General features: G+C 42.7%; 1 protein-coding gene across 13 annotated transcripts; it reads right to left on the reverse strand.

Moving 5' to 3' along the window:
* Nucleotides 1–738: 738 nt before the first annotated feature.
* Nucleotides 739–55,235, reverse strand: LOC105487475 (zinc finger protein 131). 13 transcript variants are annotated; one of them, XM_011750931.3, is made up of 8 exons: nt 55,025–55,235; nt 53,964–54,102; nt 52,834–52,935; nt 36,989–37,133; nt 15,395–15,752; nt 15,070–15,292; nt 3,580–3,710; nt 739–2,604 (listed from the first exon to the last, which is right to left on the reverse strand). In XM_011750931.3, the coding sequence occupies exons 2-8, from the start codon at nt 54,091–54,093 to the stop codon at nt 1,918–1,920; spliced, it is 1,776 nt and encodes a 591-aa protein (XP_011749233.1). In that variant the 5' UTR covers nt 54,094–54,102; nt 55,025–55,235; the 3' UTR covers nt 739–1,917. The 13 variants fall into 13 exon arrangements, with proteins under 13 accessions (XP_011749233.1, XP_024650420.1, XP_011749234.1 ...); XM_024794652.2 differs by having other exon boundaries at nt 15,388–15,752; XM_011750932.3 differs by having other exon boundaries at nt 54,573–55,235.
* Between the last annotated feature and the right edge of the window lie 16,854 nt (nt 55,236–72,089).

Consider the following 72,089-nt stretch of genomic DNA (forward strand, 5'->3'; position numbering starts at 1 on the left):
GATCTTTACCTTGTGGTCAGAACTCGTTTTAAAATCCTCATTTCATACCTTGGCTTAAGGGCACAGTATGCACTATTTTCAGCATTCAAAATTCACTAGATACTAACTAGCAATTTACATACTTGAGATCACTATCTGTCAGGGTTTTTTTTCCCTTAAACTCAGGAACATTGGCATCCTAAGGCAAACTGAAAATTCACTGGGATATAATTTAATTGTAGTATTGGTATTTTACAATTTCATTTAAAAAATATACTGTTAAATAAGCTTTGCAGTAGGTACCCAACTACCAAACAGTACACACTTGGAAGTGTTCATATCCTTATTTTGATCTTAAAAATGTGGCCTCCTTAATACAGTGGTTGGCTTTATCTCCAGATTTATATCTAAATCTGACTTCTCCAACGGTGGGAAGCCATTCTCTTCAGTTTATTTTTGTAAATGTGATACCATTTAACATCAGGATTACCAAAGGGGGCTAATCGAATTGGTGTTTTACATTTGACACAGTTAACTGAATTCCTGCTGTTGTGCCTACCATGTAAGAACTATTAATACAAAGAATATGAAATTCTTCCATGCTTTTGAGCTGATTTTTGGGGGTTGAAGGTATGATTGAAAATTTATCACAATTCATGAATCAGTCATGTTAACACGGGTAAAGACACATGAGGAACTATCTCTGCCCAGATACAAACTTTCACACTGGTACTTTTTTAAAGAAGAGTCATGAACACATAATTTTAAACTTTACTTAAAAAATGTAAAGAACTCCTAATATTTAACAGGTAAAGAAAATAGCATATTGGTTTACGTGTTTGTTATATTTTATTTTCCAAGTAATACTGATTAAAAATATTTACACACCTACTTTTAAGTCCACAGTTTAGCACTCTTATTTGTATGGCTTTAAAAGTTATAGCACAAGATCTTTACATTAAGGATCGGGGGAAAAGATTCCATTCAAAACAAAGCCTGATAATTATATACATGTCTTTCTCTGTACTTTATTTTAAATACATTAATTTTTAAATGCTGCTCATCTTTTTTTCATCTGGTGGTAAAATACTAGTGCAACTTTTCATCAAAATAAAGTTTACCACAGATGTAAATACATTTTCCCAATTGAAAATGGCCCTTCAGTGGCCATTAAATAAAATTTCTCAACCTAAGTGAAAAAGAACTGGTGGCTGTCATTATAAGCAAAAATATAAAGTATTATAGCATCATCTACATTGCTCCTTACAACACAAACTTTGAAAGAACCAGAGATGCTTTATAGAAGTTTAGTTGGTTTTCAGAAGGCACATGGGTGTTTTTTTTTTTTTTTTTTTTAAACATTCTAGAACTTTTGCCACCACCACTCTTTCTGTTGCAGAGATGGCATCTGTGACTACTGGGGTAGACAAGAACGTTTGTTCAAACTAAAGAAAGCCAGAAGCCAAAATTTACTGCACAGTAACAATGCACTTTTCATCATGCAGCCTTGTGTTTCCTATATTATTCAATTTTCTAACATGCATTAGAATACATACACTTGTATTCTAATGATTTAAGTTTGATTTTACAATATGGAAAAAATTTGAGGAAGAACATGACCTGGGAAAGAGAAAAGGAAGAACTTTTACCACAATGAAAATAGATACATTCGTACCCAACTATATAATAAGAATATAATCCATTTAAGTTTCCAGAAATATACTTCTCAAAACTCCCCTTCAGTTATGGAAAAGATCCCTCCTCTGTGGCATTAAGTAGGGGGAGGGGAAATCAATGTGTTTCAACAGAAACAGTTCAGCACAACAGGAAACAGCTTAACTTTGGTCCACTTGTCTGTTAGGCTTAAGGACAGTCATACTGCCCATAATCAGTTCAAAAACCCAACAAGTAAATTTAAAAATATATTCATGTGTAATTTCATTCTAAAACTGGCATAGCTGTTCTGTCCTCATTCTTGGCCTTTTCAGTTTCAGAATCCACTGTTGGCTTGGTCTCTAAATCCTCAGCATCTTGGTGATCTTCTCTGGCAGCCTTAGCAGCATCTGCTTGGCTAGACTCTCTCTCCTCTTGGTTCATGATTTCTGGGGTCACATGGTCCAAATCTGCTTCTAGAAGTTCAGTTTGTACTTCCACTGGCATCTGATTTACCCGTTCAACATGCAGCTCCTCTACATGTACTTCAGTACCTTCTTCAGTCTGAATTCGGCCCACTTCTAGATAACTCACTTGGACCTGCTCTGGAAGCTCACTCATGTGTGAATCGTGCACCTGGCTGTCCTGAAGCAGATCTGGATGGACTTGTTCCACAGTCACTTGTGCTGAATCCACCTGAACCTGAAGCAATGGTAGCACATGCACCTTCCCAACTTGTTCTATAATAGTCATTGATGTTACAGGTTCAGTTTGCACACGTGTTTCTACTGAAAGAACTTCTTCTGTTACTAGACGCTCTGAAATATTGTGAGCATCACTGAGATGCCTCCTTAATTCATTTCCTTGCATAAACCACAAATCACATAAGGTACAATGGTTGGGTTTATCTCCAGTGTGTATCACCAAGTGATCCTTGAACTGGTCCCAGCTGTTAAACACACTGTTGCAGACCTGAAATAATCAAAAATATGATGTAGACAATACTTATATCCGAACTGAAGGAAATATGAATGCATTTATTCTCTGTAAAGAAAAAGTTGAAGGCTTATTCTGTAAATGTTATAAACGTGGTACCTGCAAGAGAATCTAGTCCAAGCTATTTCATAATTCTTTGGTTCATTTGGACTTTTAGCTCACACAGCTAGTAATACATTTTTTTATTTTTTTTGAGATGAAGTCTCGCTCTTATCGCCCAAGCTGGAGTGCAATGGTGCGATCTTGGCTCACTGCAACCTCCCCCTCCTGAGCTCAAGTGATTCTCCTGCCTCAGCCTCCCAAGTAGCTGGGATTACAGGCATCTGCCACCACGCCCGGCTAACTTTTGTATTTTTAGTAGAGACAGGGTTTCACCACGTTAGCCAGCCTGGTCTCAAACTCCTGACCTTAGGCGATCCACCTGCCTCGGCCTCCCAAAGTGCTGGGATTACAGGCATGAGCCACCGTGCCTGGCCACCAAAATACATTTTGAGAAACATTTCAATACTGCCTTCATTGTTTAAACATAAAGTAACAATATTTTAATTTCTCCCATAACATATAACACTTATATCAAATATTTTTATATTTTTATATCAAATAATGTAATAATTATTTGATATTTGATATAAAAATACACTAATCATGGGGAAAAAATCTAATTATAGCTGAAATGTTTCCTCCAATCCCCATCCCAAATTCTAATAATTGCTCCATGGTTAACTACAGTTCCAGATTGTTATTTAGGACATAATTTTTATTGACATTGGTGTCATCTATGGTTGGGTTAAAAAAACCAATTTAGTCCCCAAGACAATAATGTTCTTTATTCTCATTTCTTTCCAGACCATCAGCCCCTATACCTTTGCTTGAGACTGTTTCCCTTTGCTTTTGATGACTGCAAACACAACACTCCTTTGTTAAGAACTGAATGCATGTAACTGCACATACCTGGCATTCGTAGAGTTTCTTCCTTCCTTTTTTTGCTCCTACTCCAGTTTGGCATGCAGTGAGGTGACATTTAAGAGTGCTATTTCTAGCAAATCGTTCATGACAATTTGGACATTCAAAAGGTTTTTCACCTATTAGAGGGGAAAAAACATATGTTGCCAAATTAAGAAAAATCATAAGAGCAAATAATTTTAAATATTTACTTTGTTTTTTTGACGGGGCAATTTTAATAGTAAATTCCTAAAAGGAGAAATCACAATTCATAATTCAAATATTTTCACCATATTCCAAAGACTTTTCTAGAGGTAGCAAAAATAATAAAATTTAATATTTAATTGTATCTATGCTTTGACAAAGATAAATATAATTTACATCTAAACTCTGTTCCATGTTTTTGCACTTCTTAAAAAAATTATTTATTTTCCCGTAGATAAAAATCATGATCAACCTCTTATTTTGCGGAAATGCATCATTATCCTTTCTGCATTTTTTGCACTTACCATGTGCTAGACCATGTGCTAGGTGATGAAGGTAAGAAGATAAACTGTCCTTTGCAAAAAACTTCCTATCAAAGGCCAAGGTATAAAGATGAAATACATGAAAATAAACAAATGTAATGCACTGTAAAAGATCTGTCACAGAAAAGCGATGGAATATGTACTGCAGCAGCACAGAGGAGGGGGTCAATTCGGCCTGGAATGAAATAGGAGAAAAAAAAGAAAGAGGCACGGAGGTATAAAACAGCATGGTGGGTGAGAAGTAAGGATGGAGGAATCAGTGATGGAGATTCCCAGATCCTTGGCTTAGAATACCAATGAGAATAAAGAAATAGGACACAGGAGTACATGTAGGTTTGGAACATGGTATGCTGGGAAAGACTATAAATTCAGTTTTGTGTCTGCTGAGTTTACGGTACTCAGAACAGAGTGGAGATGTCCGGTAGATAGTTGTAAAGATAATTCTGGAGCCAAATAGAGGGTGATTTATATATAAAATAGGGTCGTTTTTTGTTTTTGTTTTTGTTTTTTTTGAGACAGTCTTACTGTCACCTAGGCTGGAGTGCAGGGGCACAATCTTGGCTCACTGCAACCTCCACCTCCCGGGTTCAAGTGATTCTCGTGTCTCAGCCTCCGGAGTAGCTGGGATTACAGGTGGGGGCCACCACACCCGGCTATTTTTTTGTATTTTTAGTATAGATGGGGTTTCACCACGTTGGCCAGGCTGGTCTCGAACTCCTGACCTCAGGTGATCTGCCCGCCCTGGCCTCCCAAAGTGCTGGGATTACAAGCATGAGCTACCACACCTGGCCAAATTAGGGGTTAAGTGATAGTAAAAACCTTTAGGCAGGAAAACATTTCTGAGTATGTTGTATGATAACAAGAATCAAGGGCAGAACCCAGAGAAACACCAAGTTAAAACAGCAGGTAGATGAGCTAGCAAAAGAAATGAAACAGCCAGAAGTAGAAGGAAAGAAAAGGAAATGACTTTAACCAGTGATGTAACTGGCCCACTGCCACGGGGCAAAAGTGAGTGAGAATCATGTCAATGAAAACAGTCAGTACCAAAATTCTTTTAAGAAGGCCCAGAAAGCCAAATGTGGTGGCTTAAGCCTGTAATCCCAGCAGCACTTTGGGAGGCCAAGGCAGAAGGATTGCTTGACGGGAACAGCCTGGGCAACATTGTGAGACTCCATCTCTGTTTAAAAATAAAACAGCTGGCCAGGTGTGGTGGTTCACACCTGTAATCCCAGCACTTTGGGAGGCTGAAGCGGGCAGATCACTTGAGGTCAGGAGTTCAAGACCAGCCTGGCCAACATTGCAAATCCCCATCTCTACCAAAAATACAAAAATTATCTGGGCATGGTGGTGAGAGCCTGTAGTCCCAGCTACCTACCTGTGAGGCCGAGACAGAACAGCTTGAACCCGTGAGGCAGAAGTTGCAGTGAGCTGAGATCACACCACTGCACTCTAGCCTAAGCGACACAGTGAGACTCCATCTCAAAAAAAAAAAAAAAAAAACATAAAATGACGTACAAGAAGAAAGATGACTAGCTAGAGGGAAGCATGTCAATAATAGCATTCTTTTTTTTCTTTGAGATGGAGTTTCACTCTTGTTGCCCAGGCTGGAGTGCAATGGCATGATCTCAGATCACTGCAACCTCCACCTCCCCAGGTTCAGGCAATCCTCCTGCCTCAGCCTCCCAAGTAGCTGGGATTATGGGCGTGTGCCACCATGCCCAGCTAATTTTGTATTTTTAGTAGAGACAGAGTTTCACCATGTTAGTCAGACTGGTCTTAAACTCCTGACCTTAAGTGATCCACCATGGCCAGCCAATAATAGGATTCTTTAAGCCAGGAGAGACATCCATTATTTATTTGTTGATGGGCAAAGAGGCAATGGAGAAAGGAGATGGAATGATAGATGGGACATGGTTTAGAGGGACATCAAGGCATGGGATCTAGAATTGGCTTTGAAGAAAAGGGAAACCTCTTTTTCTAGAATAAAAGAAGAGGGTATAAGCCAGGCACGGTGGCTCACACCTGTGATCCTAGCACTTTGGGAGGCCGAGGCAGGTGGATCACGTGAAGTGAGGAGTTGGAGACCAGCCTGACCAACATGGTGAAACCCCGTCTCTACTAAAAATACACACACACACACACAAAATTAGCTGGGCATGGTGGCAAGCACCTGTAGTCCCAGCTACTTGGGAGGCTGAGGCAGGAGAATTGCTTGAACCTGGGAGGCAGAGGTTGCAGTGAGCCAAGATTGTGCCACTGTACTCCAGCCTGGGTGACAGAGCGAGACTCCATCTCAAAAAAAAAAAAAAAAAAAGAGGGGCAAAGATTAATGCTGTTACAGGTAAGTTGGGGGTTGGAAGGTAAGTATGTTATCTGCTGGAGGAGGGGTGTGGGCAGAGGTCTTTGAATATACCGGGAAGCTCTGAAATAGCAATTAGGAAAAAGAGATAAATCAGACACGAAAGTGCTTAACTTAAGGTCTGAGATATCAATTTTCTCCAGCAGTCCTCAGCAACCAGCGGGTAGGAGTAAATAACTGAATGATTCCAGGATGGAAGGTGGAACCCCAGTAATGAGGAGGTCCTAGATGTGAGCCTTACACTTAAATACAATGACACAGTCCAGTAACTGAGCTATATGTATCATCTGACAAAACATTTATAGCTTATTTTGTACAATTTTTATATGATGAAAAGTTAATTTGAGAGACAAGACCTAATTAGCTGGAATTAGTGCAATAAAAAACTATTCTCAACTACCAAAATGATGGGCAATATCGCTAAATGAAATGGTTTAGTGGTTTTATCAATAATTTTTCATTATCAGTAAGACCTAGAAACAAACTGGCATAGCCTCTCCTTAAATGGCAATTTAATCATCTTTGTCAAGATATAAAATGTGCATATTATTAGGGAGGCTGAGGCAGGCAGATCACGAGGTCAGGTGTTTGAGACCAGCCTGGTCAACATAGTGAAACCCCGTCTCTACTAAAAATACAAAAAATTAGCCAGGCATGGTGGCGGGTGCCTGTAATCCCAGCTACTCGGGAGGCTGAGGCAGCAGAATCGCTTGAAACCAGGAGGCGGGGGTTGAAGTTAGCGAAGATCATGCCATTATACTCCAGTCCGAGTGATAGGGTGAGACTCTGTCTTTAAAAAAAAAAAAAAAAAAAAAGTGCATATTCTTTGACCTTGCAATTCTGCTCTTAAAAATGAAATTACTTGAACATCTGAAAAGGCATATGTACGAGTGTGCTTACTACAGCAGAGTCTGTAATACCAAAAGCCTAGCAACAACTTAAATGTTCATCAATACTAGTTGATATACCCATAGATTAAAATACTGTGCAGCCACAGGAAGAAAATTTAAATACTCATAAATGTTCCATATATTTTTCAAAACGACTCAAAGATAAACTAAATGGCATGATGCTGTACTACCGCATGCCCGTTTGTTTTTCCAAAAGCATGTGTGCCTGTGTGTGTATGGCTACCTGAAAATGCAAGGAATGTATCTGATAAATCAGAAAAGGATAGCAGTAGTTACTTCAAAAGACCTACTTGAGTAGAAACAAGACTCAATTTTCATTGTGTGCCATCTGAGCTTTTCCTATTTAAAAAATTTAGTAAGCTCAGTAAAATGTAGGAATAGCAACATATTAATTCTTTTAGATGTGTGGACAATACAGTCTTCAATGTGCTTTCACCATTTTCTTATTTGTCACAACCCTATAAAGTAGGTACACAGACAAGAAAAGCCCAAAGATGAAGTGAACGGTCAAATTCATCATGCTGGCAAATGCTGAACTGGAGCTGGAACTGAAATTCTGATTTCTGGACACACATTCCCTCTATGATTCCACACTACCTTTCTTGGAAACTAGGGAGTAGTTGTTTGAAAACATGGCTAAAGGTTACCTCTAGGTTCTCTTTTGACACTGTGTGTCCCACAGGTGTATCTGTCAACATGTCTGGTATTTCCCTCCTTCCCCATCTGCTTACTCTTCTACATATTTTTTTGTAAGTTAATTAGCCTCCAGTGGCCATTCAAATCAGAAAGCTGGGACTCACCAGCTCTCTTTTACTCCTACACCTCACTGACCACCAAATCCTACTGATTCAGGCTACGTAATGTTACTCAAATCTCTCTTTTCCACTAACACTGCCTTTACCCAACCTCCCATTCTGGTTTAGATTACTCGAAGATTCCTCACTGAGCTAGCAGGTTTCAACCCACTCCAATCTATCTTGCCAGTCACCTCTCTAGAATATGAATCTGATGAGCTATCTGCCTGGCTGAAACTCCTTTAAAATGACCTAGTCTTCCAAGATATTATTCAAACTCATTTATGGAATTTATGAAAATAACTCCATGATCTCAAACTCATCTCTCATTACTCTCCCTCTTTCTTACCCTTACACCACTCTAGATCTCCCATATGATGCCCAAGTGCATGCAACATGGTTAGCCCTTCCAACCCCTTTGGCCACATCTCCTGGCATTCCTCTACTTGGACCTAAGCCTCTGGCCATAATGCCCTACTAACAGTGATCTAAACAATTTGTTTCCTCTCATTCCTCTGTGTCTGTGTCATTTCCTTTTGCCTGGAATACCTGTTTCCAGGCTAACTCCTCTTCCTTTCTGAGTCATCAAAGGCTAACGACCCCCAGAAGCCACCTGCTATAGTTTTAATGTTTGTCTCCTTCAAAACTCAGGTTAAAACTTAAACCCCAATTTGGTAGTATTGAGAGGTAGGACCTTTAAGAGGTGATAGGATCATGAGGGCTCTGCACTCATGAAGAGATTAATCCATTCATGGATCAGTGAATTAACGGGTTATCATGGGAATGGGATGGGTGGCTTTAAAAGAAGAAGAGAAACCTGAGCTAGCATGCTCAACTTCCTCACCATGTGATGCCCTGCATGGCCTCAGGACTCTGCAGAGTCACCACTGGCAGGGCTCTCACCAGCTGTGACCTCATAACAGTGAACTTCTTAGCCTCCAGAACTGTAAGAAATAAATTCCTTTTCTTTATAAATTCCCCAGTTTCAGGTATTGTTATAAGCAACAGAACAGACTAAGATATCACCTTTGTCTCTTCCATCACAAACAAGCAACCCAGGCAGGCATTCCCACAGGATTCTGCTTACTGTGGTCAGCACTTAGCATGTTACACAGATTGTACACGCTTGTTCCCCGCTGCAGCATATCCTGAGCTCCTTGAAGGCAGGGACTCTAAAACTGTTTTATATTCATGGCCTAGTGGTATATGGCATTATCATTACTATTTTCCAAATAAAAGTAAATTCAGAGGACAAAAAATAGCTAAAATTTTACAAATCAAGCCATAGATTACAGTGCATGCTTTAACAGCATACAGGAAACCAAACCATTAAACTAATAAAGATATGCAAAATATGAAACTAGTGGGGTATACATTTTGAGAATAGGAAACAGGAAGAGGATTGTCTGTCTTAAGTTTGTTACAAGGAAAAATTGTCCATTCTTTATTAACTTAAACATAGTTTAAAACTGCTTACAAACATACCTATTTTTATTGTGCTTCACTTTCTTGGATTTTTTGAAAAACTGAAGATTTGTGACAACCCCGTGTAAAGCAAGTTTACTGGTGCCATTTTCCCCAACAGCATGTACTCACCTCATGTCTCTGTGTCACTGTAATTATTGCAATATTTCAAATTTAAATTTAAATTTTTAAATTATCATCTCTTATAATGATCTGTGATCAGTGATTTTTGATGTTACTACTGCAATTGTTTTGGGGTGCCCTGAACCACACCCATAACAAAGAACTTAACTGATAAATGTTGTATGCTTCCTATTCCACCAACCAGCTTTTCTCTCTTCCCTCCCTCCCTCTCTCAAGTCTCTCTATTCCTTGAGAAGCAACAATATTGAAATTAGACCAATTAATAACCTTAAAACAGCCTCTAAGTCTTTAAGTGGAAGAGTCACGTGTCTCGGCCGGGCACGGTGGCTCATGCCTGTAATCCCGGCACTTTGGTAGGCTGAGGCGGGTGGATTCCGAGGTCAGGAGTTCAAGACCATCCTGGCTAACATGGTGAAACCCCATCTCTACTAAAAAATACAAAAAAATTAGCCGGGCATGGTGTCGGGCGCCTGTAATCCCATATCCTCAGGAGGCTGAGGCAGAGAATTGCTTGAACCTGGGAGGCAGAGATTGCAGTGAGCCGAGATCACGCCACAAAAAAAAGTCACATGTCTCTCACTGCAAATCAAAAGGTAGAAGTGATGAAGTCTATGAGAGCAAGGCATATCAAAAGTTGAGAGAGGCCAAAAGCTAGGTCTCCTATGCCAGGTAGTTAAGTTGTGACTGAAAAGGTAAAGTTCTCTAAGGAAATTAAAAGTGCTACACTAATGAACATATGAATGGTAAGAAATCAAAACTGCCTTACTGCTGATATGGAGAAAGAGTGAATAACCTGGATAAAAGATTAAACCAAACAAACATTCCCTTTAGCCAAAGCCTAACCCAGAACTAGGCCCTTTCTTCAGTTCTATGAAGGTTGAGAGAGGTTAAGAAGTTGCAGAAGAAAAGGTAGAAGCTAGAAGAGGTTAACGAAATTTAAGAAGCCATCTCTATAACATAAAAGTGCAATGCGAAGCAGCACATGCTCATGCAGAAGCTGTAGCAAGTTATCCAGAATACCTAGTTAAGATCACTGACGAAGGTGGTTACACTAAACAACAGATATTCAATGTAGACAAAACAGCCTTCTATTGCAAGATGCTATCTAGGACTTTCATAGTTGGGGAGAAGTCAATGACTGGCTTGAAAGCTTTAAAGGACAGGATATCTTTCTTGTTGGGAGCTATTGAAGCTGTTGACTTTCAGTTAAAGCCAATCAGTCATTTATCACTCCAAATCTCCTAGGGTCCCTAAGAATCTTATTACATGTACTCTGCCTGGGCTACAGAAATGGAAGAACAAAGTTTGGTTGACAGAACATCTGTTTACAGCATGGTTTATTGACTATTTTAAGCACACTGTTGAAACCTACTGCTCAGAAGACTCCTTTCAAAATACTACTGCTCAAAAACAAACAAACAAACAATCACAAACAAAATACTACTGCTCACTGACAATGCAGCTGGTCACCCAAGAGTTCAGAGGGAGAGGTACAAGGACATTAATATTGTTTTCAGTCTGCAAACACAACAGCTATTCTGCAGCCCACAGATCAAGAAGTAATTCTGACTTTCCAGTCTTATTAAGAAATACAAGGCCACACCAGAGATGTATGCACGAAGAGGATAAAACCGTGTAAGGACACAGAGAGAAGGTAGCCATCTGCAAGCCAAAAAGAGAGGTCTCAAAAGAAACCAACAGATTGATCTTGGACTTCTAACCTCTAGAACTGTGAGAAAATGAATTCCTGTTGTTAAAGCTAAAAACAAACAAACAAACAAACAGACAACAACAACAAAAACAGGGCTGAGATGGTGGCTCATGCCTATGTTCCAAGCCTAGGGAATGTGATGAAACCACGTCTCTACAAAAAAACAGAAAAATTAGTTGGACACGGTGGCACACATCTGTAGTCTCAGCTACTCAGGAAGCTGAGGCAGAAGGATCACTTGAGTCCAGGAGGTTGAGACTGCAAGTGAGCTATGATGGCGCCACTGTACTCCGGCCTGGGAAACAGAGGAAGACCCTGTTTCAAAGGAGAGAGAGAGGAGAGAAGAGAACAACTATCTTGGAACTAATTACCGGTATAGAAATTGGTTGAAGTTAAAAAACAATGAAGTGGGGGTTCAGTTTGCTTTACGTGCTCAACTGTTCCTCCAATGGGCATATGGTTCAGTAATTTATAACTACTTAAATTACTTATCTCACATCATTTCTAAGGGAAAGACATACAATATAATGTACTTAACTCTATATTCTGCTGTCCAATCCAAAATAAAAAATCTAAGACCTGAGAGGCATATTTAAAGATGTCCAAAGTGGTCTGTGTTGTCCTATTTTCTAAGAGGTAAAAGTCAGTAGGTAATGTTTTGGGTAAAAGAGGTAACTGCGGCTACTTTCACATTCATAGGCTATAAAAGCTACTGATTATCTGCTGGGGTATGGGAAACTGCTATCAAAGTTTGCAAGTTACTTACCAGCGTTTTTGTTTTGTTTTGTTTTTTCTTTGAGATGAAGTTTCGCTCTTGTTGCCCAGGCTGGGGTGCAATGGCACGATCTTGGCTCACCACAACCTCTGCCTCCCGGGTTCAAGGAATTCTCCTCCCTCAGCCTCCCAAGTAGCTGGGATTACAGGCATGTGCCACCACACCTGGCTATTTTGTATTTTTAGTAGAGACAGGGTTTTGCATGTTGGCCAGGCTGATCTTGAATTCCTGACCTCAGCTGATCTACCTGCCTCAGCCTCCCAAAGTGCTAGGATTACAGGCATGAGCCACCATGCCTGGCCACCAACGTTTGTTTATTGTGCTGCTGGTATAACAATCGTTTTGCATAATTAACCCAATTACCACAAATATGTTCACCAACAGACTATTGTTTTCTAAAGACCAAAAATTATAACTATAGGCAGTTTCCAAATATTATATAAAACAGGTAGGTGTCCCTTGGTATATGCGGGGGATTGGTTCATATAGCAAAATCCACGCACATTCAATTCCTGCAGCCGGCCCTGTGGAACCACACATACTAAAAGCTGGTCTTCTACATATATGGGTTTTGCATCCTGGGAATACTATAATTTTGATCCATATTTAGCTGAATGAAATCTGCATATAAGTGGATGCAAGCAGTTCAAACCCATGTTGTTCAAGAGTAGACTGTATATACATATGTTTGAAAACAGAAAGCATTTTCCCAAAAGATTTCATGAACGCCTATTAGTTATCCAAACTAGTACCTTAAAGACTTTTAAATCCATACTGAGCCTTAAGTACAAGATCCCTTTGCTATTCCTGTATTTATTCAGTCCTCGAATACTGACAGTAAGAGTTTGGACAGTGGGGGGATAACATCATCTGAATCTATGTGGTTCCTCAATTTCAAGTGATGTATACCAAGTGATGGTGAGAAACCTATTTTTAAAAACTTTTACCAGAAGCTCTCCAAACTCCAGCATCAAAGAGAAAGATTCTGAATACTGTAGGATATCTATGTTGTATTTACTGTATTAACAGTCTAAACAGCCTTAACCACCACATATAACAAAGACTTGGGAACAAATGTCCAGAAGTCTGACACTTAGCATGCTGTATTAATTGTTCTCTCCATACCCTTGTAATAGTACATTTAGGGACTATCTAAGATTCAATTCGTTGGTGGTAGCTACTGTGTCTGGTGCAGGAGACCTAGTAAAGATTGGGGAGTGGGAGCAAACAAGAGACCTGAGCAAGGTCAGGGACTCTTGAAAGGAAGATGACTGGAATAGGGGATGAATAACTATGTGGGAGAGGCCCTGAGGTAGGTATCCTGGGACATTTCCATCATGCTTGCATGGCTCCCAGGAGAAGTATAAAAACCTTATTCTCCTTAGCTCCCTGGATGTCCGCAAGTCCTGACATATTTGCTGTTGAAAAGGTGGAGAGAGATGGACATATATTACCTACTGTGCCAAAGCAGGTAATTCAATGTACATTAAAAAGTATAAACAAGGGCCAGATGTGGTGGCTCATGCCTGTAATCCCAGCACTGGGAGGCCGAGACGGGTGGATCACAAGGTCTGGAGTTTGAGACCAGCCTGACCAACATGGTGAAACCTCGTCTCTACTAAAAATACAAAAATTAGCCAGGTGTGGTGGTGCAAGCCTGTAGTCCCAGCTACTCGGGAGGCTGAGACAGAAGAATGACTTAAACCCAGGAGGCGGAGGTTACAGTGAGCTGAGATTGGTGCCACTGCACTCCAGCTTGGGTGACACCGAGGGACTCCATCTCAAAAAAAAAAAAAAAAAAAAAGGAAAAGAAGTATAAACATGTCAGGGATTGCATTTTTTTTTTCTTTTTTCTTGAGTTTTGTTCTTGTTGCCCTGGCTGGAGTACAATGCTGTGATCTTGGCTCACTGCAACCTCCGCCTCCCAGGCTCCAGCAATTCTCCTGCCTCACCCTCCCAAGTAGCTGGGATTACAGGCGCCTGCCACCACACCCAGCTAATTTTTTGTATTTTTAGTAGAGACGGGGTTCCACAATGTTGTCCAGGCTGGTCTCGAACTCCTGAGCTCAGGTGATCCACCTGCCTCAGCCTCCCAAAGTGCTGGGATTACAGGCGTGAGCCACCGCACCCAGCCACTTTTTTTTTTTTTTTTTTAAGATGGAGTCTCACTGTCGACCAGGCTGGAGTGCAGCTGCACGATCTCGGCTCACTGCAAGCTCTGCCTCCCAGGTTCAAGCGATTCCCCTGCCTCAGCCTCCGGAGTAGCTGGGACTACAGGTGCCCGCCACCACGCTTGGCTAATTTTTGTATTTTTAGTGGAGATGAGGTTTCACCATGTTGGCCAGGCTGGTCTCAAACTCCTGACCTCAGGTGATCCGCCTGCCTCAGCCTCCCAAAGTGCTGGGATTACAGGCCATGAGCCATGGCGCCCGGCCGTCAGGGATTGCTTGTAAATGTACTCTAAGTAACACAACACAAGAAATGTAAAAATAGAAATGGTGAAGTCTCACTATAAGATTTAATTATTTATAATCTTTAGGAAATAAATCACAAACTATTTTCTCTATTTCTTTAAAAAATACAAAAATTGGACAAGGCATAAAAATAACAATTACTTCCAAAGTTGATACTGATTTGCATTTAAAGCATCAATATTTGAACATGTAATACTATACACAATGTGTACTTAGCCTATACATTAGAGATAATACATTAGATGGCTTCTGAGGCACTATTTTTTAAAAAAGATTTTATATATTTAAATTTGAAGTGCATGTGGGAAAAAAAAATCTTAAGAAAGTATTTGCTAATTACCTGTATGTTTTCGTAGATGTTCTTTAAAATGTCCAAAATGGTCAAACTGTTTCTCACAGTACTGACATACGTGAATTTTTTTCCCAGTTCTTTGCTTCTTACTGACTCCACCTTCTTCAAGGTGGTAACAATTTAGGTGCTGTTTCCATGCGCTCTCTCGAAGATACCGTTTATTGCATATTTCACACTTGAAACTCTCAGTGGAGTGTGATTTCATGTGTTCCTTAAAATGGTAAAACAATTTAAATGAACGGTTACATTTCTCACAATGGAACAAGTCCTTCACATGTGACAGCTGAAGTTCCACAATTTCAATACCTTCTACCTGTTTGCTCGTGGGGTCAGATGGACAGCCATCTTCTTTTATCTGCCCTTTTCTGTCACCTTGACGGTACTTGCTGGTAATATCTGCCAACAGTGCTAGAGCAGAATCATCAGAGGAACCTGTGCTCTGTATGTACTTTACGGATTGCTTGGCAGAAGCCATTTCCTCTAATGTTTCGATGCCTTCATCTTCCACTTCAATGGTGCCTTCGGCAATCTCCACCTCAATTTCAACAGGTTCTGATTCTGCAGATGGCAATGACTCAGTGATAACATTTGAAGTTTCTGCAATCTTCCTTTTTTTGGCCTCATTTTTTCCTGTGGTATTTTCCTCTAATGGAGCTGAATTTTCTTTGTTCCTGAAATACATAATGTAGGGGTTTAAAAAATATAAGAAAATCCCAGCAGGCTTTTTTAAAGAAACTGATAAAGTGGCAATAAAATTTATATCAACAGTTAGAAAACAAGACTGCAGGGCTTATCCTACCTGATTTTAAGACTTACTATAAAGCTACAGTAATTAAGACAACAGTACTGGTGAAAGCATAGACATGAAGATTAATGGAATAAAGTCCATGGAAATAGACCCACGCTTAGTCAACTGATTTTTTTGGGAGGGGAATAAAGGTGCCAGCCAGGTGCAGTGGCTCACACCTATAATCGCAACACTTTGGGAGGCCAAGGCAGGTGGATCACCTAAGGTCGGGAGTTCGAGACCAGCCTGACCAACATGGGGAAACCCCATCTCTACTAAAAATACAAAATTAGCCAGGTGTGGTGGCATGCCTGTAATTCCAGCTACTCAGCAGGTTGAGGCAGGAGAATCGCTTGAACCCGGGAGGCAGAGATTGCGGTGAGCCAATATCGCACTATTGCACTCCAGCCTGGGTGACAACAGCGAAACTCTGTCTCAAAAAAAAAAAAAAAAAAAAAGTTCCAAAGTAATCATTTAACAGTGGTGCTGGAACAAGTATGTGCATGGGAAAAACAAACCTCAACCTTTACCTCATATCATCCATGAAAAGATTCAAAATGGGTCACAGACCTAAATTTAAGAATTATTAAATTTCTAGAAGAAAACAAAGACCTTAGTGACACTGGTTAGTGAAAGATTTCTCATTCTCTCACCCAGGATGGAGTGCAGTGGTGTGATGTTGGCTCACTGTGGCTTCAACCTCTTGGTCTCAAGTGATCCTCCCACCTCAGCCTCTCAAGCAGCTGCGACTACAGATGCATGCCATCACACTCAGCTAATTTTATTTTTCATAGAATTGAGGTCTTACTATGTCACCCAGGGTAGTCTGGGCTCAAGTGATCCTCCTGCCTTGGCCTCCAGAGTGCTAGGATTACAGACATGAGCTACTGTGCCCAGCTGAAAGATTTCATAAACAGCACACAAAAGACAGAAATCAAAACAGCAAAAATTGATAAAATTGATTTCATCAAAATTAAAAACTGCCCTCTGAAATACAGTTAACAAAAAAGCAAGCCACAGACCAGAAGAAAATAGTTGCAAACATTTACCTGTCAAATATCTCTTTTTTTTTTTTTTTTTGAGACGGAGTATCGCTTGTGGCCCAGGCTGGAGTGCAGCAGCACAATCTCAGTTCACTGCAACCTCTGCCTCCCAGGTTCAAGTGGTTCTCCTGCCTCAGCCTCCTGAGTAGCTGGGATTACAGGCTCCCGCCACCATGTCAGGCTAATTTTTGTATTTTTCAGTACAGACAGGGTCACCATGTCGGCCAGGGTGGTCTTGAACTCCTGACCTCATGTGATCTGCCTACCTCGGCCTCCCAAAGTGCTGGGATTACAGGTAAGAGTCACCGTGCCCAGCCTAAAGATCTTATATCTAGAGTAAAGAAAGGATTCTCACAACTCAATAAACACAGTAAAAGACGACACCTGTTGGGAGACAATTCTCCTTGAGTCTCTTCAGTTCCTCACATCTTGTGAACTGAAAACTTTTGTTTTGGACTTTTCAAGAATGTCTGCAGTATAGTATAGTAGAAAAAAGGGCAGGTTTATTGTTCAATATAATAAAGAGAATGCCCCCCCCCACCTCTGGGAAAAAGGTTAGGATGATTGTTTGTAGCCCACTATAAAAAATTTGGGATTCCTAAGCTGGAGATTCGTCAGTTACTACAGAAATCAATCATACGCATTCACCTGGGCCACTCTATGTCACTCTTGTGGGACCTGAGAAGGTAAAACTGGTATAAAAATGAAATTTATACTGCTTGCTATATAGAGAGTAATAAAATCCTTTCTTTCTGACTCAGAAGTCTTGTATCTTCTTCCAACATCCATGACACTGTGGCAGGAAAACTTGCAGGCTTGCAAGTAGAGTAAAATCTCAGATCCCTCATAGCTCTTGCCAGTTTTTTGGCATTGAGAATAAGATATTGGGGAAAAAAAAGGCTTTCTGGAAAAGGAAGGATGAGGCATCACAGAGCAACTGATCAGATTTCAGGGAAATCCACCAGAACCAGCAGCAAACATGTTGACTACATTGTACAGTCAACAAAGCAAAAAATGGCCCTCTACTTTATTGCCTATTATTGTGGGTTGAATTGTGTTTCCACAAAAGGTATGTTGAAGTCTTGGCCCCTAATATCTGTGAATGGGCCTTATTTGGAAATAAGTGTGCACATCTGACCGGGCACTGTGGCTCACTCCTGTAATCCCAGCACTTTGGGAGGAAGAGGCGGGTGGATCAACTGAGGTCAGGAGTTCGAGACCGGCCTGACCAACATGGAGAAACCTCATCTCTACTAAAAATACAAAAATTAGCCGGGTGTGGTGGCACATGCCTGTAATCCCACCTATTTGGGAGGCGGAGGCAGGAGAATTGCTTGAACCCGGGAGGCGGAGGTTGTGGTGAACCAAGATCCCACCATTGCACTCCAGCCTGGGCAACAAGAGTGAAACTCTGTCTCCAAAAAAAAAAAAAAAGTCTGGCGCGGTGGCTCACGCCTGTAATCCCAGCACTTTGGAAGGCCGAGGCAGGCGGATCAACTGAGGTCGGGAGTTTGAGACCAGCCTGACCAACACAGAGAAACCCTGTCTCTACTAAAAATACAAAATTAGCCAGGCATGGTGGTGCATGCCTGTAATCCCAGTTCCTCGGGAGGCTGAGGCAGGAGAATCACTTGAACCTAGGACTTGGAGGCTGTGGTGAGCCGAGATGGCACCATTGCACTCCAGCCTGGGCAACAAGAGTGAAACTCAGTCTCAAAAAAAAAAAAAAGAGATTACTAAGATGAGCCTTAATTCAATACAACTAGTGTCTCTACAAGGAAGAAGAAACCTGGACACAGGAGAAAGCCATTATGAAGACAGAGAAGATGGCAATGGGAAGATGAAGGCAGAGATTGGAGTTCTGCTACCATAAGCCAAGAAACACCTTTTAGCCAGAAGCTAGAAGAGGCAAAAAGGATGCTCCCCCTAGGGTCCTGGGAGGCATCATGGCACTATGAACACCTTGATTTCAGACATTTAGCCTTCAGAACTGAGAAACAACACGTTTCTGTTGTTTAAAGCCACCCAGTTTATGGTACTTTTTTACAGTAGTAGCTTTAGGAAACAAAAGTACCTATAAATGAAGCAAAACTTGGAAGGTGGTTGCAGGAAGAGTACTAGGCAGCAAGTTCAAGAATAGCTGCTGAAATGGTGCCCTGGTTATTGCAAACTCTTCTGTGGGAGAAAGAGAGACTCTTTTATCAATCTGGTACCATGTCTGCCCCATGATTAACAACCATACTAAGATTCATTGGGAAAGGGTGGGTGGGACAGAAGGTTCTGCCTCTTTTCAGACAAGTTACAATAATATGCACCTACAATGAATGTAAAAGAAAGGAAATTTGTGATTGCTATAGGCAGAAGCCAGGTGAGTCACGGCTCTGGCCGGTTCATATGGGAGATGAGGGGAGAACATAATACTTATCAAGGAAGAATGTTAAAACCTGGGCCAGCTTTGGGCTCAGTTCTTCCTGCAGTTTATCATGCCCACCTTTGATTTATTTGGAGAGGACAGTAAAAGGTCTCCAAGATTTTTTTTGCAGTCAAGTCTTGGCTTCTGTAAGGGCCCTCTTTGAGAGATGTATTTGAGATAAACTCCTATGGGAAACCACAGATAAGATATTGAATAGATAGAGCCTTCCAGTCCAATTGGGTTTACAATGCTGATGAAGATCCCACTGGCGAATGAGAAAAGGATCCAAAGTAATATGAATTCTTACAGTCAGTGCTGCTGAAAAGCTCCCTAACCTTTATGTTAAAACCAGGCAAAAGAATAACAACAGGGCAGCGATGTCCAGAATTAAGGTGTAATTTTTTTTTGGTGGGGGTGGAGAGACGAGGTCTCACTATGTTGCTCAGGCTGGTCTCAAACTCCTGAGCTGAAGTGATCCTCCCACCTTGGCCTCTCAAAGTTCTAGGATTACGGGCGTAAGCCACTGCACCCAGCCAGTGACTGAAGAGTGTACTCTTCAGGAATCACCGAAGCTGAAATAGATGAGTGTCAGTAGGGATGACATTACACTGACTGAGGTCACTGGGTGGGCTTAAAACACTGGAGGTTTGTTTAGTCAAGCCACATGCAGCTTCTGTGCTGCTTGAAACCAAAAGTAAATGTGCCTTACTTATTGGCACAGAGTCACCTTTCTCCCTCCACATCTCATCCTCCTCTACCCTCTCCTCTGACTTAGTGCTTTTAGGAGAAAGATAATTAGGAGTGGAGCCAAATTCTCCCTATTCTCAAAGGGGATTGAAAGCAACATACTCAGCCAAGTATACTGGGGAAAACTCAGGAATGGAAGGACTCAAACTTCCATGACTATTTCAGATTAAGGTGCCAAACTCACCATAACCACTTTTCCAAGGGGAAAGGATGGACTTGCATTTTTTAACTGATGGGGTTTGGGCATGGTTCACAGCAGGAAAGGGAAGCTATCTTGACCTTGTGGTACGGCTGATTCTATGTATACTGCTGTTGCTTCAACATGTGAATGTACAGCAGGAAGTGCCTTTATACTTCTTCATCCCGTAAGCACCAGAGGGTATCACCCCAACTGGGAAGAAAAGCTAAGAGAACAGTGGCGCAAACCTCCCTGACATTTGCCACTAGTGGTGAGGTCAGGATTTAGTGCAGTGTCTCTATTCTCTGATGTCTAGTTTATGTTATATTGATATCCTATTGATTGGTAAGTCAGAAGTCTCAGTCTCAAAGGCCCTGAACTGCAATGTTATCACACCTCCATCAGCAGGGGTTGCTGATAAACCCCAGCAAATTTCAGAGGCCTACTCATCAGGTAAAGTTTATAAAGATAGATTCATAACACTCCATCCAACAAAGAAAAACTGTTTCTTCTCCTACCTTCCTCCCAACAAAAATAAAGCCCAGCATCCTATTGGACTCTCTGGGTAGCTGGGCAGTATGTGCCTTACTTAGGCATTCTACTTTCTCCTTTCTATCAGCTAACCTGCAAACAAATCAGCAACCTCTAAGTGGGGCTCCAACCAACAGGCTGCTTTGGAAGTTAACCATCGAACTGCAGTGCATTCTCTCTACCTTTAGGGCATCACAACGCTAATGAACCCTTTGAGCTACTAGTCTGAACCCGATGCTTTTGTAGATTAGAGCTTCTGGCAAAAGGAGGCAGTCTCTACCCAAAGGTTATTCCTTGGGTTTTGGACTTGCTGAACCCTGACACAGCTCCCAAGGTACACCAAATCTGAGGAAAAAAAATTAGTTTGCTTTTGGGCTCTTGTTGAAACTGATCCCTAACCACCCATGCAGGTCTTGAGGTTCTCCAGCCTGATATTCCCATCTGGGGGTGAGTCAACTCAGACTTCATGACTAACAAGGTATGAGAAATGTCCACCAAGTTTCACTTGTCAAATAGAAATGGTATACTTAAGAAAGCAGTGGACCCCTTGGCCATCATGAAAAAGTAGCAGCTGCCCAACTGTTGCCCAAAGCAAAGTCACCAGATTAATGGAGGCCTTAATTCACTGATGGCTTGGCTAAGCTGAAATTTGATGGTATTCACTGGGCTGCTGCAAGTGCTCAGCCTCTGCACCAACAATGAAAACCCAAAGCAGACATGGTCACTCTGCTCAGTGGGCAGAACTCAAGGCTGTCCTCATGACTCTGGTCAACATTCCCCCAAATTAACCTTGCTATATTTTTACTGGCACTTACGTTGTTGCCAATGGTCTAGCTGTTTAGTCTGCTACTTGGAAGACTTGGCAGATTAAAGACATCCACGCCTCTGGGGCCAAAACTGTAGAAAAAATAGCAGCTGTTGCCGGAACTATCTGGGTCACTCATTTAGATGTGCATAAGCGACTATTCTCTAATGAGACCAACTGGAATCAAGCTGCTAACCAAGCCTGCACTGCCCAGATTGCCACTAACGAAGTCTAGAGCCAACATTATTCTGGATATGGTAACACATCCACCACCATCAGAGACTGGGCACAAATTAGAGGACCCTATGTTTCTTATGCAGAAGTTTGCCACTGTTACGTCAGACTTGTGACACCTGTTACAGCGTGGCCTGCTTGTCTCATAGTGAAGGATCACATAATACAGAGCACTGTCTCTGACTGTTCCTTGCAGACTGACTATACTGGAGCTGTGACCCCAATGCAGGGCTGTCAGTGGTGCTTCACCACTGCTGACATTTCTGACACTTTTTTTTTTTTTTTGAAACGGAGTCTAGCTCTGTCGCCCAGGCTGGGGCGCCATGGCGCGATCTCAGCTCACTGCAACCTCCACCTCCCTGGTTCAAGCAATTATGCCTCAGCCTCCCAAGTAGCTGAGATCACAGGTACACGCCACTATACCTGGCTAATTTTTTTGCATTTTTAGTACAGACAGGATTTCACTATGTTGGTCAGACTGGTCTCAAACTCCTGACCTCAGGCAATCTGCCCACCTCAGCCTCCCAAAATGCTGGGATTACAGGCGTGAGCCACCCCACCCCGCCATGGTGACATGCTGACACTTCTTTAGGTTAAACTGTTGCTGTTCCAGTCTCATCAGCTGGTTCTGGCCACACCACTATGGCTCTTGAAACTAATCTATGCCTTATGTTCACCTTTCTAGACCATCTGCAGTCTGATAATGGTTCAGCTTTATCATATACACAAAAATGACCACAAAAGCTAATCAATAATTGGTTAATAGTCAAGGTAATGATGGACCTTTCATGCTACCATCCATAGATACTGAGTATCTTGTTGAGTATGGCAACAGCATTCTCAAACACTGACTCAAAATGATTTCTGACTCTACTTCCCTCACATCCTCTTTGTCCAAAAATCTGAGTAAAGCAGTTTGATCATTGAATTTAGTTGTCCCTAGAAAGGGATCATGTCTTCTTGGCTACTTCCTGGATAATGATGAAGACAGAAGGCGAGGGAAGTAATATAAACCTAATCTGAAAAAGCAGGATTCTGTGCCCTGAACATCCTTTTTTTTTTTGAGATGGAGTTTTGCTTTTGTTGCCCAGGCTAGAATGCAATGGCACGATCTTGGCTTACTGCAACCTCCGCCTCCCAGGTTCAAGGGATTCTCCTGCCTCAGCCTCCTAAGTAGCTGAGATTACAGGCATGTGCCACGACACCCAGCAAATCTTGTATTTTTTTTTTTTAGTAAAGACGGGATTTCACCGTGTTGGTCAGGCTGGTCTCGAACTCCTAACCTTAGGTGATCCACCCGCCTCAGATTCCCAAAGTGCTGGGATTACAGGCATGAACCACTGCGCCTGGCCCGTCGTGAACATTCTTGAACATTTTCTTTTCCCCAACAATAATCCTGGAACAGCCTGGTACCTTTTAAAGGTGACAGTCTGGTCAAAACCAGGCTTAGGAAATTCGAACTTCATTCTAGTTTGGCCATCTGGATTCTCTTAATGGAGTGACATCATTTTATAGGAATACTGACCACTTGGATTGAATTCACTGCTTGCCAAGTACACTCACTTATAACAGCCCATGTGAGCCAAAGTGGGAAACATAATGGGTCTCTAAGTTTTAAATGTCCTTGCCCTTCTTGTATCTGACCATACCAGATGAAAGGTCTGGATAAGAGGAGGGGATGACTGGAAAAGAGGTGAAGGAGGAATGACAATCTTGACATCTAGGGAGAGAAACATCTTACAACTCCAGAAGATATGGGGCAGGAGGGACAATAATCTTTGTCAAGCTGGGCGTGGTGGCTCACACCTATAATACCAGCACTTTGGGAGGCTGAGGCGGGAGGATCGTTTGAGTCCAGGATTTTAAGAACAGCCTGGAGAACATAGTAAGACCCCATCTCTACAAAAAACTATAAAAGATTAGCTGGGCATGGTGGCACATGTCTACAGTCGCAGCTCTGCTGGGAGGCTGAGGTGTGAGGATCATTTGAGCCTGAGAAGTTATAGCTGCAGTGAGCTGTGACTGCACCACTGCACTACAGCCTGGGTGACACAGTGAGACCCTGTCTCCAAAAACAAAACAAACCTACTTTGTCTTTCAGAACTGCTCCTAGAACCTTTCAAATTAAGAAAAATGCTCAGTTGCAAGTCTCTCCAACGGCTACAAGCATTTTTAAACTGACTGCTGTGTTTGCCATTCCCTGCCAAGTTGTTTCCCTTAACTTTACCAACATGTCTTCTAAAAACAGCTGGGGATGACTCCTGTGTGTCAGAGGCAAAACACCATGCTCCACTACCATTCTCATAGGTGAGATCAGTCCATGAGGTGGACAGCTACTACTTAACTCAGCTGGCATTCAGGAGCTTGTGATAAATAGGACAGACTCGCCTGGGCGTGGTGGCTCGTATCTGTAATCCCAGCACCTTGGGATGCCAAAGCCGGCAGATCACTTGAGGTCAGGAGTTCGAGACCAGCCTGGTCAACGTGGTGAAACCCTGTCTCTACTAAAAATACAAAAGTTGGGGAGGGGGGCGGGGGGAGGGATTGCACTGGGAGTTATACCTGATGTAAATGACGAGTTGATGGGTGCAACACACCAACATGGCACAAGTATACATATGTAACAAACCTGCACATTATGCACATGTACCCTACAACTTAAAGTATAATAATAATAAATAAATTAAAAATAAATAAATAAAATTAAAAAAAATAATAATAAAATACAAAAGTTAGCTCAGCCTGGTGGCACGTGCCTGTAGTCCCAGCTACTGGGGAGGCTGAGGCAGGAGAATCGCTTGAACCTGGAAGGCGGAGGCAGTGAACCAAGATCGCGTCATTGCACTCTAGGTTGGGCGACAGAGTGGGACTCCATCTCAAAAATAAATAAATAAATAAATAAATAAATAAATAAAAATAAATAGGACTGTCCTGTCCTCACAGTCTCTCCAAAAACCAGAACTAGACTCAATCATTCTAATTGAACTGGGAAAGGAGACTACATTAGAGGCCATGTCAATCTGTGCCTCTACACTGATGCAGGTCCTACTTTGGAAGCATGTACAATTGCAAACAGTACTTTCCTTTCAGGGTTCCTATGTGCCCCTGGGACTGTGCTTGTGTGGAAGCCAGGTACTAATTTCCTTGCCTCAAAAAAATACAATGCCTTGCAAGGCGCAGTGGCTCACGCACGTAATCCCAGCACTTTGGGACTCCAAGGCAGGTGTGTCACCTGAGGTCGGGAGTTCGAGACCCATCTGACCAACATGGGGAAACCCCAACTCTGCTAAAAATACAAAAATTAGCAGGGCGTAGTGGCAGGTGCCTGTAATCCCAGCTGCTAGGGAGGCTGAGGCAGGAGTACTGTTTGAGCCCGGGAAGCAGAGGTTGCAGCAAACTGAGATGTGTCACTGCACACCAGCCTGGGCGACAGAGCGAGACTCCATCTCAAAAAAACAAAACAAAACAATGACTTACACCTAAGAGGTGGTTATAGGAGACCATCAAGTGTTTAAGGAAGACCAAGCAGCCCTTGGGTGACTGTGGAAGTCTCATTTAAGGATACTCTTGGTTAGAAATTCTCAAAGGGATGCTTCCTAGAGTAATAACTGACTTATTTATGCACATCCTGTGGGAAGTTTTCCCTAACAGTAGGAGTAATCCAATTAAAAAAGTGGTACGACATTGTGCATGACTTAAGCTGATGTGTACACTGTTACTGCTTGGGCTCTGGAAGGCATTTATGTCAGCTTCAAGCCACTGGGGGGCCAGGTTTGTCATGAATGATAAACTTGCCCTAGTAGACATCCTCCCGATGGGACAATGCGGAGTCTGTAATTGTAACTGTAAAACATCTTGCTATACTTAATGCCCAGGGCTAAGTGGAAAATTCAATACAGAAACTGAAAAAGAAAGTCACCTGTTTTTCTAGAGATTTGTTCAGTTGATTGAGTCCAGGATGAACCTTAGTGGGGTGGGTGCATGATTAAGGTCAACAGGGCAGGGTGGCCAAATCCTGCTGCTTAAAGTTCTGTTGACTTCAATAAATCCTTAAATAAATCCACTATGAGAAAAACTGAATGGATTAGGTCTTGGTCCCTGTGTTGTTTGTTTGTTTTTGGGACAGAGTTTTGCTCTTGTTGCCCAAGCCAGAGTGCAATGGCGCAATCTCAGTTCACTGCAGCCTCAGCAATTCTCCTGCCTCAGCCTCCTGAGTAGCTGGGATTACAGGCATGCATCACCACGCCCAGATAATTTTTTTGTATTTTTAGTAGAAATGGGGTTCCAGCACGTTAGCCAGGCTGGTCTCGAACTCCTGACCTCAGATAATCCACCCGTCTCAGCCTCCCAAAGTGCTAGGATTATAGGCGTGAGCCACCGTACCCAGCCAGGTCCTGGTCCATATGATCAGATTACTCAGAGTGGCTAAAGAAAGTGATGTACTTATGGGGAAAATTCAGTACCAGCCAGGATAATACAGAAACAAGGATATGGAACAAGACAACTCTCCATGGATCCTCATGTTTCTGCATGTCTTATAAACTAAGACACTGAGAGCCTTTTATTTTGGACTATCTTTTCAAAGTTGTCTGTATAGCAAAGGACTTTGGAAAACAGAGCCCATCCTCTTCCAGAGTGGAGAGTAGGTTTATTTATTGTCCAGTATAATAATGTTTCTTCTACAGGAAAGGTTAGGCAGGTTTGCTTGCAGCTCATTATAAAAGATTTGGGTTTCCTAAAGCTCAGAATTCCTCAATTGTGATGCAAACAACTGTGAGCACAGTACACGCCTAGGCCACTGTGTCACCCCTGTGGGATGAGGGGGACAGGGAACAAGAAAAACTGATACAAACATGGAACTCATGCTGCTTTCTTTGCTCTAAGTAATCAAGTCCTTTTCTCTCTGACTCAAGAGTCTCATGTCTCTTGCCGGCAACCATGATAAACTGTTGGTTAAAAAGTTACTACCTTGCAAATAGGATAAAATCTCAGACCCCCGCAATGTTGCCCCCACCCAGTTCTTGACAATAACCCCATTTTAAAAAATAGGCAAAAGATCTGATCAGGCACCTTGCCAAGGAATACAAACAGATGGCAAAAAAGCACATTAAAAAATATCCAACACCATTAGTCATTAGAGATATGCAAATTTAAACCACCATATACCCACCAGCCCGGCTAAAATAAAAAAGCCCAACCATATCAAGTATTAACAAGGCTGTGAAAAACTGGAGCATTCATAGGCTGCAGAATGGAATGTAGAATGGCACAACCATTTTTGAAAGAGTCTGGCAGTATCTTAAAATATTAAGCATATATTTACCATACAAGCCAGCTATTCTACTAAGAGGTATCTACCAAGAAAAATGAAAGCATATATCCAAACACTTGTTACACAAACATTCATAGCCACTTTATTTGTAATAGCCAAACATTGGAAACAACCTAAATGTCTGTCAACAGGTGAGTCAACAAATTGTGATATAGCCATACAATGGAATACTTAGCAGGAAAAAGGAATGAACTACTTATACACACACTAATATACATTAATTTATTTATTTTTTGATCCACCCGCCTCGGCTGCCCAAAGTGCTGAGATTATAGGCGTGAGTCACCGTGCCCAGTCTTTTTTTTCTCCCTCTGTCTCCCAGGCTGGAGTGCAATGGCACGATCTCGGCTCACTGCAGCCTCTGCCTCCCAGGTTCAAGCAATTCTCGCTCAGCCTCCCAAGTAGCTGGGATTACAGGCATCTGCCATTATGCCCAGCTAATTTTTGTAGAGATGGGGTTGTGCTATGTTGGCCAGGCTGCTCTTGAACTCCTGACCTCAAGCGATCTGCCCGCCTCGGCCTGCCAAAGTGCTGGGATTACAGGCGTGAGCCACCACACCCAGCATGAATTTCAAAATAATTATGATAAGTGAAAGAAATCAGACAAGCACTACCATACTATTAACGTGTACATAAAATTGTAGGGATGAAGATAGGAATAGGAAGAGAGGAATAGATTACAAAATTACACAAGGCAACTAGAGAGTGATGGGCAGTTTATTACATATTATACCTTATTAAAGTTTTAAAAATATTAATACTACAATAACACACCACTATATATCCAATTAGAATGACTAAAGCAGGAATCAGTAAACTCTGGCCTAACAGTAGTAGCATGTTTTATGTCAACAAAGTTTTATTAAAACATAGCTACATCCATTCATTTACATACTGTCTATAGCTGTCTTGCTACAACAGCAGATCTGAATAACTGCAACAGAGACTATATGGCATTTAAGTCTAAATATTTATGTCCCTTTAATAAAATGTTTGCCATCTCCTGACCTAAAGTTTAAAAAAATCTTGACAATATCAAGTGCTGGTGAAGATAGGGCATAAGTAGTTGTGTTGCACACAAATATGTAAATGGATAAAACCACTTTTTTATTTTGAGACAGGGTCTCGTTCTGTTGCACAGGCTGGAGTACGGCGGCATGATCACTGCTCACTTGCAGCCTCAACCTCCTGGGCTCAAGCAATCCTCCTACCTCAGCTCCCCAAGTAGCTGAGACTACAGGCATGTGCCACCACACCTAGCTAGTTAAAAATTTTTTTTTTTTTTTTGTAGAGACAAGGGTCTCACCATGTTGCCCAGGCTAGTCTTGAACTCCTGGGATCAAGGTATGCTCCTGCCTTAGCCTTCCAAAGTACTAGGATTACAGGCATGAGCCACCATGCCCAGCACAAAAAACCTTTTTTTTTTTTTTTTTTTTTTTTTTTGAGAAAAAAAAAAGTGCTCTTGTCGCTCAGGCTGGAGTGCAATGGCACGATCTTGGCTCACTGCAACCTCCGCCTCCCAAGTTCAAGCAATTCTCCTGCCTCAGCCTCCCAAGTAGCTGGGATTACAGGTGCCCACCACCACACCCAGCTATTTTTTTGTATTTTTAGTAGAAATGGGGTTTCACCATGTTGGTCAGGCTGGTCTCAAACTGCTGACCTCAGGCAATCCACCCACCTCAGCATCCCAGAGTGCTGGGATTAAAGGCATAAACCACCACGCCCAGTCATTAAACCACTTTTTAAAAAACTGACAAACTGTCTTCCAAAGTTAAACATACACATACCAAACAACTAAGCTCTATTCCACTTCTAGATATTTACTAAGAGAAATGAAAGCATATATCCACTCAAAGAGTTGTATACAGCAGCATTATTCTAATAGACAAAAACTAAAAAAAACTACCCAAAAGTCATCAGATAAACAAATTGTAGTATACTCACCCTGTGGAATACTACTCAGCAATGAAAAGGAACAAAATAACACCTACAACCACCTGGACAAATCTCTAAAACACACTGCTAAGGTAAATAAAGTCAAATATGAACTTTGTACGGTACACTATAGAAAAACTAGTGATAAAAATCAGATCAATGATTGCCTGGGGCTAGAGATCAGGATCAACTGCAAAGAATCATGAGACAAGCTTCTAGAATGATAAAAGTGTTCCCCAATCTTGATTGTGGTGGTATCTTTATCACTGTACATATATATATATATATTTTCAGATGGAGTCTCTTTCTGTCATCCAGGCTGGAATGCAATGGCGTGATCTTGGCTCACTGCAACCTCTACCACCTGAGTTCAAGCAATTCTCCTGTCTCAGCCTCCTGAGTAGATGGGACTGCAGGCGCACACCACCACACCTAGCTATTTTGCATTTTTAGTAGAGTAGAGACAGGGCTTCACCATATTGGTCAGGCTGGTCTCGAACTCCTGACCTCAGGTGATCTGCCTGCCTCGGCCTCCCAAAGTGCTAGGATTATAGGCATGAACCACTGCGCCCAACTCATACACAGTTTTGTTTTTTGTTGTTGTTGTTGAGACACAGTCTCGCTCTATCGCCCAGGCTGGAGTGCACTGGCACAGTATCGGCTCACTACAAGCTCCGCCTCCCAGGTTCATGCCATTCAACTGCCTCAGCCTCCTGAGCAGCTGGGACTATAGGCGCCTGCCACCACGCCCAGCTAATTTTGTTTTGTATTTGTAGTAGAGACAGGGTTTCACCACGTTAGCCAGGATGGTCTCGATCTCCTGACCTCATGAACCGCCGCCTCGGCCTCCCAAAGTGCTGGAATTACAGGCGTGAGCCACCGTGCCCCGCCATACAGTTTTAAGTAAACAATAATGTAATTTCAGCAAAGCAAAATGAGGTCCTAATTTTTTTTTCGGTGTCGTTCAAAAGGTTTACCCTACATTTCAAAAATAATTCTATAATACATATGTGACAAGCGTACCTTACGCACCTTCTGTATTTGCAAAATAGTCATACAATTGCCTTAAGTAGTCCAGCTAAATTAATTTTTATTCCTGAATTGTTTAGCCTGTTAAATCATGTCTTCCTAAGGTCCCATAAAGCCCTTGGTTATTGCTTTTGTAGTCATTCCTTTGATGACATTTATTTGCTCCATTAATATGAAATTAATTAATGGAGAAACACTCCAATACCAATTCTACCATAACTTTCCACTTAAGGATCAACTCATGGTATAATCAATTGGAAGATATTTTAAATGACAAACTCAACTTGTCTGGTATCAGTAACACAAATAACTACAAGAATTTATTAACAGTTGAAACTAACTGTTAACTCTTGCTTGGCCACTCACTTTTGAAGGGAATTCCTATTTGAAATATATTAAAATAAGGAAAAAAATTGGGCATCTTATGTTGAAAAAGTACGGTTTTTGTTCTTTTCAAGTACAAGTGTTGAGGTAAATTGTAAACTACTTCTTTTTTGGTTTGTTTGTTTTGAGATGGAGTCTCACTCTATCACCCAGGCTGGAGTGAGTGGTGCGATCTTGGCTTACTGCAACCTCTGCCTCCCGGGTTCAAGCTATTCTCCTGCCTCAGCCTCCCAAAAACTGGGATTACAGGTGCATGCCACCATGTCTGGCTATTTTTTGTATTTTTAGTAAAGACAAGGTTTCACCATTTTGGTCAGGCTGGTCTCAAACTTCTGACCTCAAGTGATCCACCTGCCTCAGCCTCCCAGAGTGCTGGAATTACAGGTGTGAGCCACTGCACCTGGCTATAAACTACTTCTTAACCAGTTTTCTTATGCTTGTCTTAACTATAGGTATGACCTACTGAACTCAGATCCCTATCCCAAACAGGAATAATTAAAGAACAAGAAAAGTGCTGCTACCAGGCTTTTGTTTTGCAGAGTGCGGTAAACCAGCTTGTATTCAGAACTGAACAGCAAGGAAAGAGATTCTAAAGGCTTATGAGGGAAGAAAAGGACATAAATCTGGCAACTGAGTATTCCAAGAGGCGTAATTTCGAGGTAGTTTTTCAAACCCATCCAAACGCCTCCTAAAGATGAAAAAAACACATAATCCCTGCCTCAGAGAGGTTGGAGACTCTTAGAAAAATGTGGGAACACTAATATGATTACTGTTTTAATGAAAAATGTAAAACAACAAATACTGAGTAATAGAAGTACCTAAGTCAACCTGCTTGGCTCAGTGAGGAAAAGTTTCAGAGAACAGGTTGCTGACTCTCACCTGAGACCAGAAAGATGAGTAAAATTTTGCCAATGAACAACCAGACAGATGGCATTCCAAGAAATGAAAAGAACATGTGCATAATCATGTTATTATGTGGCAGGTATGGTTTTAAGAGCTTTACACATGCCACTTCCTTAAAAGATAAATCTAAGACAGGATAAAATATTTGGAGATTTGATCTGACTCACAGCTCACTTTTCAAATAGCTCTAACCACAAGACATTTGTCAAAAAACAATCAATGGCAACTGTTTATTATTGCAGCTACTGTGGTGGCATTACAAGTTTGGGCTATCAAGAAGCTGAACAAAAACTGAAAGGAAAAACTGGAGAATGAGATGTTCATAGGGGGCTTTAAAAAGCTCTGACAGGCTGGACTCTGATGGCTCTGATGGCTCATGCCTGTCATCCCAGTACTTTGGGAGGTCGAGGCCGGTGGATCACCTGAGGTCAGAAGTTCAAGACCAGCTTGGGCAACATGGTGAAACCCCGACTCTACTAAAAACACACAAAATAATTAGCTGGACATGGTGGCAAGTGCCTGTAATCCCAGCTACTCAGGAGGCTGAGGCAGGAGAATCACTTGAACCTGGTAGGTGGAGGTTGCGGTAAGCCGAGATCATACCAACACAAAACTCCATCTCCAAAAAAAAAAAAAACCTCTGACATATTCCAGAGAACCTAGAAGGCCATGCACATGCACGGAGCTGTATACATGTCCAGGAAAGACCTTCGCAACTCTCTACGTGACCTTGAGGTTCTGTTAACACACGAAGTAAAGGCTAAAGTAGTTGTAAACTGCTCGATGGGACGCTGATGGTGTGCCCTATAAAGAGTTCCCCAACAAAAATGTGGAGATTTACTGGTTTAAGACATTTAAGAAAATTTCTGTCCAATGATCACTTTGTTCAGTAAACTACCTATGCAGAGACTTCAATGGCCATACACACAAAATACAGACTGTATAGAATTACAGGAAAGGAATTACACAAGTCCAGGAAAGTTGCTAAACCAGTAACAACAATAAAACAATGTCTGGCTCATCTAAACTAGTTCCAGTGGGATAGGAAATTAAGAAACTTCAAATACAGTATGTAGTCAAAGATGATAAACTTGCAACAGTGGAGAAGCAGATCACTGCTTTTGAGGACTATGATGTAGTCCATGGATGTGGCTGCTTTCAACAAGATCTAAAATCCATCCTGGATCGCCGCACTTAAATAAAAGCTTGAGGTTGGGCGCGGTGGATCATGCTTGTAATCTCAGCACTTTGGGAGATAGAGGCGGGTGGATCATGAGGTCAAGAGATTGAGACCATCCCGGCCAACATGGTGAAACCCCCGTCTCTACTAAAAATACAAACATTAGCTGGGCGTGGCGGCATGTGCCTGTAGTCCCAGCTACTCAAGAGGCTGAGGCAGCAGAATTGCTTGAACTCGGGAGGCAGACGCTGCAGTGAGCCAAGATCGCGCCATTGCACTCCAGCCTGGTAACAGAGTGAGACTCCGTCTCCAGAGGGGGAAAAAAAAAAAAAAAAAAGTTTGAAAGATTAAAAAAAGAAACCATGTCTGGCCAAGTATGGTGGCTCATGCCTATAATCCCAGCACTCTGGGAGGCTGAGGTGGGCACATCTCTTGAGCCCAGGAGTTCAAGACTAGCCTGGGCAATATGATGAAACCCTGTCTCTAAAAAAAATACAAAAATTAGCCGGGCATGGTGGCAAGCGTCTGTGGTCCCAGCTACTTGGGAGGCTAAGGTGGGAGGATCTCTTGAGCCCGGGAGGTTGAAGCTGCAGTGAGCTGAGATTGTGCCACTGCACTCCAGCCTGGGTGACAGAGCAAGACCCTGCCTCAAAAAACAAACCAAACCCAAACAAATCATGTCTGAGAGAGAGAATGGGGGTGGGGAGGTAGGGGGTGGGATCTAAATACAACTTATTTTAAAATATCCAATTTTTGGCCAGGCGCCATGGCTCATGCCTATAATCCCAGCACCTTGGGAGATCGAGGCAGGTGTATCACGAGGTCAGGAGGTCAAGACTAGCCTGGCCAAGATGGTGAAACATCGTCTCTACTAAAGATACAAAAAAATTAGCTGGGTTTGGTGGCAGGCGCCTGTAACCACAGCTACTCGAGAGGCTGAGGCAGAGAACTGCTTGAACCCAGGAGGTGGAGGTTGCAGGGAGCCGAGATCACGCCACTGCACTCCAGCCTGGGTGACAGAGCGAGACACCAACTAAAAAAAAAAAAAAAAAAAAAAATAGATTTTTGTTTTTTTCTTTTCATTTTGAAAACGTTTTTTTGAGATGAAGTCTCGCTCTGTCACCCAGGCTAGAGTACAGTGGCGAGATCTCGGCTCACTGCAACCACCTCCTCCCCGGTTCAAGCAATTCTCTGCCTCAGCCTCCCAAGCAGCTGGGATTACCAGGAGCCCGCCACCATGCCTGGCTAATTTTTTTGTATTTTTAGTAGACATGGGGTTTCACTATCTTCGCCAGGCTGGTCTTCAACTCCTGACCTCACGATACACCTGCCTTGGCCTTCCAAAGTACTGGGATTACAGGTGTGAGCCACCGTGCCCAGGCCAAAAATCTAATTTTTAACAAAAAAAAGATATACGATATCTTTTTTTAAAGATATACGAATAAACAGTAAAATACAGCTCATGAACAGGGAAAAAAGTCAACAGAAACCATCCCTGTAGAAGTTTAAAAATTGCATTATTATAAACAGCCAACATATACTACTACTGCCTTCTTCTTTTCAAAGGGAACTCTTCAGAACATATTACATGCCTATCTGGCACAAGAAACAAATCAACGTTACTGTGTTTATACTGAAAAGCACTGATGATTTTAGGTACTATTGGGATCCCAGTTTTTTGCTTTTTTTGAGACAGGGTCCTACTCTCACCCAGGCTGGAGTGCAGTGGTGCAATCTCGGCTCACTGCAACCTCTGAGTCTCCCATGCTCAAGCGATCCTACCACCTCAGCCTCCTGAGTAGCTGGGACTATAGTTGCACGGAACAATGCCAGCTAATTTTTGTATTTTTCACGGAGTTCGCATTTCGCCATGGTGCCCAGGGCCTGGTCTCAAACTCCTGAGGCCCAAGCAATCCACCCATCTTGGCCTCCCGAAGTGCTGGGATTTACAGGCATGAGCCACAACCTTCTCCAAAGTGACATACCACTCACTATCATGAGCAGCAAAAGGGCCACAGAGAACATTCTTTCAGAAGGCTCTCTTTCAAGATTTAACCACAAATCTGACATCGCCCCATCCATACGTATTTCCTTTAATCTTTTTGAGAAGAGATGGCCTGATCAGGTATATATCCTCAGAATGCATCTCTAGTTTGACATCCATGCTCAGGTCTCTGCAAGAGAGTACTGACCTAGTTTTAATTAGCATGTATCCATCTATCTATTCACAAATGTTTCCTGTACACCTGCTATATGCCAGGTGCTAAGCATCAAAGAATATATATACATACCAAGCTCTTATCAGAAAAGTTTACTCTTGAACTGTCAAACTAAGAGATGATATTTATGGACGAGTACAGTTCAGTATTCTTAGAGTTATCTAAATTTTTATCTCTTAAAAAAACTTTTCTTCAGCCAGGCACGGTGGCTCACACCTGTAATCCCAGCACTTTGGGAGGCTGAGGCGGGCAGATCACTTAAGGTTGGGAGTTTGAGACCAGCCTGGGCAACATGGCGAAACCTCTACTAAAAATACAAAACTTTGCTGGGCATGGTGGCGGGCACCTGTAATCCCAGCTACTCAGGAGGCTGAGGCAGGGAGAATTGCTTGAACCCGGGAGGTGGAGGTTGTAGTGAGCTGAGATTGCGCCACTGCACTCGAGTCTGAGAGACAGAGCAAGACTTCGTCTCAAAAAAATAAGATAAGGCCGGGCGCGGTGGCTCAAGCCTGTAATCCCAGCACTTTGGGAGGCCGAGACGGGCGGATCACGAGGTCAGGAGATCGAGACCATCCTGGCTAACATGGTGAAACCCCGTCTCTACTAAAAAAATACAAAAAACTAGCCGGGCGAGGTGGCAGGCGCCTGTAGTCCCAGCTACTCGGGAGGCTGAGGCAGGAGAATGGTGTAAACCCAGGAGGCGGAGCTTGCAGTGAGCCGAGATCCGGCCACTGCACTCCAGCCTGGGCGACAGAGCAAGACTCCGTCTCAAAAAAAAAAAAAAAAAAAAAAAAAAAGATAAAATAACATTCCAGTAGAGTCCTCAGAGAAATAAATTTGATCTTTTAACTAAACCACAACAGTGAGTTAAGATTAAATCATTGTGCCGCCATGTGAAACTGATTTTACCAAACTGTTTTGGCATCATGCCAATGATCTGTATTGAGAAACATAAAAAACAGTACCAGGAGGTAATAGTTCATACTTAAGAGTACTCATTTAGTCAGATGCCATGCTAAATGCTTTGCATGCATTAATTCATTCAACCCTCACAAATAATCAAATTCCATGTAGCAAGTACCGTTTATTACTCTCATTTGACAGAGGAGGATACAGCTGACAGGATTAAGTAACTTAATTAAGGCCACAGTGGTAGAAACAGGATATTAACCGAGGGAAACTGACTCCAGAGCTCCTGTTCTTAGTAACTATGTTACACTGCCATTATCCATTAAGTAAGAATGTTAAGGTCTCTATTCATTATAGCCTTTCATGTTTTCTCTTTTTTTAAAAAAAAAAACAAGGTCTCACTCTGTTGCCCAAGCTGGTATGCAGTCAGTGGCGTCATCACGGCTCGCTGCAGCCACACCTTGCCAGGCTCAGGTGATCCTCCCATCTCAGCTCCTCAGTAGTTGGGACCACAGGCGTGCACTACCACACCCAGCTAATTTCTGTATTTTTTGTAGAGACAGGGTTTCACCATGTTGCCCAGGCTGGTTGTGAACTTCTGGGCACAAGCTATCCATCCACCTCAGCCTTCCAAAGTGCTGAGGTTACAGGCATAAGCCACTGGGCCTGGCCTAATGTTTTCTTAATACTTCTCAGGAGAAATTTTAATACTAGGAACGGCTCCTCAGCAATTGATTTGTTCTCGGCTTCTAAGAAGGAATAACTTAACTGACTACTCTTTTTATTTGAACTAGGTGCACTTAAGAGCTAGATTTACCACATCTACTATATAGACTTACAGTATACGTTTTTGGCTATCATACTTCTACTTCTAACTTGTAATGATTATCTCTTTATTCCACCAATTTATTTCCACCTAGTTCTCTATTTTTAAACAGTATTACGTTAATCTTTGTAAGCCAAACCCTTTTTGTAGGATAAGGCTTGGTACAAACAATAACTTGAATCCAACAAAACAGTTTACAGGGATCCAGATCCTTAAAAAGCTGTCTAGACTTATTAGATATCAAAGATGCTACTTTAATATTAGCAGTTTTAACACATGAACAGAAAATCAAAGTCAAGTGAAAGATCAGTATCCAGAAAAATTTTTTATAGATCCTTATTCTTAATTCTTCTGAAGAACTCTGTTCATGGCATGACACATACTATAAGTTCTTCACTAACAGAATGAACATGACTGAATGACTATCTGAACCCCATTAAAGAAATAAGTACCTGACTTCAAGGGCTTTGATAGCTTCTAGCATTTGTAGAAACTCTGCTGCTTTCCATACATCATTGGCTTCTTCTTCTCCTTGTATCATTAATTTTGCTGTATATGTGAACTCAATTAAATGGCGAAAGGCCATTTTACTAACACCTGCAAAGAAGATGTACATTAGAGCATGTAATCATATTGACCTCAAATCTTACAATGTTTAGTAAAGAAAGAAAAGCCCAGGGCTTGGAGCTTGATTAGTATTTATTTTTGAAAACTATTTTCTGGCAGAATTCTCATTAGCAATATAATAATATTGCAGCTAAATTCCAACACTACCTAGCTGGAAAATCTTAAACTAAGATTTTTCCGGAAGATTTCTTGAGGCTCTTGGAGAACAGTTAAGATTCTATCACTCAAATATATGAATTGGCTATTACATGTCAGACATGCTACATTTCTTGCCAGGGAGATTACAGCTGTGCCAACTCAGCTCCAAAATCTTCAATAGCTTTTCACAACTTAGCAAACAAAATTTAGTACCTCTCTGACTTTATTTCAAGGCCCTTCACATTATTTTCCTATTTACCTTTCCAAATTTTAAACTATATCACACACACACACTATATACTGTTTCTCAAACAAACCCTGCACTTTCTAATAGCTGACTTGCCTTTATTTTATTCATTTATTTTGAGACGGAGTGTCACTCTTGTTGCCCAGGCTGGAATGCAATAGTGTGATCTTGGCTCACCACAATCTCTGCCTCCCAGAGTCAAGAGATTGTCCTGCCTCAACCTCCCGAGTTCCTGGGATCACGGGCATGTACCACCACGCCCAGCTAATTTTGAATTTTTAGTAGAGACAGGGTTTCTCCATGTTTTTCAGGCTGGTCTCAAACTCCTGACCTCAGGTGATCTGCCCGCTCAGCCTCCCAAAGTGCTGGGATTACAGGCGTGAGCCACGGTGCCTGACCTGACTTGCCTTTATTAACACCTTCCTAGTTGGATGCTTAATCATTTTATCTCTGATTATACTCATCCTACCACTCACCCCTTAAAGGTCCAACTCTAATGTCACATGTTCAATGAAACCTTTTAACATTTATTGTAATAAGAACATGAGATCTTAACACATTTTTAAGTGTACATTATTGACTACAGGTACAATGTTGTATAGATCTCTAGTTTATTCATCTTGCTCAATTGAAACTTTATGCCCATTGATGAGTAACTGCCCATTTCCTCCTCCCTCCCAGCTCCTAGCAACCCCTATTCCACTCTTTCAATCTATTTTAGATAGCTCATATGAGTAGAAGTGACTATTTTAGATTCCTCTAAAATGATAAATGGAAATACGCAGTGTATGTCTTTCTGTGCCTGGCTTATTTCACTTAGCATAATGTCCTCAAGGTTCATCCATGTGGTTGCATATGCAGAATATTCTTATTCTTAAAAGCTGAATAGTATTCCATGGGATACATATACTACGTTTTCTTTACCCATTAATCTATTGACGAGTAAGTTATTTCCTCTCGTGGCTACTATAAATAGTGCTGCAATGAACATAGGAGTGCTAAAACTTCAAGATCCTGATTTCAGTTCTTTTGGATAAATGTTCAGTAAGTGGGATTGCTGAATTGTATGGTATTTTAATTTTTTGTGGAATATTCATACTGTTTTCCATAATGGCTGCACCTATTCCTACCAACATTGTGCAAGGATTCCAATTTATTTATATCCTCACCAACACTAGTTGTCTTTTGTCTTTTTTTTGAGAGCCATCCTGAAAAGTATGAAGTGATACTTCATAGTGGTTTTGATTTGCATTTCCCTGATGACTAGTGACACTGAACATTTTTTTCATGTATCTGTTGGCCATCTGTATGTTTTCTTTGGAGAAAGGTCTATTCAAGTTCTTAGCACATTAAAAAAAAAAACATTTTTAATTTTTTTTTGCATCATTTGGACTGTAAAGTTACATTTTTTAATTGAGTAGATTTTTTTTTTACGATCAGTTGTGGGAGTTTCTTATATATTTTTGGGATTCACTCCTTATCATTTATTTGGTTTTGCAAATATTTTCTCCCATTCCTTAGATTTCCTTTTCACCCTCAGTTGTTTCCTTTGCTGTACAGAAGCTTTTAAGTTTGATGTAGTCCCACCTGTCTTATTTTCTGTTGTTGGCTGTGCTTTAGATGTCACATCCACGAAATCACTAAAAACGATGTCATGAAGCTTCCCTTCATGTTTTCTTCCAGGAGATTTACATTTTTTGGTCTTATGTCTAAGTCTCTAACTCATTTTGAGTTTTTTTCTTTTTATGGTAGAAGACAGGGGTTCAATTTCATCTTTTTGCATGTGAATACCTAGTTCTTTCAACATCATTTGTTGCAGAAAATATTCCTTCCTTATTGTGCATTCCTGGCATCCTTGAAGATCAGTTGACCATATTATCTGCATGGATTTATTTGTGGGCTCTCTATTCTGCTCCATTGGTCTGTATGTCTCTTTAAGCTAGTCCCTTTGATTATTGTAGCTCTGTAAAATATTTTGATATCAAGAAGCATGATGCCAGCTGGGCGTAGTGGCTCATGCCTGTAATCCCAGCACCTTGGGAGGCCAAGGCTGGTGGATCACCTGAGGTCAGGAGTTCGAGATCAGCCTGGTCGATATGGTGAAACTCCATCTCTACTAAAACAAAAGAAAAAAGAAAAAAGAAAAAAAATTAGCTGGGGGTGGTGGCACCCACCTGTAATGCCAGCTACTTGGGGGGCTAAGGCAGGAGAATCACACGAACCAGGGAGGCGGAGGCTGCAGTGGGCCGAGATTACACCATTGCACTTCAGTCTGGGCAACAGAGTAAAACTTCCTCAAAAAAAAAATAAAAAAAGTATGATGCCTCTAGCTTTGTTCTTTCACAAGACTGATTTGGCTAGTCCATGATTTTCTGTGGTTCCATATGAATTTTAGAACTGCTTTTCCTGCTTCCACAAAAAGAAAAAAAAAATCCCATCAGGATTTTGAGAGGGACTATAGCGAACCTGTAGCACACTTTCTGTAATACAGGCTGGATATGCCTCATATGAAAAGTTTGGGATCTCAACTGTTTTGGATTTTGAAATATTTGCACTATACTTGACACAGGTTGAGCATCCCAAATCTGAAAATCCTGAATCCAAAACGCTCAACAAGCATTTGAGTCATGTTGATGCTCAGAAAGTTTCAAATTTTGTAACAGTTCAGATTTCTTTTTTTTTTTTTTTTTTGAGACCAAGTCTCATTCTGTTGCCCACGCTGGAGCGTAGATGTGCGATCTCAGCTCACCTCAAGCTCCACCTCCCGGGTTCAAGCGATTCTCCTGCCTCAGCCTCCCGAGTAGCTGGGACTATACAGGCACGCATCACCATGCCTGGCTAATTTTTGTATTTTTAGTAGAGAAGGGGTTTCACTATGTTGGCCAGCTAGTCTTGAACTCCTGACCTCGTGATATGCCTGCCTTGGCCTCCCAAAGCGCTGGGATTATAGGTGTGAGCCACTGCACCTGGCAAGCAGTTGAGATTTTCAAATTTGAGATGCTCAATCTGTATGGACAATTTAACAATACTAAGTGTTTTAAATTCATGAAGATCTATTAAGTGTCTTTAGTTTCTTTTTTGAGAAGGAGTCTCGCTCTGTCGCCCAGGCTCGAGTGCAGTAGTGCGATCTAGGCTCACTGAGTAGTTGGGACTACAGGCATGGGCCACCATACCCAGCTAATTTTTGTGGGTTTTTTTTGTTTTTTTTTTTAAGTAGAGACAGGGTTTCACCATGTTGTTCAGGCTGGTCTTGAACTCCTGACCTCAAGCAATCCACCTGCCTCCACCTCTCAAAGTGCTGGGATTACAGGCGTGAGCCACTGTGCCCAGCCCAATTTCTTTAGTTTTATGGTTCTCAGTATTGCATGTATCTCACCTAAGGAGGTGAAAGGTTAAGCTTACTCTTATTTTATTCTTTATGGTGTCAATATAAATGGGATTGTTCTCCTAATTTCCTTTCCAGATAGTTCATTGCCAGCGTATAAAAATGCAACTGGCCGGGCGCGGTGGCTCAAGCCTGTAATCCCAGCACTTTGGGAGGCCGAGACGGGCGGATCACGAGGTCAGGAGATCGAGACCATCCTGGCTAACACAATGAAACCCCATCTCCACTAAAAATACAAAAAAAATTAGCCGGGCGTGGTGGCGGCGCCTGTAGTCCCAGCTACTCGGGAGGCTGAGGCAGGAGAATGGCGGGAACCCGGGAGGCGGAGCTTGCAGTGAGCCGAGATCGCGCCACTGCACTCCAGCCTGGGTGACAGAGCGAGACTCCACCTCAAAAAAAAAAACAAAAAACAACAACAAAAAAAATGCAACTGATGGCGGGGCATGGTGGCTCATGTCTGCAATCCAACACTTTGGGAGACTGAGGCGGGTGGATCACCTAAGGTCAGAAGTTCAAGACCAGCCTGGCCAAAATGGTGAAACCTCGTCTCTACTAAAAATACAAAAAGTTAGCTCGGTGTGGTGGGAGGTGCCTGTAATTCCAGCTACTCGGGAGGGTGAGGCAGGAGAATCACTTGAATCCAGGAGGTGGAGGTTGCAGTGAGCCAAGGTTACGCCACTGCACTCTAGCCTGGGCTACAAGAATGCAACTCCATCTCCAGAAAAAAAAAAAAGCAACTGACTTTTGTATGCTGACTTTGTATCCTGCATCTTTACTACATTTACTAGTTCTAGTAGTTTTTTGTGGTGTCTTTAAAGTTTTCTATATATAAGATGTCACCTGCCAAAAAAGACTGATTTCTTCCTTTCTAATTTGGATGGTGTTTACTTCTTTTTCTTACCTAATTGCTCTAGGGAGGATTTCCAGTACTATATTGAAGTGATAAGAGTAGGCATCCTTGTCTTGTTCCTTGATCTTAGAGAAAAAAGTGTCAGTTTTTCACCGTTGAGTATGTTAGCTGTGGGCCCTTATTACATTGAGATAATTTCCTTCTATTCCTAGTTTGTTCAGAGTTTTTACTGGGAAATGGTATTAAATTTTGTCCAAGGCTTTTTCTTCATCTATTGAGATGCTCATGTCATTTTGCTTCTTTATTGTTAGTATGGCATATCACATCAACTAGTTTTCATATGTTGAACTATCCTTGCATCCTAAGGATAAATCTCACTTAGTCATGGAATATGATACTTGTACCTTGCTGTTAGAATTAGTCTGCTAGTATTTCACTGCAGAGTTTTGCATCTATATTCATCAAGGATATTGAGCTATAGTTTTCTTTCTTGTGTCCTCTTTGTCTTGCTTTGGTACTGGGATAATGCCTACCAATGAATTTGGAAATATTCCTTCCTCTTCAGGTTTTTTGGAAGGCTGTGAGAAGGTCTGAAATTAACTTTTCTTTTAACATTTCATTGAATTAATCAATGAAGCCATCTGGTCCCATGCTTTTCTTTGTTGGAAGGTTTCTGACAACTGATACAAGTGCTATAGCAATTGCAGGTCTGTTCACACTTTCTATTCCTTCATTATTTAATCCATTTATGCCTAGTGTTCCATTATTTGAACGCTAAGTGTGTGGGAGTTATTAATATCCTACTGCTCAGGGGCATAACCAAGGTCTGATTTTTCAAATTCAAAAAATTGCAATTTCAGGTATAAATGGGTTAACCATGAAACATTCTTTAATTACTTCTCCAAGACTCAATTCTATAAACTGTACCCACTCTGATAATGACAGTTCATGGACATCTCTTGACTGTAAACTACTTGAGGAAAAAGATTTTTGATCTGTACACTCACATCACAGTACCTAACAGTGCCTCCTAAAATGGAGGAATATAGAACAGGAATAAATCAATAAATACTAGAGTCACTTTCTCTTTTTCTTTTGAGATGGAGTTTCGCACTGTTGCCTGGGCTAGAGTGAAATGGCATGATCTTGGCTCACTGCGACCTCCACCTCCCCAGATGAAACGATTCTCCTGCCTCAGCCTCCCGAGTGGCTGAGATTACAGGTGCCCAGCACCACGCCTGGCTAATTTTTTGTATTTTTAGTAGAGATGGGGTTTCACTATGTTGGCCAGGCTGGTCTCAAACTCCTGACCTCATGCAGCCTCCCAAAGTGCTGGGATTACAGGTGTGAGCCACCACGCCAGGCCTAAAGTCACTTTCAAAATTATGCATTTATCATTGATACTTTTGACAGTTTTGTGTTTAAAATTTAATCCTAAAGTCATACTCTGTTTATGTCTCTCAATGCTATGTATTATTGGTTCAGTTTGCTAATGAAAGACTATGAGGCACTATTAAGAAAAACAAAAAGAAAACCTATATTTAACATAAATTTTAGACTAAGAAATGCCCAAGTCCAAATTGCACACAATAGGTAAAACTGCAATTCACAAAAATATGTTCTTCCCATCTGTTTTACACATCTGAATGCAGCCTTCAGGACAACAATAAGAATGCTGGTGGAGTATGATTTAAGCGTTCAAAACAGCATCCTCTATTTGCATAAAGAGAGGTTACCGGCTGGACGCAGTGGCTCATGCCTGTAATCCCAGCACTTTGGGAGGACGAGGTGGACAGATTACTTGAGGTCAGAAGTTCGAGACCACCCTGGCCAACATGGTAAAACGCCATCTCTACCACAAATATAACAAAATCAGCCGGGTGTGGTAGCACGTGCCTGTAATCCCAGCTACTGGGGTGGCTGAGGCAGGAGAATCGCTTGAATCCGGGAGGTGGAGGTTGTAGTGAGCCAAGATTATGTCACTGTAATCTAGGCTGGGCAACAGAGCAAGACTGTCTCCAAAAAAAAAAAGGGATACCATTCAGGAAGTTATAACTTTCATGTTTTACTCACAGCTCTTACATGAACTGAGTTATCTGGGGCAATTCAGAAACTCTGAACCTCAGCAAACTCATTTTCAAAATGTCTAAAAGCAATCTGAATATTGAGAAACACCATAAAATATAAAAAGACCAAGTTACACTCTACCAAATAAACAAACAAAAATAACTGGACTCACTGAGGGCTAGTTTTATTTGGTTCCCTTTGTATTTTTTCTCCTTGTTGCTATCATTTATTCTTCAGTATATGAGAGTAGCCCAAGGAAAACACAACGAGCTTTTGCTGTCTTTCAGAAGTTTTGGCCAAAAGTTTAAAAGCACAAGAAAAATCCTTTTTAAAACAATGTGTAAATGTTTCCAAAGTCAAATGAGATTTTGATTTTTAATCAAACACACATACATAACACTTTCTATATATATAAAAAGCAAGGCCCTAAATACTTTACAAGCATTAACTTACTTAATCCTCATAACATCTCTATAAAGTGATAAAACCCAGATGGTCTGACTCCTAATCTATGACAAAGATTTTAAATAGGATACTAACAGGATAAAAACTTCAAACTTTTCCTTCCTGCTTGGAAAAGTTTGAAGATACATGTTCTCATTCACTATAGGTTCACCATCTCTTACTCATAATTCTAAAGTCCCCTCAATTTATTTTTTTTTGTACATATGCACATACGCCTATCCCTCCATGTTATTCTCTGGTGGTAGGATGGGTGAATTACTGCTTATTCTTCCAATTTACATCTTGACTTTTATTAACATTTTCACCAGAAAGGCTTTGCTGAACTTTGAGAGAACCATATGCTAAGAGATATAAACTATATTAGCCAGAAAATCTTAATACCACTAGCATTCTCAAATATATTAGAATTTCAGGATCATTCCTCTGCTTTCCTGCTCAAGTCCAAATACTTGTTGACAATCTTTAGAGGCAGATCTTCCACTTGGAGAAAACTCCGTTTGCCATGTCAACACAGAGCCAGCCAAAAAATGTGATAAGGGCCAGGCACGGTGGCTCACACCTGTAATCCCAGCACTCTGGGAGGCCAAGGCAGGAGGATCACCTGAGGTCAGGAGTTAGAGACCAGCCTGGCTAAAACGGTGAAACCCCATTTCTGCTAAAAATACAAAAAATTAGCCAGGTGTGGTGGCGCACGCCTGTAATCCCAGTTACTCAGGAGGCTGAAGGAGAAGAATCGCTTGAACCCAGGAGGTAGAGGTTGCAGTGAGCCGAGATCATGCCATTGCACTCCAGCTTGAGCAACAAGAGTGAAACTCCATCTCAAAATAAAAAAAGTAGTAAGCTTGGAGGCCGGGCTCTGTGGCGCACACCTGTAGTCCCGGCACTTTGGGAGGCCAAGGCGGGTGGATCACCTGAGAACATGAGTTCGAGATTAGCCTGACCAACATGGAGAAATCCCGTCTCTACTAAAAATACAAAAAATTAGTCAGGCGTGGTGGCGCATGCCTGTAATCCCAGCTACTCAAGAGGCTGAGGCAAGAGAATCACTTGAACCCGGGAGGGGGAGGTTGTGGTGAGCCGAGATCACGCTATTGTACTCCAGCCTGGGCAACAAGAGCACAATGCCATCTCAAAAAAAAAAAAAAAAAAAAAAAGTGGTAAAAAAAAATGTGGTAAAAGAATCGAAGCATCAACCCTTTCAAAACTGGCCTACGGACATTTTTCTCATTTAACAACCAGCACTATTAACATTCAGGAAAACTAATTTTGAAGTTAGGAGAAGAAAGTTATCAAAGAAAAAAATATCATTTTGAATCTGCTCTTACTCTTCTTGTATTACCCATCACACAAAACGTATACATTATTTCTTTCTCTCCCTCACCACCATACTGAATCAATGACAAATCTTTTTGATTCTGCCTTATTATATCTCAGCCACATTGTCTCTACTTTCCCGTATCTCTTTTTCTTTTTTTTTTGAGAGAGTCTTGCTCTATCGCCCAGGCTGGAGTTCAGTGGCACGGTCTCGGCTCACTACAACCTCCACCTCCTGGGTTCCAGCAATTTTGCTTCCTCAGCCTCCCGAGTAGCTGGGATTACAGATGCGTGCCACCACGCCTGGCTAGTTTTTGTATTTTTAGTAGATACAGGGTTTCACCATGTTGGTCAAGCTGGCTTCGAACTCCTGACCTCACGATCCGCCTGCCTCGGCCTCCCAAAGTGCTGGGATTACAGGCATGAGCCACCGCACCTGGCCTCCCATTTCTCTTAAAACCAGAAGTTTCAGCTGGGTGTGGTGGCTCATGCCTGTAATCCCAGCACTTTGGGAGGCCAAGGCAGGCGGATCATGAGGTCAGGAGTTCAAAGCCAGCTTGACCAACATGGTGAAATCCTGTATCTACTAAAAATACAAAAATTAGCCGGGCGTTGTGGCACGCACCTGTAATCCCAGCTACTCGGGAGGCTGAGGAAGCAAAATTGCTGGAACCCAGGAGGTGGAGGTTGTAGTGAGCCGAGACCGTGCCACTGCACTCCAGCCTGGGTGACAGAGCAGGACTCCATCTCAAACAAACAAACAAAAAAACCAGAAGTTTCTCCATAAATCTGGCAGCAAAACTTGATCTCAACTGACATGAGGCTATGTCCAGTCTTCATCCCACTTACAGTGAATACTAACATGCTATATGCTGCTAAACTATTAATATTTGCAAGTATTATGTTTTTCATTGCCCTTAGAAAAGTTCTAAAATCTGGAATGTTGAGAAGTATGTCTGGCCTCCAAGAAGATGTGAATAAGGAATTGTGGACCTAGCTCCCTGTCTTGACTGATGAGAATCACCTACAGACTAAATAAAGCACTGGTACCAAGGGCTGGGTGTGGTGGCTCATGCCTGTAATCCTAGCACTATGGGAGGCCAAGGCAGGAGCATTGCTTAAGGCCAGTAGTTCAAGACGAGCATGGGCAAAGTAGTGAGATCACTTCTCTACAGAAGATATAAAAACTAGGCTGGGCATGGTGGCCCATGCCTGCAATACCAGCACTTTGGGAGACTGAGGCAGGCAGATCATTTGAGGTCAGGAGTTTGAGACCAGCCTGGTCAACATGGTGAAACCCTGTCTCTACTGAAAATACAAAAAAAAATTAGCTGGGCATGGTGGCGGGCGCCTTAATTCCAGCCCCTTGGGAGGCTGAGGCATGAGAATTGCTTGAATGCAGGAGGCGGAGGTTGCAGTGAGCCAAGATCGCACCACACTGCACCCCAACCTGGGCAACAGAGACTCCATCTCAAAAACTGTAATAATAATAAAAAATAAAAATACAAAAACTAGCTGGCCTTGGTGGCATGTGCCTGCAGTTAGAAGGCTGAGATGAGAGGACTGCTTGAACTCAGGAGGTCAAGGTTGCAATGAGCCATGATGGTACCACTGCACTCCAGCCTGGATGACAGAGCAAGACCGTCTCCAAAAAAAAAAAATTACTGGTACCTGATCTTCGGAATCAAAACTGGGATAAATATCTGGGTTTTTGTTTATTATGAGCACCCAGGTGCTTCTATTTTTTTTTTTTTTTTTTTTTGAGATGGAGTCTCGCTCTGTCACCCAGGCTGGAGTACAGTGGCGCAATCTTAGCTCACTGCAAGCTCCGCCTCTCGGGATCACACCATTCTCCTGCCTCAGCCTCCCCAGTAGCGGGGACTACAGGTGCCCACCACCATACCCGGCTAATTTTTTTTGTATTTTTAGTACAGAGGGGGTTTCACCGTGTTAGCCAGGATGGTCTCGATCTCCTGACCTCATGATCTGGCCGCCTCGGCCTCCCAGAGTGCTGGTATTACAGGCATGAGCCACTGCGCCCAGCCTTCAGGTGCTTCTAACTTATATGACCAGCCCAACACTGTCCTAGGAACAAACCAGTGACCTAATGAGCTAACATGAACCAAACTGATAACACTTGCCCAGCTAAGTGATGGTAGATGTATAGTAATTATACATCAAGATTAGTTTGGTAACTTAACAAATCTCAGCAATCCCTTACTCCCTTCATAACATAAGTGTGCAGAATACAACTTTTCTAAGAGAATATCTAAGGAAAATGTTGAAGTGAACAATTTAATGAGTCTTCTCCCTGCCAGCAATGCTTAGAACGGAGTAAAAGGGGGCAGCATTCTGGCATTACTCTAGACTCAGGGAATCCCTGCAACTGGTGGAAAACTCCTACTCAAAAAGATGTACAAACATGTACAAGGATGCTTTTTGTCCTTGATAGTAGGGGCTAAAATTTCTGGACACTATGTTAGAGTTGCTGTTACAGAGAAACTAAGTGCTATGGATCTGTGGTTTCAGGTGAAGTAGAAAAAGAATGAATTTAGAAAATTGGAGGTTCAGGTTAGAAGGTTGTGTGTTCTCAACAAAGGAATGAAGGTCTGTTGAAGATTTTGTATGGTGTGAATCCAAGTCACAAAGGTGAGTTGGGATCCAATTAGCTTCAATAGCAACAAATCTGAATTGAAGTCAAAGATGAACCTGTGGTTCTAATCAAAGGTAACTTACTTTAACCAGGAACACAGAAAACAGGGAGGGTGAGCTCAGCTTGCACCTAATGAGTTTATACTCATAGAGAATATTACAATCTTAATTTATACACGTCATCTGCTTTTATGCAATCGTCTAAGACAGTGGTCCTCGACACTGACTGCACACTAGAAGCATGCTAGGGCAGTGCTCCTCAAATTTTACTGTGCATAGGCATCATCTGGAGACCTTGTTCCAATTCAGCAGGTCTGGAGTGGAACCTGAGTCTACATTTCTAACAAGTTTCCTAATGATCCCCATGTATGTGGTCCTCAGACCACAACCCACATAGCAAGAACCTAGAGAACTTTTAAATATAGTTGCCTGGATCCCACTACTGAAAGACTTAATTATCTGGAAATGCAACCTGGACATTTGTATTTGTGATAGCTTCCCTGGTGTCTCTAATGCCCATCTAATGTGCCATGCTGTAAGTCATTATTTATATTTTACGAGTGGGGGATGGGGTCCCAGTTCTAGCTAAGATGGAGAATGCACACTCCACCCTATCTTGTCCGTTGATCACAACTAAAAATCCTGGAAAGAACACATAAAGCAAACATACAAGGACGCTGAAAAGTAAGTTGAAGCAAGCAGACTGGGAAGAGAAATCAAAACTCAAACAGTAGTGAGTTTCCTGTTTTTTTTCCTCCCACAAATGTCAGCTTAGACTTGAGGACAGCCCAAATCTAACTGTGCAGTGAGTGGAGACAGAGAAAAGTTTCAAGAGAAACTCCTTCTGGATAGAGAACCAGAAAAGACGATGAATGGGAGAGGGACAATGGGGAGGGGTGGATACCTGGTAATTTTTCTTCTCTCTCAGCTCTGCCTCAAAGCAAGTTCCAATTCTGAGTCTGCACACCTGTGGCTGGTAGTGGTCTCCTAAACTCTTAAAGAAAGTTCTTCTGACAAAAGAACTAGGAAAAAGATGATGATCTGAAGAGTATGGAGGAGGGAATTCATTTTATTTTTTTCTCTTAACTTCTCTCTCTCTCCATTTTGTCCAGGAAATGAGCCCCTCCACAGAAAACGTATGAGCGCACGAAGAAGCTAAAATCCCAGTTTTCTCACTAAAGAACCACGAAAAGAAACTCTTGGGAGCTTGTGTACAAGGGATATCATGGAAAGGAGAAAAGTCCTCCACATTTGTGTATACAATCTCAAGTTTACCACCAAGATGCCCATGTGTGGAACTGACCCAAGACTGCAGAGCAAAGGCTTTGAGAACTGCACAATGGCACGGATGGCACACCTGGGACCTGAACGGCAATACAAAGGTTTTGAAAACTAAGTTCAAATTGGATCCGCAGCCCACAGAGGCAGTCTGAACCTAACCAGGTTAACTGCCCGCTAAAGCAAAACCAAAAAACTAAAAATATTTTTCCAGAGAATTTTAACAGCATCCAGTCTTGTAACAAAATATTCAAATGTCCATGACATACTCCAAAATTATGTGATATATGAAAAATAAGGAATCCAAGATGTCTAACGTCACACAACACACAAACAGTTAAAACAGGGCTAAAACTCAGTTTTCTAACTATATGCCCAGGGCTTTCTCCACAGCCAGGTGACCTTGCTAGACAGTACAGTAACCCCAAAGTTAAGGGCTTAAGATACTGAACCAAATTATTTATTTAAACCTGAATCTGACCAAATGACAGAAATAAAAGAGTGTCTATTTTGCTTTCTTATGTATCTCGAGTTCAAATACTGAAGACCCCACGGACCCAAATCTCAAGGTGACTAATCTTCAGAAGACTAGGCTCTACTTCTACTCCTCCAGGTAGTGTGTGCTCATTCTACCAGCAACAAATATTCCAGCTTAGGCCACTTTTTCTTTTTTTTTTTTTTTTTTTGAGATGGAGTTTCACTCTTGTTGCCCAGGCTGGAGTGCAATGGCGTGATCTTGGCTCCCCGCAACCTTTGCCTCCCAGGTTCAAGCGATTCTCCTGCCTCAGCCTTCCTGAGTAGCTGGGATTACAAGTGCCCGCCACCACGCCCGGCTAATTGTGTATTTTTAGTGGAGACGGGGTTTCACCACATTGGTGAGGCTGGTCTCCAACTCTTGACCTCAGGTGATCTGCCCACCCTCGGCCTCCCAAAGTGATGGGATTACAGGTGTGAGCCACCACACCCGGCTAGGCCACTTGTTTTTTAAGACTTAAAATTTCTGCTCAGACTCAGCCAGTCACGGTGGCTCACGCCTGTAATCCCAGCACTTTGGGAGGAAGAGGCGAGTGGATCACCTGAGGTGGGGAATTCAAGACCAGCCTGACCAACATGAAGAAACCCCATCTCTACTAAAAATACAAAATTAGCTGGGCATGGTGGCACGTGCCTATAATCCCAGCTACTCGGGAGGCTGAGGCAGGAGAATCGCTGGAACCTGGGAGGTGGAGGTCGCGATGAGCCAAGATCACATCATTGCACTCCAGCCCGGGTAAAAAGAGCTAAAATCCATCTCCAAAAAAAAAGGAAAAAAAATTCTGCTCAGACTCTCCTCTTTGAAATCTTTCCTCTCTAAGGAAGACCAAATCATTCATTCTCCCTCTTCAGTGATACCATTTCACAGTAATAGTCTTTGTAATACTTTTTAAACTCCTTTATTTGCCTGTTGCTCACCTGCTATGGAATTTTCTGACTTCTTTAAGGGATATCTTATTCATTAATTCTTCAGCTCCAGGATCTAACATAGTACATAATATAGGTATTCAATACGATGTTTTTTTTTTTTTTTTTTTGAGACAGGGCCTTGCTCTGTCGCCCAGGCTACAGTGCAGTGGCAAAATCATGGCTCACTGTAGCTTTGACCTCCTGGGTCCCAGCAATCCTCCCACCTCAGTCTCCTGAATAGCTGGGACCACAGGCATATGCCATCAGACTCAGCTAATAATTTTTAAAATTTTTTGTAGAGAAGCGGTCTCCCTAATGTTTCCTAGGCCGGTCCCTGTTTTGTTAAACTTTGACAATACACCAAGTATTATGCCAGGCATTCTGCATGTTATCACAATTAGTCTTTATAAGCCTATGAACCCACTTTTCAGATGAGGAGAAAAGCATGCAATTGAGGTAAAGTAACCTGCCTGAGGTCACATATTTAATAAGCCTCAGGTGTGAATGAATTCATGGAGGCTTACTTTGTAGTAGAAACCACTATCATCTGGGCAGTCAGATTCTCACTTTATTAAGTTTTGTGGATTTCCATAATTATATCTCTGTCCTGATCATAGATATTAAAAGATAATCTAGCTGCAAATATATCAGCTATAATGCTAAACTGGAACATACCAAAATTAAAGAATATTCTTAACTCTTTTTTGTTTTCTTTACTCCTCTAGGCATCAAAGGGAAAAAAAGCATGTTTCTAGGCAACCCATTCAGAACAAAGAATACATACACGATGAAATAGATACAAAACCAAAATCCAAGAACCCTAAAAGAAGCTAAAATTTTGTAATTACATAAGCAAACAGATTTATTTCCTACTGTTTCGGATTTTGATGCCGGTGGTAGGAGAAGAGTTACTGCAGTAGCAGAAGAAAAAGCATGGTAATTAATAGCACAAACTTAATTTCTTGCTAGTTGGGCAACCCTGGGCAAGTAACCTTTTAGAGTCTCTTTCCTGAAGTGTAAATGTAACACCATTTCCCTTTAAAAAAAAAAGAAAGAAAGAAAGAAAGAAAAGACAGGGTCTATGTTGCCCTAGGCTGGCCTTGAACTCCTGGGCTCAAGCAATCCTCCTGCCTCAGCCTCCCAAATAGCTGGGACTACAAGCAAAAACCATCATGCCCAACATCAAAGGATTGCTGTGAGCAATTAGACAATACACAAACTACATATTACAATGCCTGGCACTTGGCAGGTTATTAGAAAAATGTTTAGAAAGTACAAAAATCACTTTTTGCTTCAAGGTAACAGGTATTGATCCACCCCATTGTAGAGCCAGAATTTCCTCTGAACACTACTTCAGTTCATTTTAACTAGCTTTCTTCCTATTATGGCAGCCCATTTCACACTGTGCATGTCATCTGTACCTCTGCTACTACATCACTACTTCTGCTACAGAGTACAGTAGAAGTTTCTACTGTAACCTGCAGCATCTCCACCGGTCTGAAACATAAACCCACTGAACAAAGACGGTAATTCAAAAGACAATGACCAACAGTTTCCACAATGGAAAAGACCAACACTTACCATCTAAGTTTTTCCTGGCAGATTATTCAACCAAGCACTTCACTGAAAGTAAAACTTCTCAGGTATCAAAAGAACAATTTATCTACCTTTACCTATAGAACTACTGATGCCTATTTCCTATGGTGTCTTAATAAACTGTCTAAAACTGCTTCACCAATTGTTTGCTAAGTATTGTATTTAAAACCAGTATTTAAATAAAATGGCTTCTTAGATTTATTAAACAAAAAATAAAAAATAAACAATCACTTACCTTCTATCTCCACCAAAGGTTCTTGGGTAAACTCCTGAAAGAATTTGTAGAAGAACTTACTACAAGCAGCCAAAACAGCCTTGTGAGCCTTAAAATGGTGTCCTAGGTAAAATTAAAAAAGAAAGAAAATAATACACAAGCACGAAAATCAAATGTATAACTATATAAAAGACTGAAAAATCATATAAAACAAAAAATAGGTTTTCCTTCATTACATAACTATATAAATTATTGAACTCAATGAAGAATATTCTTGGCAGCTATCTTGGCAAATGTTAATCTCAATTAGATAGGAAGCTAAAACTTCACTTCAAATCCCTTTACTTTTATAAAGGCTAATTTACAACACTAGGTAAGGAGCCTCTTGCCACTTTGTTATTTCCAATTAAGCAGTGAGAGGCATATCCAACTCAGTTGAAACTGCTAAATAAAAGGACAACCCGTTAAAAGGTCACATATCATTTGGAAAAAGAGAAAAAAGCCATAAACACAAAGCTGGATATGTCTGCTATGAAAAACATTTTAATATGCCTAATATTTGGAGGCTCCATCTATGGCAGACCCATAATTTTAAAAACAGCTTACCTTGAGAAACCTATTTTCACTAAACAGAAAACATACACAAGCTGAATTTCCTTTTATTATGGAGACAACTTCTAAGATTGGTAAAGACCCTATTTTATTTTGGAGATTGTCAAAGGGGGTATGAGTGCTGCAAAGGAATCTCTCTCCTTCTCCCTTTTAGACCATTTGGGAAACTATAAATCAACACTTCCCAAATGACTCCTGTGAGGGACTTCTCAAAGAAGCTTACCAACAAGAGGCTATCAACCAAACATTTTGAGACATCCTGTCCCCAACGCCATCATCTTGCACTCAACAGGATGTAAGAAGTTAAAATGAGATGAACACCAGACTACGTGGAAAGCGTGACTGATCAACCAGTCTTCTGCAGCACGCTCTGTGAGAGTGGACACTGACAAGTGCAATCTGGTCTGCAGGCTTTGGTAGGGAGACCATAGAAAATGTGTTTTTTTTTTTAAAAAACAAAAACAAAAACAAAGGCGGGTGTCCGAAGGACAGAAAAAAACTGAAGCCAAAAATGCTCCTCTGCCCACTGCCCTACCCACCGTCGACAATTAGGGTGATGTCAGTAAAGCGGTCCTGCTCTCGCTGTTCATTCAATCGGTCCAGGATCATTTTATGATGTTCAGGGAACTCCTGAAGGCATTCCATCGTCTCTTCAGCCTCCATGGCCATCGGGCTGCTCTACAAAAGAAGAGCATGATAATATACACCCATGAGCTCGGGCCGAGGAACAAAACCCCTAAAGCATAAAACAACAACAAAAAAACCCAGCAACGTGAAAAGAAAGGGGGAGGGTGAAGCAAGAGGAGAGAAGGCGAGGGAAGAAAGGCGAGCCGAGCGGCCGCGGCGCGTTAGGGGCCGGAGTCGCGGCCGCGGGACTCCGAGCCTGACCTAATTGGAGTCGGGAGACGCGAGCTGGAGCGGGGTGGGCACAGCGCCGGAGGCTCCAAGCGCCGGGGCGCGCAAGTCCAACAAGGGAGGGGACTCGACAGCGGTGGCGGCCCTCTAACGGCCCGCCAAGCCCTTCTGCCCGGCCGGGGCTCCCGCCGCCCCGGGACCCGGTCCGGCCCGCGACCCACAACGACTCTCGGGTCGCCTCTCCCTCCCCCGCCCTCCCTCTTCTCCCCCGCCCCGACCGGGCCGGCACTCACTGAGGGAAGGAGGAGCGGCCCAGGCTTGCGCGTCACTTACGTCGACGCACAGCGTCACCACGTCAAGCTCCGGCTGACGCGGACGCCTTCCGGGCGCCGACCAGCAAAGGAACGGGCCACGCCCCTGTCCACACCCCTCAGTGGATGGGCGGGGCCCAGCGCGGGGAGCGCGGGGATTTGGCGCCCAAGAAAGGCAAGGACTTGAGCTCTGAGAAGGAACTGGGCTGCGGTCGATTTGAGCTCGTGGAGGGCCTGGCAGTGCCAGAAACTGGGAACCTAAGTCGCCGCCCTTCCACCTCTCACCCTCCCGAGCTTGACTTCAGGGGCGGACACTTCCCGACCCGAGCCCAGAATGAACTCGCCAACCGTCCTCAACCCAGCTACTGCGCGGCCCCTTCCGCCCCGTCCTGCCCCGCCCCCTTCCTTCCGAGACCTCGGTCGACCCGCCTTACCTAGCTCGTGGGCCGTCCTCCTTCCTCTCGGCCCCTCAGAGCCTCTTGTTCCCTGCTTTCCCCTCCCAGGGCATAATGCGCCCCACACCTTTCCTGACCCCTAACCCGTGGCTTGTCCTCCATTTTCTTCGTGAGAATAGGGGCTCCCCTTCTGCTCGGGCCCCGCTGGCGCACGTGCGCTCGGTTGGGCACCCGGGCGGCCGCGGCGCCGCAGCGGCAACGACGGGCGCGAGCACGTTCGGGCCGCCCGGGATCTTCCTCGGCGAAGCGCGCCCTCCCCGCGCCCGGCCGCAGCACGTGTTTGCTGGGCTCAGGACCTGGGGCTGCTCAGAATTATTTACACCGGATCCCCTTACTGCAGACCTTCCCCACTCCATTAAAGAATCCAGGCCGGGCGCGGTGGCTCACGCTTGTAATCCCAACAGTTTGGGAGGCCTAGGCGGGCGGATCACATGACGTCAGCAGTTCGAAACCAGCCTGGCCAACATGGCGAAACCCCGTCTTTACTAACAAAAATTATACGGGCGTGGTGGTAGGCGCCTGTAATCCCAGCTACTTGGGAAGCTGAGGCAGGAGAACAGCTTGAAGCAGGGAGGTGGAGATTGTAGTGAGCCGAGGTAGTGCCACTGCACTTAAGCCTGGGCGACAGCGCGAGACTCCGTCTAAAAAAAAAAAAGTCCAGTGACCCACAGTCAGCTGCATGTGACTGCTTCCTTGATTCCTCCAAAGAAATATATATAAATAAATTTTGAGGATAATTCTATAATTGAGATTTATTTTTTTCTCTCTCAAAGAACTTGAGAATTGGGATTAGGGAGGAACTCAAATAGCTATATGCTAAAAATGTAATCATTATTTCAACAGACATATATTGAGAATCCTAGTACTAGGCACTGAGAAATCGAGCTGTGAACAAGGTACATGTGGTTTCTGCCTTTCTGAATCTTAAGTCGTAGAGTCCATAGATATTTTGAACACTAATTGCCTAGGTGCTTACTGATGAGTTTTGCAACACCTGAAGAACAAAGTAACTCGGTGTCAAGGAAAGCCAGTTGACCTGTAAGAAGAGATATGGGCGGGTGCGGTGGCTCATGCTTGTAATCCCAGCATTTAGAGAGGCGGAGTTGGGGAGGAGGAGTTGACCCCAGAATTTTGAGGCCAGCCTGGGCACATAGCGAGACCCCATCTGTATTAAAACAAAATAATGTTTTTAAGTGATGTGAAGTCTAAGTGTTCTTAGCCAAAAGTATAGCACATGCAAAGGCACCAGTATTATAGCATTCAGGAAACTGAAAGAATGTTGCTGGACGCACAAGGGTGCCTTATAAACAGTGTTGAAGATGTTAGATTTTCTTTTTGCAAGGGGAAGCCTTGATGTATAGGTGACATCCTAATGTTTGCTTTTTAAAGAGAGAATTCTAGCCTTAGTGTGGAGAACAGATTAAATGGGAAAAGCTGTTAGGAGTAGAGATCAATTGGGAGACTGTTAGTAATGTAGATGAAACCATGGGGGAAAATGGAACTAGAGAGCTGGTCAGAATCTAGAGATAGGCTGGGCGCAGTGGTTCAGGCCTGTAATTCCAGCACTTTGGGAGGCCCAGTCGGGGAGGATTGCTGGAGCCCAGGTGTTCAAGACCAGCCTGGGTGACATGATGAAACATCGTCTCTACAAAATACAAAAAAATTAGTGATGGTGTGCACCTGTTGTTCCAGCTACTTAGAAGGCTGGGGTGGGAGGATTGCTTGAGCTTAGGGAAGTTGAGGCTGCAGTGAGCTGAGATGGTGCCACTTCACTCCAGGCTGGGCAACAGAGTGAGACCCTGTCTCAAAAAAAAAATCTAGAGGTAGAACCAACATTGGCTATAAAGCATGCCATAGATACTAAATAAATATTGCTGGATATATTGGTGACAAGGGAGAAGGAATAGTCAAAGATGGCTCCTGGATTTCTGGCTTGAGCCTGTAGATTGTTGGTACCATCTACCAAACTAGGAAATACAACTGGCGGAGCTCGATGGGGAGAGAGGATGGAACGAGAGGTGTTATTACAAGGAGATGATGTTAGAAGCCCTTGGATATATGGGCCTACATATAGTTTAGGGAAGAAGACTAACGGTAGAGATAGAGATTTGCAAGTTTACAGCATAGAAGGAATATTGAAGTGTTGGCCGGGCGCGGTGGCTCAAGCCTGTAATCCCAGCACTTTGGGAGGCCGAGACGGGTGGATCACGAGGTCAGGAGATCGAGACCATCCTGGTGAACATGGTGAAACCCCATCTCTACTAAAAAATACAAAAAACTAGCCGGGCGAGGTGGCGGCGCCTGTAGTCCCAGCTACTCGGGAGGCTGAGGCAGGAGAATGGCGTAAACCCGGGAGGCGGAGCTTGCAGTGAGCCGAGATCCGGCCACTGCACTCCAGCCTGGGCGACAGAGCCAGACTCAGTCTCAAAAAAAAAAAAAAAAAAAAAAAAAAAAAAAAAAAAAAAGAAGGAATATTGAAGTGTTAAGAATAGATGGGATTGTTTAAAGAGAGTCTGCAGGGGTGATAGGCTAGCAGCTTGTAGATTGAATTGGTGTTTTAAAATATTATCATCAGCTGGGCGTGGTGGCTCATGCCTGTAATCCCAGCACTTTGGGAGTCCAAGGTGGGTGGATCACGAGGTCAGGAGTTTGAGACCAGCCTGACCAACATGGTGAAACCCCGTCTCTACTAAAAATACAAAAATTAGGTGGGTGTGGTGGCATGCGCATGTAATCCCAGCTACTCGGGAGACTGAGCAAGAGAATCGCTTGAACTCGGGAGGCGGAGATTGCAGTGAGCCCGAGACCGTGCCACTGCACTCCAGCCTGAGCCACAGAACCAGACTCCGTCTCAAAAAAAAAAAAAAAAAAAAATAGCCTGGGCGCGGTGGCTCACGCCTGTAATCCCAGCACTTTGGGTGGCTGAGGCAGGCAGATCATGAGGTCAGGAGATCGAGAGCATCCTGGCTAACACAGGGAAACCCCATCTCCACTAAAAATACAAAAAAAATAGCCAGGCATGGTGGCGGGCTCCTGTGGTACCAGCTACTTGGGAGGCTGAGGCAGGAGAATGGCATGAACCTGGGAGGCAGAGCTTGCAGTGAGTGAGCCGAGATCACACTACTGCAGTGCAGCCTGGGTGACAGAGCGAGACTCCATCTCAAATAAATAAATAAATAACACATAAGTTAAATTAAATAGTATCATAATCGTTACTATTCACACAGTCCGCCACCACTGCCTGGCTAATTTTTTGTATTTGTAGTAGAGATAGAGTTTTGCCATGTTGGCCAGGCTGGTCTCGAAGTTCTGATCTCAGGTGATCCACCTGCCTCCGCCTCTCAAAGTGCTGGGATTACAGGCGTGAGCCACGTGCCTGGCCATGGTGTTTCTTAAGATGAAGAAATTATACAAAAAATGGGCTTTTTGGAAATTCCAGTATATAGGGCCGCTCTTCTTTTACAGCAATTGAATTTAACCAAATGGAGAACCTTTTTCTATATAGGATTTGAGCTGTCCAGTTCACTACAATCCCCACCAGTTTCTAATGTTTTGGACTCAGCTATCTTAATTCATTTTCCTTATTTGCTTAGTGCCTAAAGGCATTTGAGTTTGGGACTCCTATTCTATAGGGTCAGAATAGAAGAGAGTGTAAGACTTTTTACCTAAAAAGTATCAATGTTTATGGATTGAGTTGAAAAGGAAGAAGCTGAAAGGACTGAGTACTGCAGCTGAAGAAAGATGGAAAACTGGAAGAGTATGATATCAATAAGGCCGTGAAAGGAGAGTGTTTCAAAACAGAGGGTGTGGGCCAGGTGCAGTGGCTCATGCCTGTAATCCCAGCACTTTGGGAGGCCAAGGATCACCTGAGGCCAGGAGTTCGAGACCAGCCTGACCAACATGGAGAAACCCCATCTTTACTAAAAATACAAAATTAGCCATGTGTGGTGGTGACAGGCACCTGTAATCCCAGTTACTCTGGAGGTTGAGGCAGGAGAATCGCTTGAAACCGGGAGGCGGAGGTTCAGTGAGCTGAGATGGCGCCATTGCACTCCAGCCTGGGCAACAAGAGCAGAATTCCGTCTCAAAAAAAAAAAAAAAAAAAAAAGAGAGAAAATGTGGTTAGCAATGCCAAATGCTGCCAAGTGGTCAGGCTAAAAAAAGATTGGAAATGGTCTGGTATATTTAGCATCATGAATGTCTTTGGCAGAAGACCTTAGCAAGAAAAGATTTAACGGAGTTCTGAGGGGAAGAAAGGGGAGGTGAGAAGTCTATATTCAGGTAGGTTAAGAAATAGCTAGGAAAATTGGGACAGCAATTTTAGAACTTTCATTTAAAAATGAGAGAAAAAAAAAGAGATGAAAGGAGTACCTGTAGAGTCTAGCCAGTTTTACTATTTTTGTGTGTTTGGGTGGGAGAGACTTAGGCTATTTAAATGGTGAGGGGGAAGGATCCAGCAGAGGAAGAAGATAAAAGTACAAGAGGAAAAGGAGTAATTGTACAAGAGAGGGATTAATGGATTGAAAGTTCTTAGGAGTGTAGATTAGCTTTCAAGAAGTTAAGGAAATTCCTATCAAACTGAAGACCTCTATTTTCTTCCTTAGATAGATGGTCATGTCATCTACTAAAAAGTCAAGAATAGGAGAGAAAAAGTGTTTGTGTGTTGGGGTTGAAGAAGTTTCATGAGCTTGAAAGATGTATTAGTTATTGAAGGCAAGGTAACCAATTACCCCAAATCCTAGTGGCTTAAAACAATATTATTATTTCACACTTTCTGTGGGTTAGAAATCTAAGTGTCACATAGCTGGGCTTTCAGGGTCACTCACAAGGCCCCTATGGAGTTGTCAGGTAAGGTGGCTTTAATTTCAAGGCTCCAGTGGGGAAGGATCTGCTTCCAAGGTCACTCAAGTGGTTCTTGACAGAATTCAGTTCCCTCCTGGCTCTTAGACTGAAGACTTCAGTTCTCCACAAGGCCTCTGTTCATGCCAGGCTCTCCACAGGACATGGCAGCTAGAGTCCATCAGAGTGAGAAGGCAAGAAGGGGTGAGCAAGACAGAAACCAAAGTCTTCTTGTATTCCAATCTCAGAAGTGACATTCCATCACTTTTGCCATATTCTATATTTTAGAAGCAAGCCACCAGGGTCAGCCTACACTCAAAGGAAAGTAATGACACAAAGGCACAAATAGCAGAAGGCATGATCATTGGGAACAATCATAGACGCTGCCTACCACAAAACAGAATGGAAAGGATTTGAAATGGACCCTGGACACAGTAATAACACAGTAGCATCAACAGGAAGCACAGCAATAACAGCATGCAGTAGGAGTTGGTGGCCAGGAATTTATATGATAGCAATCTGCCAGACATTATGATTTCCACTAGTAACATTGATAGTCAGGTACATGGTAAATGACTTAGAATGAGTTATTGTTAAAACACAGTTCCCTGTGGTGCAGATGTTGTGCCAGTTAATAATAAGCAGATTTATAGATTTTCTGTGGAATTGAAATAGATTATTCAAACTTAGTAAGAATTGACAAATAGTTCTGGCTACCCTAGTGGTATCCAGGCACTTTTATATGTTTCAAGGCAACATTAGGAAGGAAATAACAGAGTGGTTAAGAAGGTTGGTTTGACAGCCTGGGTTGAAATCTTGTTTCAACCTATTAGCTGGGTGATTTCAGGCAAGTAGTTTAACTTCATTAAGCTTCCATTTCCTCACCTTTGAAACAGTGTTGTGGGAAGCAAATGAGGTAACATACAGGAAACACTTGGATTAGTAGCTGGTATACATTAGCTTTCAGCAAGCGGTCATTATCGTTATATTCCAGCATAAGATTTACATTCTATCTGCTGGACTTAAAAAAAAGAAAAAAAAGTGGTCAGGCAAGGTGGCTCATGCCTGTAATCCCAGCACTTTGGGAGGCCAAGGGAGGCAGATCACAACGTCAGGAGTTCGAGACCACCCTGGCCAACATAGTTAAACCCCATTTCTACTAAATACAAAAATTAGCCGGGTATGGTGATGCGCCTGTAGTCCCAGCTACTCGGGAGGTTGAGGTAGGAGAATTGCTTGAACCCAGGAGGCGGAGGTTGCAGTGAGCTAAGATGGCGCCACTGTACTCCAGCCCGGGTGACAGTGAGACTCTGTCTCAAAAAAAAAAAGCATTTATGAAACAAAAAATGAGCTTGTCTTTGTGTTTGTCCAAAGGAACTGAAAATTCAGGGCATCCCCAATGAGCCCTCAGATACAGCAAGATTAAAAAAGGATCATGACAGGTCCAAACTTTTGGAAGAGCACATGATATTTTACATATGCCACAAATAAGAAACTGACACAATTGTTGGGGCTATTTCCTTCTTTTCTTTTTCAGGCAACCTGCTGTACTCAGGAAAGTAGCACGCACTTAAGGAAAGTTACTTAGCTGTTTCCCAGCTGGTGGATATTGGCCTTTACTTACATAGTAAACTCTAATGCTGGCTTGGAAACTCCCAATTTTGGGGGCACTGCATCATTCCTGTGGTGCTGGGAAAGAAGGCAGGACAGGGGCCAGATAGCAAAAATCACAGAAGATAGTGTGCTAAGTAGGAACTGCACACCAGGCCAGAAATTTTCTTTTCAGCAATGTTGTTCACAGTGGCGGTTAAATCCTTTGTCCACGGTGGCTCAAGCCTGTAATCCCAGCACTTTGGGAGGCCGAGACAGGTGGATCACAAGGTCAGGAGATCGAGACCATCCTGGCTAACACAGTGAAACCCCGTCTCTACTAAAAAATACAAAAAACTAGCGAGGTGGCGGGCGCCTGTAGTCCCAGCTACTTGGGAGGCTGAGGCAGGAGAATGGCGTGAGCCTGGGAGGCGGAGCTTGCAGTGAGCTGAGATCTGGCCACTGCACTCCAGCCTTGGCGACAGAGCGAGACTCTGTCTCAAAAAAAAAAAAAATCCTTTGTCCAAATTTGGCTCTTGTCCCATCTTGGCATATTAATATGAAAAGCAATAATAACGAGGTGTGGAAATAGTTGCTGCTCTCCTAGATTGGAGACCTCCAGGATGTTGTTACTTTCAAAGGGTCCACTAATATCCAAGTACTTCTGCCTTTATTGTTTTGTTTTTATTGCAAACTTGGAACTCATTGGACCCCGCTCCTTCATCTTTTTGTGGATCAACCTCTTTTCCTCTACCTCTTAGTGCTGGAGTGTCCCAGTTCATAACCGTTTTTGGTTTTTTTTGTTTTTTTTTTTTTTTTTTTGAGACAGAGTCTTGCTCTGTCGCCCAGGCTGGAGTGCAGAGGTGTGATCTTGGCTCACTGCGACCTCCACCTCCCAGGTTCAAGCGATTCTCCTGCCTCAGCCTCCTGAGTAGCTGGGATTGTAGGTGCCTGCCGCCACACCTGGCTAATTTTTTTCTGTATTTTTAGTAGTGGTGGGGTTTCACCATGTTGGCCAGGCTGTTTCTTGAACTCCTAACCTCATGATCAACCGCCTCAGCCTCCCAAAGTGCCGGGATTACAGGCATGAGCCACCGTGCCCAGCCAGTTCATCACTTTAAATGTCATTCTAATATATTTGGGATTAAATCTGTTATGTTAACATTTGTTTTCTACTTGTCTTACTGTTCTGTTACTTTCCTCTTCTTTCTTACCTTATTTTGGATTTTTTAATGATTGTAATTTCTCGATTAACTTGATAGTTATACATTCTTTTAGTGGTTAACCTAGAGATTACATCATGAATTCTAGACTTAAAACATCTAAATCAGTTACCCTGTTCCCAAACAATGACACTTTAATTTCCTTCATTCTCCCTCCACCCAGGTCTTTTGCTTTTTAAATTCATGTATTTTAAATCCCAGAAGACATTGTTTTGATTGTTTCACGTGGTTAACTTCCATTCAGATTTGCACACAAGGGTAAATCCTTTATGTTACGCATTATTTAATTTCTACTTCCAAACTTCAAACTATTTCCACTTTCTGGTGGTGACAAATTCTCACAGATTTTGTCTGAAGTCACCTTTATTTTCACTTGCTGGATAGGCAGTCTCTAAGATGATTTCCAAAGAAGGCCAGTACTACAGTGAGGAGAGTGAGGCATTTGTCTGGAGTGCCAAAAACTCAGAAATCAAGATAAGTAATGGTTTAACTCAACTTTTTTTTTTTTTTTTTTTTTGAGATGGAGTCTCACTCTGTTGCCCAGGTTGGAGTGCAATGGTGCAATCTCGGCTCACTGCAACCTCCACCTCCCGGGTTCAAGCGATTCCCCTGCCTCAGCCTCCCAAGTAGCTGGGATTATAGGCACGTGCCACCACACCTGGCTAATTTTTTGTATTTTTAGTAGAGACGGGGTTTCACTATGTTAGTCAAGCTGGTCTTGAATTCCTGACCTCATGATCTGCCTGCCTCGGCTTCCCAAAGTGCTGGGATTATAGGTGTGAGCCACTGCACCTGGCCAACACAACTTTTTCTTTTTTTTTTTTTTAGACAGATTCTCACTCTGTTGCCCAGGCTGGAGTGCAGTGGCACTATCTCGGTTCACTGCAACCTCCACCTCCTGGGTTCAAGCGATCCTCTTGCCTCAGCCTCCCGAGTAGCTGGGACTACAAGCAGGAGCCACCCTATGTGGCTAATTTTGAGAGGTGAAGCTAGCTGGACTTCCTGGGTCAAATGGGGACTTGGAGAACTTTTCTGTCTAGCGAAAGGATTGTAAACACACCAATCAGCACTCTGTATCTAGCTAAAGGTTTGTAAATGCACCAATCAGCACTCTGTAAAAACAGACCAATCAGCACTCTGTAAAATGGGCTAATCAGTGCTCTGTAAAAGACCAACCAGCAGGATGTGGGCGGGGCCAAATAAGGGAATAAATGCTGGCCACTGGAGCCAGCAGCCCCAACCCATTTGGGTCCTCTTCCCCACCGTGGAAGTTTTGTTCTTTCGCTCTTTGCAATAAACCTTGGTGCTGCTCACTTTTTGGGTCTGCACTACCTTTATGAGCTGTAACACTCATGACAAAGGTCTGCATCTTCACTCCTGAAGTCAGCGAGACCACAAACCCACTGGGAAGAAGGAACAACTCCGGACGCGCCACCTTTAAGAGCTGTAACACTCACTGCCAAGGTCTGTGGCTTCACTCCTGAAGTCAGCATAGACCATGAACCCAACAGAAGGAAGAAACTCTGGACACATCTGAACATCTGAAGGGACAAACTCCGGACACACCATCTTTAATAACTGTAACACTCACCGCCAGAGTCCGCAGCTTCATTCTTGAAGTCAGCGAGACCAAGAACACACTGAAAGGAACCAATTCCGGATGCAATTTTTGTGGTTTTAGTAGAGACGGCATTTCACCATGTTGGCCAGGCTGTCTCGAACTCTTGACTCCGAGATCAGCCCGCCTCAGCCTCCCAAAGTACTGGCATTACAGGCGTGAGCCACTGCACCTGGCCACAACATTTTTAAAAAGCAAAATGAACACAAGACTTTGATTTTGGCACAAATGGAGTAGCTGTATTTTTCCTTATTTCTCCCACTAAGTACAATTTAAAACTCTGGATATGATCTGGAAAACAAAATTGGCCGGGCACAGTGGCTCACGCCTGTAATCCCATCACTTTGGGAGGGCGAGGTGGGCGGGTCACTTTAGGTCAGGAGTTTGAGACCAGCCTGGTCAACATGGTGAAACCCTGCTTCTACAAAAAAACAAGGCGGGCGTGGTGGCCGGCGTCTGTAATCCCAGCTACTTGGGAGGCTGAGGCAGGAGAATCACTTGAACCCTGGAGGTGGAGGTTGCAGTGATCCAAGATTGCACCCCTGCACTCCAGCCTGAGGGACAGAGTGAAAAAAGAAAAAAACAAAAAACAAAAACCTGAAAGTTTGAGAGAAAAAAGCAAACTGACTATAGGCATCTCAGAAACTGAAGAACAGCACAGTGGCAAACTCCCTGAATTTTCTTTTTACATGTCACAGACTTTGAGTTAAAGAAGCCAGGCAAGCCAGGAATGCCAATGAGCATAGGAAAAAACAAAACTCTTAAGGAAAGCCTTCTCTTTAGCCAAAGGCTCAGGAAAGGGGCTGTCTAGCAAAACAAAACTTTTAGACAAAAGTCACAGTATTGAGGCTAAATACCATGGAAAGAAATGTGAACCCACCTGCATCCATGTCAGAAAGACTGTGGTGGCCAGCATAGGGGCTCCTACCTGTAATCCCAGCACTTTGGGAGGCTGAGGCCAGCGAGTTGCCTGTGCTCAAGAGTTCAAGACCAGCTTGGCTCACGTGGTAAAACCCCATCTCTTCTAAAAACACAAAAATTAGCCGGGTGTGGTGGCGCGCCTGTAATCCCAGCTACTCAGGAGGCTGAGGTGGGAAAATCACCTGAGCCCAGGGAGGTTGAGGCTGCAGTAAGTCAGTGCACTTCAGCCTGGGTGACAGAGCAAGAACTGTTGTGGTGAGGAGCCTAAGCATCTGCCCTGTTCAGGCTATAATGAGGCACCTCAATTCCCACCTTTTTAGGGTGGTGTCAGAGGCCAAGTCTCAGTCAGAGCTCAGACTTTCATCCACACCCAGCAGTAACAAGGTTCTCCTTTCTCTTCTCCTAAGGTAATGTCAGAGGAGGCGTGATGGAGAGTCAAGACTCTCACCATTATCCCGCAGGAATAGGACTATCTTCACTTCCAGTGTTGATGCAGACCATGAGGGGAGCCAGAACTCCTGCTCCTCCCCAGTAATAACCAGGTGCAACCTCCTCTTTGGGTGTCAATGGAGGTCAGTTGGGAAACTTGAACTTCTGCCTCCATCCAGCAGTAACGAGCTGGCACCCCACCTCCTTCCTCTATGGGAGCAGTGTCATAAAAAGCCAGGTAAAACAGATGGTTCAAAGAAAACTCAGAGTCTCATAACTTCTGAAAATATACAAGTTTCAATTTTTAAAATCACTCATACTTCAAAGCAAAAATCAGGAAACTCTCAAACTAAACGTAAAAGACAATAAATAGATACCAACACTGAGATAAAAGAGATGTTGTAATTAGTAGACAAAAACCATGATAAAAGCCATGATTAAAAATACTTCAAGGAGCAATTATGAACACGCTTGAAACAAATATATATATATATATTTTTGAGAAGGAGTCTCTCTCTGTCGCCTAGGCTGGAGTGCAGTGGTGCAATCTCAGCTCACTGCAAACTTCGCCTCCCTGGTTCACGCCATTCTCCCGCCTCAGCCTCCTGAGTAGCTGGGACTACAGGCAACTGCCACCATGCCCGGCTGATTTTGTTTTTGTATTTTTAGTGGAGACGGGTTTCACCATGTTAACCAGGATGGTCTTGATCTCCTGACCTTGTGATTCGCCTGCCTCAGCCTCCCAAAGTGCTGGGATTGCAAGCATGAGCCACTGTGCCAGGCCGAAACAATTTTTTTTAAGCCTCAGTAAAGTAACAGACGATATAAAGAAGAAGCAAATGGAAATTTTAGAACTGAAAATTCAATAACTGAAATTAAAAGTTCAGTGGATGAGCTGAACAGAATACTAGAGAATACAGAGAATCAGTGAAGTGGAAAACAAAAGAATCAAAACAATGCAATTTAAAGAGCAGAGAAAAAATTGACCGGAAAAAATAAGTAGAGCATCAGCAATCTATGCGGCTGTAATGGAAGATTTAACATTCGTGTTCTCAGAAACCCTGAAGGAGAGGAGAAAGAGTGAGGCTGAGAAAGTACTTAAGGAAATAATGGTTGAAACATCCCAAATTTGGTAAGATTTGGTACAGATTCAAGATGCTGACCAAACCCTAGAAAGTATAAACTAAAATAAATCAACCCCAATAATCATAATTAAGCTTATAAAATTAGAGGCAAAAAAAATTTTTGAAAGCATTCAGAAAAAGAAACAAAACCCAAAACCTTGCCTACAGGGAAAAACAATTCAAGTGACAGCAAACCTCTGATCAGAAACCACAGAGGCCAGAAGGAAGTGGCACAATATTTTTTTATGTTGCTGCTGCTCAGTTCTCAACCTCCTGTTGAGATTCCAAATACCCATTTATTAGACTTTCTTGTTGTATACTCTATGTCGTTTCCCATCTGTTCTGTATTTCCCATCTATTGTTTTTCTCCTTGGTTCCTCATGGACATTTTCTTCTGATTTTTCTTCCAGTTCACTAATTCTCTTCAGCTGTGCTAATCTTCTGTTGAACTCATTGAGTTGTTGATTTGGCTGCTATATGTTTTATTTATTATTATTTTGAGGGAGAGTCTCACTTTGTCACCCATGCTGGAGTGCAGTGACGCAGTCTCAGCTCACTGCAGCCTCTGCCTCCCAGGTTCAAGCAATTCTCCTGCCTCAGCCTCCCAAGTAGCTGGGATTACATGCACCCACAACCACACCCAGCTAAGTTTTGTATTTTTAGTAGAGACGGGGTTTCACCATGTTGTCCAGGCTGGTCTCAAACTCCTGACCTCAAGTGATCCACCTGCCTCGGCCTCCCAAAATGCTGGGATTACAGGTGTGAGCCACTGTGCCTGGCCATGGCTGCTTTATGTTTCAGTTATTTTTGCTTCTTTATTATCATTACTAATTTTCTATGAGTTTCTCAATCTTGTTTTTTATTTTCTTATTCATATTGAATGTATTTCACAGTCTATGTTTCAGTATCTAGAGAATGTTTCTTTGTTGCTTCTCTCAGTGTTTCTTCATGTTGTTCTATTGTCTCAATTATCTAATCATTTTTTTTAAATTGAATGCTGGATACTGTATGTGAAATTTTTTACAAATAATTTGAGGCCTGCAATAATTTTATCTTTCTCTATAGAAGATTTTTGCTTTTGGTTGGCAGCTAGAGGTATTGGCAATTGGGAAAACCTTAATTCAATTTTAGAAATGGAGATAATTTGGCTGGGTGAAGTGGCTCACGCTTGTAATCCCTGCACTTTGGAAGACCGAGTGGGCGGATCACCTGAGGTCAGGAGTTTGAGATCAGCCTGACCAACATGCAGAAACCCCGTCTCTACTAAAAATACAAAAATTAGCCAGGCGTGATGACACTTGCCGGTAGTCCCAGCTTCTCAGGAGGCTGAGGCAGGAGAATCGCTTGATCTCAGGAGGTGGAGGTTGCAGTGAGCCAAGATTGCGCCACTGCACTCCAGCCTGGGTAACAGAGCGAAACTCTGTCTCAAAAAAAAAAAAAAAAAGAAATGGAGATAATTTGAAGATTAACTTACTTCCTTTTGAGGACTAGTTTATTACCCGTTCTCCTTTATTCCTAGAGTGTAGCACCTTAGGCTTTTAACCCACATCCGAGGCCTCCTCTTTATTAAGATTGTTTGGAGCTGGGCGCGGTGGCTCACACCTGTAATCCCAGCACTTTGGGAGGCTGAGGTGGGCGTATTACCTGAGGTTGGTAGTTCGAGACTAGCCTGACGAACGTGGAGAAACCCTGTCTCTACTAAAAATACAAAATTAGCCAGGCATGATGGTGCATGCCGTAATCCCAGCTACTTGGGAGGCTGAGGCAGGAAAATAGCTTGAACCCGGGAGGCAGAGGTTGTGGTGAGCTGAGATCGCCCCATTGCACTATAGCCTGGGCAACAAGAACAAAACTCTGTCTCAAAAAAAAAAAAAAAAAAAAGGAAAAAAGGTTGTTTGGATTTATTCTCATTGTTCATTTCTGAGATGTTATCACTAAAGACTCCTTTAAATATTCCATTTTTGTGTAAGTTGGTAATCAATGTTTTGTCCTTAATTGGGTCAGACAGAGTTAAAAGGGAAGCAGTGCCCATGCTCATGGCTACTTTGATAATGATAGTGATCAATGAGTTTCAAAAGGCTGGGAGAAAACCAGGGAGAGATAGTGAGGAAGCATGAGTTTAGTCAGGCTCCCTCCCTTATCATCTCTTGTGTGTAAACTTTAGAGTCCAAAGCATTATTTTTAGTGATGAAGGTAACACTTTCTTATATGTTCATTGGGTTCTTCTGAATCTTTAAACTCCTGTTGTTTTCTTTGAGGGCCAAGCAGAGTCCTGGCCAAAAAATAACATTATAGTGGTGAAGATAGAGACATTGAGGATTGTATTGATATATCTGTGATAGGGAGATCTGGATGGCATTAGTGCAGACCCTTGATTTGAATATACTTCTAATCAAATAATTTGTGTTTTCCTGAAATAGAGATTACTGATAATATCACTTAATAAGATGACATTAGTTACATGAAAACAGACAAGGTAGCCATATCAACACATTTAGAATCTTTATTGAAAAAATAAGAATAGCAAAATAGGACATGGAATTAATTGAAAAATAAAGGATACATAGAATGATAAAATCCAGCACTCTCATGGCTCTGTGGCTCTGACTCAAAAAATATTTTTTAAAAATTCAGCATGCTTTCTCTCAGCACTAAGCAGTGCAGTTTAGGACATGGTTTTGGCAAATTGTTGGTATTGGTTTGTCTTGAAGGATTCATGCATAGTGCTTAAGAAAGCTTCCTCTTACACAGTACTAAAGTGGCCTGTTAATGTGTCTCTCTCCCCTAGATTAGAATTTTTTGAGGAAACTGAGACTATATCTTCTCTGTGGTCTCCTAGAGGTCATCAGGGTCACTTCCATGTTGGAGGTTCCTGGTATATTAAAAAATCAAGAAATCGGCCGGATGCGTTGGCTCAGGCCTGTAATCACAGCACTTTCGGAGGCCGAGGCAGGCGGATCACGAGGTCAGGAGATTGAGACTATCCTGGCTAACACGTGAATCCCTGTCTCTACTAAAAATACAAAAATTAGCCCAGCTTGGTGGCGGGCGCCTGTACTCCCAGCTACTCTGGAGGCTGAGGCAGAAGAATCGCATGAACCTGGGGGGCAGAGCTTGCAGTGAGCCGAGATCGTGCCGCTGCACTCCAGCCTGGGAGACTGAGCGAGGCTCCATTTCCAAAAAAAAATCAAGAAATCCCAAGTTTCCAAAAATTGTAGCCGATTTTAAATAGTTACATTGAACAAATTTCTACTTTTTCACAAATCAAAATATAATACAATATAATCATGGTTTTCAAAAGCTAAGTTTCGGAATTCTAAGAAAGAACATGTTGTTAATAATTCATTGTGCCCTAGGGGGACAAAAGTTTAAAGTTGAAGAATTAGCATCTTTCAGTCCTGTCACTGTAGCTCTGTCTGTGAGGCCTTCCACATATAAGAAGTGACAAGTCAAATGTGCCTGCCATCTCCCTCAGTCCAAATTCTTGTTTTGGCCCTGGTCTTATTCATCTTTGTACCACAAGCCTAGTACAGTGGTTGCTTCATGGTGGACACTCAACAAATGTTTGTTGACATTTGTTTTTAAACTAAACTGTTTTAAATATGGTTCATTTGACTTCTGAAAGTCAAAATACCAGAAAATGAGTTTGCTATTCAGTTTCTAGAACTCCTAAAGCACTATTTTACACATAATTTTCAGGCTTTGCCAAACTGTTACTAAACTTACAATGGATGATTGTCTTTCATGCTTTCCCAACACGATTCAAATTTCTGGCATGGAAAAATCTAAGCATAAAGGATGTGTGTGTGGAGGGGGAGGGAAGGCAGTAAATACAGGAAATCTATACCTCAACTCCTGACCCCATGAACCCATTTTATTAGCGATAAAACCAAGGGTTGACTCATTGAGGGGCTTTCTAGAGTCATCTCAGGTGTATGCTAGACATGAAAGTCCTAGAAAGTTCTAGAAACATCCCAGTCTGTGGAAAGCAGCACCACCTCCTCGTGACTGAATTTAGAACGACAGAATTGATCAATTCTCTTAGCACTCTATGAGCCAGGGTCCACACTCAACCACAGTCTAATGGAGCCCGGTGTGCTGCTGCCCTCTAGTGGCTCTTCTGCCTGTGCAGGACCCACTGCTTTTCTCCCAACGTGAGGGGGCAGCAAAACTTCCAGGTTATCAAACGCTGAAATCCGCTGGGATGCTCTAACCAGCCAAGTCCATGGTCTTCCCCTCAAGGCATCCGAGATCATCAAGTAGTGCAGGAGTCATCAGGCCCAACACTGGGATTTGGTCCTTCAACTGAAATGCAGGATCCCACCGCTAGTCCTCTTCAGTGCCATTCCCTGCTTTCAAAGATGCAAAACCAAGGGGAGGAGGACTGAGGACAGAATGGATCTGCGAGCAGGAACCCAAAGCCAAACTGTCTTTCTCCCCCCTCCCCCCCCAAATGAATTTAGGTTACTATTGGGAGGGAGCGCGTGTGGCAGTAGTGTCTCTAGTGGACAAAAGGTCCGTTGTAGTTTGATTCACTCTTCAATTCTCCTGGTTTGTTGTTTATATTTCCCAACCAAGGCTTCCTGTCCTCTCCGTTTTCTTTTTTCCACATTGTTTTTCTCCCTAGATTCACTTGCTCGGATAGCTCCTAGATCCTGTGCCCTCATCATCTTTTCCAAGGCCATCAGGACTCATGCAGGCTTTTTTTTTTTTTTTTTTTTTTTTTGATACGGAGTCTCGCTCTGTAGTCCAGGCTGGAGTGCAGTGGGGTGCTCTCGGCTCACTGCAACCTTCGCCTCCCGGATTCAAGTGATTCTCCTGCCTCAGCCTCCTGAATAGCTGGGATTGCAGGCGCATGCCACCACGCCTGGCTAATTTTTGTATTTTTACTAGAGACGGGGTTTCACCATGTTGGTCAGGCTGGTCTCGAACTCCTGACCTCGTGATCCACCCACCTCGGTCTCCCAAAGTGCTGGGATTACACTTGTGTTCCTGGTTGCTCGTTGAGGACAGAGGAGTTGGTGGGGCGGGTGGTGGTGGGGAGGCTCATTGGGGGAACTGGCCCTTGATCCTGGGTATTTTGGCTTTGTTGGCCAAGGGGTGTGTGGTGGGGTTGTCTGTGGTCGGGGTTTGAGGGCTTCTGGGAGGGGGAAGCCGGCCAAGGGTAGAGAACTGCCAGAAGTCATAATTGCCGACATAGGCTGGGCTGCGGAAAAATTTGGCAGACAGACAACAGCCCACACTGTGCTTAGCCCTGAAATGCCTCTACTGGGTCCTCCTAATATTTAGTCCGAGTGTGC

The sequence above is a fragment of the Macaca nemestrina genome, chromosome 6 (genome assembly GCF_043159975.1).
Source record: "Macaca nemestrina isolate mMacNem1 chromosome 6, mMacNem.hap1, whole genome shotgun sequence".
NCBI lineage: Eukaryota > Metazoa > Chordata > Mammalia > Primates > Cercopithecidae > Macaca > Macaca nemestrina.

Bases quoted from the DNA above. Each gene is read 5' to 3' on its own strand.
- LOC105487475 (XM_011750929.3), bottom strand. From the start codon at position 54,093: ATGGCCATGGAGGCTGAAGAGACGATGGAATGCCTTCAGGAGTTCCCT. The intron at 3,711-15,069 runs GTAATTAGCAAA...CCCCTCTAATAG, and splicing joins ACATCTACGAAAACATACAG to GTGAAAAACCTTTTGAATGT. The intron at 2,605-3,579 runs GTATGTGCAGTT...TGATTATTTCAG, and splicing joins AGAAACTCTACGAATGCCAG to GTCTGCAACAGTGTGTTTAA.